At 28.6% G+C, this 72,089-nt stretch overlaps 4 protein-coding genes across 5 annotated transcripts in view; all 4 read right to left on the bottom strand.

Moving 5' to 3' along the window:
• LOC127280422 (UDP-glucosyltransferase 2-like) overlaps nt 1-1,159 on the bottom strand; it is a 2,446-nt gene extending 1,287 nt beyond the window's left edge. The window contains exons 1-2 of the mRNA XM_051303386.1: nt 676-1,159; nt 79-501 (exon numbers count right to left, since the gene is read on the bottom strand). Of these exons, the coding sequence (XP_051159343.1) occupies nt 79-501; nt 676-1,095 (843 nt within the window). The 5' untranslated portion in view covers nt 1,096-1,159. The remainder of the gene's footprint in view (nt 1-78; nt 502-675) is intronic.
• A 343-nt stretch (nt 1,160-1,502) lies between these two features.
• On the bottom strand, nt 1,503-12,678 carry LOC127280421 (UDP-glucosyltransferase 2-like). The gene is made up of 5 exons (XM_051303385.1): nt 12,147-12,678; nt 5,381-5,803; nt 5,037-5,268; nt 2,759-2,984; nt 1,503-2,469 (listed from the first exon to the last, which is right to left on the bottom strand). The coding sequence occupies exons 1-5, from the start codon at nt 12,564-12,566 to the stop codon at nt 2,184-2,186; spliced, it is 1,587 nt and encodes a 528-aa protein (XP_051159342.1). The 5' UTR covers nt 12,567-12,678; the 3' UTR covers nt 1,503-2,183.
• Nucleotides 12,679-48,806: 36,128 nt separating this feature from the next.
• On the bottom strand, nt 48,807-55,521 carry LOC127280424 (UDP-glucosyltransferase 2-like). Its single transcript, XM_051303389.1, has 5 exons — nt 55,043-55,521; nt 51,832-52,254; nt 50,947-51,178; nt 50,624-50,849; nt 48,807-49,803 (listed from the first exon to the last, which is right to left on the bottom strand). The coding sequence occupies exons 1-5, from the start codon at nt 55,457-55,459 to the stop codon at nt 49,518-49,520; spliced, it is 1,584 nt and encodes a 527-aa protein (XP_051159346.1). The 5' UTR covers nt 55,460-55,521; the 3' UTR covers nt 48,807-49,517.
• Nucleotides 55,522-56,754: 1,233 nt separating this feature from the next.
• Nucleotides 56,755-68,825, bottom strand: LOC127280423 (UDP-glucosyltransferase 2-like). 2 transcript variants are annotated; one of them, XM_051303387.1, is made up of 5 exons: nt 68,316-68,818; nt 67,042-67,464; nt 66,266-66,497; nt 64,115-64,340; nt 56,755-57,513 (listed from the first exon to the last, which is right to left on the bottom strand). In XM_051303387.1, the coding sequence occupies exons 1-5, from the start codon at nt 68,730-68,732 to the stop codon at nt 57,228-57,230; spliced, it is 1,584 nt and encodes a 527-aa protein (XP_051159344.1). In that variant the 5' UTR covers nt 68,733-68,818; the 3' UTR covers nt 56,755-57,227. The 2 variants fall into 2 exon arrangements, with proteins under 2 accessions (XP_051159344.1, XP_051159345.1); XM_051303388.1 differs by lacking the exon at nt 56,755-57,513 and adding an exon at nt 63,040-63,459 and having other exon boundaries at nt 68,316-68,825.
• Nucleotides 68,826-72,089: the final 3,264 nt, after the last annotated feature.

The following is a 72,089-nucleotide window of genomic DNA, read 5'->3' as shown; positions in this document are numbered from 1 at the left end:
AAAATTAAGGTTACGGATAATTCAGACTTGAAAATAAGATTAAAAAATATGTAACTTATACATTAAATTTCCTTAAACCTTTGTCAATTTTGTTTCACTGAGTTCAATTTGAATGCCAGAAATTTGAACGACTGCGGGAGTTAAAGGTCTTATACCAAAGAAACTCTGATAGGCATTGACTAGAAGCAGAGCGGTTTTCTTTTCAATTTCTCTGATATTTGGTACATTCGGACTCAAATATTTTCTCATAGCAATGGTCTGATTTTCTTCTGTATATTTGAAAAATCGGTAATTATTAAAATGAGCCCAAAAATGATTTTTTACTCGATCCCAAAATGTTACAATTCGAAAATCCTTTGTCCTAATGTTAACTGCATAAGCATTCGACATTGGGTTTCCAAGTATTTCATCAAACCATAAAAATTCTGTCAAAGCTGACACCACGACAACTGGAACATTCAAAACGTGTCCAAATCCAAAAAAACAATTTGCTCCCAAAGCCTGAAAAATATATTTAATACTGATATCAAAAAATAATTTTTAAGTTTAGATAGTCTTCATAAATTTCATTTACATGAAATTACGTTAAATTAATATTTATAATTAAATTAGATATTCAAATTTTATTAAAATTATTTCTTTAAATATAAAAATTAAAATTATTAATTTGCAAACCTCTACAATGACCAAATTGTATGGGGGATCATTTGGTGGATTTTTGATAAACCTCTGCATTTTCTCTAGCCCCATTAAATCACAAAAATTGTTTCCAAACTCTTCAATTATTGTCGGAATTAAATCAACATATCGAAAATGTTCTACCATTTCCATTGTCCAAGTATTCACCATTTTTTTCAATGAACCGTCCAAATTGATAATTGTAGTATAATTTTTTGGGGGATTTTTCATTTCGAAATGTGAAATAACGTCAATTTGATGTCCCTTCAATGCTAAAGCTTTAGCGACACTTTCCAACATATTAGTATGACTTCTTGAATTTAGTGGAGCAATCACAAGTATTCTGTACGCGTCACTGTTTAAACTAATGATATATATTGAAAATATATAGTAATATAAATTATTAAACGAAACCATTCTTTTATATATATTTGTATTAATCACGAAAAACAACTCCAATCTCTTGCTATTTTTAAACTGATTGATATTCTAAACCACGAATCTTAATAAATGCACTTATATGTCGCATATGTATTCATTATCTTATCAAAGGTAATTAAATTGTGATTCTTTAAATCTTATTTAATATGTAGTGAACAAAAATCAATTTTTTCTAATAAGATATTTAATTTAAAATTCGATTTATCATGCTAAATTGCGTTATTCTTCAAAAGTTTTCTCATTTAAATATAAAATGAAATTATCTTATATTTATATATCGCTTTTTTAGTAAAAAAATATGTACCTAATTGTTAATTTCTTACTAGTTTTCAAGGTAGAAATAGTTAATGAACTTTGACTATATTAATTTGTTATAATTTTTATTTTATAAAATTTCATTAGAAAGAATATTCATATAGCCTAATTTATATTTGTTCGAATTATTTTTTGACAGAATTTCCATTAAACCAATTTTTTCTATTATTACAAAATTGTTAAATAATTAAAAATTCACTTCACTGATTTTTTATTTGTTCGAATTCTCATTTAACATATTAAAGTGAATTTTTATCAGGTAAAATTTTATTGCAGAAAATTTTCCTTTAGACAATTTGTCATTTCTTACAATTTTTATCTGACAGAATTTCTATTTAACAAATTTTTATATTACAGAATATTTATCTAACCGATAATTTGTTTAATTTTAATCATTATTTATGTTTATTATTTTATTAAAATTTGTTGAAACGTTTTCAAGTTATCGTGTTCACAAAAACGGAAATACAAACGCACATCCGAACAATTAATCAGGAACTTCTGTGCTCGAATAAAAAAATTATTGACAAAGAGTCGAACTTTTGATTAACCACTTTTCGATATCTTTTATAGACAAAAATTTTAAGACTCACCTTACTCATATAAGTCTCAAGAAGTATTATAAATAAATTTTATTATGACATGAAGATTTTTATGTTAATTAAATAAAATGATATAATTGATGTTGTTTAATTACAATTTCTTAAAATAGCTTAAGTAAATATCGTTTCAAACAGTATAGATAAATTTTAATCATTTTTCCTATGATTCTTAGAACTGGGATTAAAAATATTGCAAAATAGACATAAAATTTTCCGGAAAACAAAGTAAGCGCTGTAGCTTATTAAAATAATGGAAATAAAGAAAAATACGTAGACATCGACAAGTTCTGCTTTCCACCAAGGCATGTCCATTGCTGGTGATCGTAATGAATTTGCACCGTTTCTTATAACGTACTCGATCCAAAATACTGCCGTGTCCGTTGCACTCATAGGTCGATCTCGAAATAATTGAGATTCTCGTCTAGTAGCTTCCCTGAAATAATTAATTGCAAGATTAGAATTTTACATCACATTCTATGAAAAGTTTTTTCAAAAATATCTTTCGTTTCTACATCTTTAAGAATTGACTCAGTCCTCTTCAGTTCCATAATGAAAATTCCACATAGGTTCCAATACAAAATCGTATACGTATTTGGAACAGGAGTTCTTTTTTTTAATGATATCCAAATGTATATTTAAGGTATATTAAAATTTTACTTAAATAATAATTTAATCTAAGTGCATGATTTAAAACTTTTTAAAATTTATATAAAATATCGTACCGATACTTGGGATCATAGAGAACTGCATGTAGAGCATTATTCAAAGATTTTTCGGTAATATCTTTGTAATCCATTTCGTAAACAACATTTTTATCAGCAAGTAGCCGGATGTTTAATGGTTGATCACCAAATAATGGTAAACCAATCATTGGCACGGCAAAATAAAGGCCTTCTTGTACACTATTTAATCCTCCATGAGTTATAAATACTTTCGTATTTTTGTGTTCTGAGGAAAAAATCCAAAGCTTTATTAATTTTCGCAATTTTTTAAGAAAAAATAATTAAAATTTAAGTAATTCAATTAATATAAATTACACAGTCTTACAAGAAAATGAAAGTATTTGGATTTAGGAACGAGACACATATATTTTTATACACTGAATTTAAAGACTTTCACCAAAAAGTGATAGGCCAATTCGAAAAATGGATTTGAATATAGCGCCTTAAAGTGAGGCGCATGATTAAACCCCAAATTTGTTTTTTCGAATTTTTATTTTCTCGAAAATCGTTTTATCTGAAAGGAATTGACTATAATTTTTTGAATTCGAATCGTCAGATTATATGATAAAAATACTTTCGAATTATTATTTGACAGAATTTTTTAACTTCGAAAGAACATTTTTTATAATTTTCAATTTACCGTATAATCATTTCTCATAATTATTATTGTAGAGAATTAGTATTTTTCATAATTTTTATTTTTCCAAAAACCTGTTTACACTATTTTTGATTTTACATAATGACCATTTTTTATAATTTTTTTTCTTCGAATTATCATTTTGTATAATAAATATGTTAGGACAAATAGAGTTTCTTTAAAATTCTGATTATGGCATATGGGCAAATCCACAGAACCGGCCGATTTTTACTTATCAAGATGAAAATTTTCCAAATAGCAAGCACACCTTTTATTTATGGTTTACTTTCTTTAAAATATATTCAAGAACAATTATCTTCTTGCGTGATTCATTTTATTTTAATGCCGTTTGAGTTAAAAGCCAAAAACGAAAATATTATTTTTCTTCTGGAAATTATAATTATAAATGGCATTTCTTTGTTTTTTTTATATATTATTTGAAATATGTGCAAAACATTTTGAATAATAAAATATGATAAAATACAAATAATTAATTTTTTAATTATCAAAAATAAATTATTTATATTTTATCATATTTTATTATATATTTTATTTATTAGCATTTAATTTTTTATTTCTGTAAATTAAATTGTTTACTTACTAATTTTGATATTAACTATTTTAACCAACAAACTGACATTATTGACATCGATTTTGATATAACTTTGAAAATAAAACAAATGAAAGGATAATTCATTTTTCACGATTAACTAGTTAAATTTCGATAAATTTTTTTTTATTTTTAATTTTTAGACGTTATAAATTGAAAATATAATTTGGCGTTTGCATACAAGAATTATAATAATGTCTTTATATAATCACACATGTTTTCAACTCATCATATTTTATCCTGTAGTTGTGCTACTGAAAAAAGGCTAAGTTGAAAATGGTTCACGCTTAAACATAGAGTGATAATTATTGAAATATTTTCTTTAATTCTGATTGCACTCTATTCTATGATACATACATTTGTTCGTCTGTTCACAAGCAATAAGCTCCAATTTGAAAAATTCAAATCGAATAATCGCCGCAAAAGATATTTACAAAAATGTATAGACATTTCATTATTATAAAATAATGAGTAACGCTACTTTCAACGACTATCATTTCTTTTTATTTAAGAGCACATATTTTTTATTACTTTCAAAACATTCTTCAATAAGTAAACTATAATTCACCACAGTTTGGAATTGTTCGGATCTATGCCGAACAAGTTATACCTATAAGAATTAAAATTTATACCTGGAGTAACACCGTAAATTTCATTTTTGAAGTTACTTAATTCGATTTTATTTTTTATAAAAGACTAGAAGGTTCACATTTATTCAATTTTCTTATTTCAATAGGTTCTCAGAGATATTACAAAATGGTTGAAGTATGAAAATAATTAATATAATACTTCTAAAATAGAAAAATATGTGAGTAACATGAAATCGGCCGGTTCTGTGGATTTGCCCATATAACGATTCGAGAAAATAGAGATTATTATAAATAAATATTAGGGGAAATTAAAATTATGTTAAATGGTAATTCGCAAAAGAAATAATTCTAATATTAATAATTCGTTAAAATTAAAATTCGGAAAAATAATAATTAGAAAATTTAGAAATTATGTGAAATGATTATTCGGTGTTATCTTACTTAAAACTGGAATTTGTGGAATCCAAGACATTGTCAGCACATTTTTCGGCAAACCTGAAGGAAGTTTTCCTTTATTTACAATTTTTATTAGAACTCGAATGGGCGATAATTTTTCAAAAGCTGCATAGATTCCTAATAAAATTTCTTTTGGTAAATCTTCAATAATAACCATAGATCCTAGAGTGAAAAACACAACTCCGTGAGAACTTTCATCCATCCAAATTTTCAGCTCCTGTTTTTCAGAAAATATAATAAATAGATTAAATAAATTTCAGGCTACGGATAGTTTAGACTTAAATATATGAATAAAAAATATGAAACTTATACATCAAAATTCCTCATACCTTTGTCATTTCTGTTTCACTGAGTTCAATTTGTATGCCAGCAATTTGGACCACACTGGGAGTTAAAGGTCTTATACCAAAGAAACTTTGATAGGCATTAACTAGAAGCAGAGTTGTTTTCTTTTCAAGTTCTCTAATATTTGGTACATCCTGACTTAAATATTTTCTCATGGCCACGGTTTGATTATCTTGTGTGTACTTAAAAAATCTGTAATTACTATAATGAGCCCAAAAATGATTTTTCACTCGATCCCAAAATGTTACAATTCGAAAATACTTTGTCTCGAAGTTAACTGTGTAAGCGTTGGACATGGGGTTTCCTAGTATTTCATCAAACCATACAAGTTCTGGCACAGCTGAAACCATTACCACTGGAACTTTCAGGACGTGTCCAAATCCAAAAAAGCAATTTGCTCCTAAAGCCTGAAAGAATATTTAATTCTGATATCAAAAAATATTTGTGTTACTAAATAATAATCTCCATTAACTTATATTTATAAATTAAAATCAATTGGGAAAGGAGCAAAATTTATTTTTCCTACAAAGTAATGTAGAAAAGAAAATTTTAAAGTATCTGGCTAACAAGAATGATGGAATAGATATCTACAAAAATTACCCTACTGAAAATTCCGATGGCGAAAAAGACGATGCTGTTTATAACGCGATTATAAGCTAAGTACCCGAAATACAATCGGTGGAATTTATCAGTAAACAACAAACGGGAAAGGGTTTAACATACGAATCACTTACACTATTTATTATAAAAGCCGAAGATAATTGGATTAGTGCTGCCCACAAGACCAAGACTGGTCTCGATCTCGTATCATCTCGATTTTTTGAGACAAGACCGAGACGAGACTCATCTTGGATAAAACGAAGAATCAAAATAATAATAATAATTGAATAAATAATCAACATAATTTTTGGCATTTTTTTCACTTTTAATATTTTGAAAATTATTTTCTTAAACTTAAGAACGTGCAACCCATTAACATAACCTCAAACTAAAATGCAGTTTTTAACAGAACTAAAAATATATTTAAAATTTATTACACCCAAGTTCGAAAGATCCAATTGTATAATTTTATAAAAAAATTATTTTGAGTTAAAATTTGTTGTTAAATAATAATTAAACAACATTTTGTATTTTTTCTTAAAAGTTAGTGAAGAATTCTAACTTTTATCCAATTTTTATAAACAATGGCTCATTTTTCTTTTTGAAAGATTCTCTACAATTCTGATTTTGTGTTTTTGTTAAATAATTGTTTGTTTAAAAAATATTTTTAAAAAATTTTATTTGTTTATTAACTTTGGAACAAAATATTTTTAGTAAAATTCAACAAATTGTATTGTAGAAAATCTTTCAAAAAGCAAAATGAGCTATAGTTTGTAAGAATTGCATAAAAATTACAATTGTTCACTAACTTTTAATAAAAAATACAACATGTTTATTAATTATTATTTAACAACAAATTTTAACTCAAAATAATTTTTTTCCAAAATTGTACAATTGGATCTGTCGAATTTAGGTGTCATAAATTTTAATATATTTTTAGTTCTGATAAAAACTACTTTTTAGTTTGAGGTTATGATAATAATGGGTTTAACCTCCTTAAGTCTCAATTATTCGTATCAAGATAAGTATCCTGTTTCACTTTTCTATACGAATTTATATGGGATCCTATAAAAATTCCTTTAAAATTCAAGGATTTTAAATAGTTTTTTCTCTGGGAAATTTTATTGGATCCTATATAGGATCCTACATGGGGATTTTCAGTAAGGTACTTAAAAATTATTAAACTTTTAACTAATTTTTTGGAATTTATTTGTTTTTTGCTTCCTCATGAGGAAGCTTTGCATTCATAATGATTTTCGATGTTTTAAAATTGGGTTATATGGACTCATTTTTATCTAGAATTAATATATATATATAAATATATATGAAGTTTTGAGCTAATGTCCAGATGTATGTGTGTGTATGTCACAAAATATTGTGTACAAATTATCTCAGAAACGTTTTAACGGTTTCACGTGAAATTTTGTATGCTTATTGTAATCATTAATACCTAAAATCTGACACAAGGATTTCCAAATATATTCACATTATTTTTTTTATTTAAAAAAATTTTTTTTTATATTTTTTTCTGTGTAAATTTAATTTTGTTTGGTAAAAAAAACTTGTTTCTTGCATTAAAACGAATCGATTAACCTATATAAAGTTCATATTTTACTGAAATCTATAGATTAAATAATTTATTTGAATTTTTGAAAATAATAGTTTTTTGAAATTACTTTTTAGGGTTCCGTACACCTTCGGTGTACCGACGGAACGCTTATGAAAATACTCTTGCGTCCGTCCCAGCTTTGTGCCCCCCCCCCTTAACTGCAATTTAGTACACATACGTATTTTCACGTGTATATTACAGGAAAAATATAGCAAGACCGATTGGATTTGATGGCTACGAGCTAGAAAGGAAAGAAATCGGTCTTTTTCGAAAAAATTGCAAAAAATGACCCTGCCCCCCCTCAACTTCTACATTTTCGTATATGAAGAACTGCCATTTAGTACACATACGTACTACACGTTTACGTGTAGATTACAGGAAAAATATAGCGAGACCGATTGGATTTGATGATCATATTATTTTTAAGGAAAACTCATATTTTTAGAAAAAATCATGGATTTTTTGAAAAAAAATTCGTGAACTACGAGTTACACTCGCTTACCTAGGGTTTCGTTTACGATTATTTAAATTTAAATATTTAAATATAATATTTTAAAGGGGTTGGCTATATTTTATGTGAAATTTCCACATGAAATTAAATATGTGTACCAAGTTGCAGCTTCTTAGGTCCAAAATTGTAAACGTTAAAGCGCGGAAGGACACGTTTATTCCGAAAATTCGAGTTTTTGAAATATAACAATATTTAATTCAATTCCAATCGAGTTCTCTATAATTTTCCTTTAAACTCCTTGAAAAATTACGTATGTATACCAAATTTGAACATCCTAGCTCCAAAATTGTAAAAGTTAATGGTTCCGTTCACGATTATTAAAAAAATATTTAAATATAATATTTTAAAATAATATATTTTAATATAAGATATATAATTTTAATATAATATAATAATATTAATTTTTTAATTCTAATTCAATTTCAAAGGGATTAGATTTATTTTTTCGTGAAATCTACATATGAAATCAGGTTCGCTATAATTTACCTTAAATCTACTCGTAAAAATACGTATGTATACCAAATTTGAGCCCAATCGGTTAAAATGGCTAGATTTTAGGGGGAGACACACACTTTTTCACGAAATTTCACATATGTATACCAAATTTGAGCCAAATCGGTTAAAATGGCTAGATTTTAGGGGGGGGCACAGACTTTTTCACGAAATTTCGAGTTTTTCTACTATAACTATATTAAATTCAATTCTAATCGGGTTCGCTATAATTTTCCTTAATTCTACTCGCAAAAATTCGTATGTATATCAAATTTGAGCCCAATCGGTTAAAATGGCTAGATTTTAGGAGGGGGCAGGATTTTGTGGACGGACATGAGTGAAACTATAAGGGTTCCGTTTCTGTTCACTGCGTGAACGGAATCCTAAAATCGAAGAAAATTTTATCTATAGGGCTTCAAATTTATACGTTTTTACGTATTTTTACGTGTAGATTGCAAGAAAAATATAGTGAGCATGATTGGAGTTGATAATCATAGCGTTTTCAAGGAAAAACTGATAATTTTCGATCTATGTGACTATGTGTCTATCTATGTGTTTTCAAGCTCACATTACACGAAAAATTAAGCAAAATTGGAATTTTTCCACCTGCCTTCACACTTTAACCCCCTTTAAATTTTAAGTTTAAGGGTACGGAACCCTCGGTTTTAATGCGAGTATAACTCGCACTTGTCCGATTTTTTCTTATATAAAATTTTTTATTAATTTTTGTCAATATTGTATTCCTGGCATAAAAACGAATCGATTGATGTATATAAGGTTTACATTTTACCAATAATTATAAAATTGATCGCTATTTTAGTTGTAATCCTTCTTTTAATCTTGAATATGTATAAGTTAGAGTTGTGCAAGTTTTTAAAATTCGAACCGCTCCATAAGAATTAACATGGGCTCGAATCGAATATTCGATCCGAGCCCATACAAAATTCGATCTTTTGCACAGCTCTATTATAAATGTATCATGATGAGGAAGCTAAATGGTCAGGAAATGAACATCTAGTTTCATAAAATATAAGTTTCTAGGGTTACTTAATTTGTTTGTATTTGTCACAGGAAATTCAATTAAAGTTTACTTTTGCAACACTTTAGTAAATCCCAGTTAGGGACAATATGAATTGACTCAAACTTTGCCCAAGTACATACCAGAAAAAAAAGATTTATGCACTGTTTACAGTTGCAATCTTTTTGTTTATTTGTCCAGCATATTATTTATTATATGTAAAATAACCACACAACTGTAAAATTAAAAAATTAAAGTAAATTTAAATCAGAATATTAATTTCCTACGTTAATTCATCGATTGTGAAGAAAACAGTAAAGTATAATCAATTTTTATTATTAGTACCTATATGTTCAATATACTAATTTTAATTTATTATTTAAATAAAATTAATATTATTTTAATTTAATGTGGGTTCTGATTGAGAAATATCAACTTAAGAGTGGGATTTGAATGGGATATTCCAATTTTAGGAAGCCCAGTTGGGTCCAGATTGGGCAACTTTGGGAAAATTTCTACACGGTTAAAAGTATATATGATTTTTAATTTATACTGTAAAATGTGTGTTTATTATTTTCTTGATATTCTACCAAATTAAATTAATGCGTGTACGGTTTTTTTTATAAATTAAATTTGTCTAGAATTGATATATAATATCAAAAATAGGAAAAGAACTAGGCGCAATTGCGCCTACATCTAGGGTTTCGTGGCGCTTTAAATTTTAATTAAAAATAAAATAAATCAAAAATAAATAAATTAAAAATAAATAATAAAATTTATTTTATAAATTTTATGTACTATTAAATTTTATTTATTTAGCAAAATTTTTATTATAAAAAAAAATTTATGGCAAACTTTTTAAAAAATGGCAATCAAAGAAAATCAAAAATTGTCAAAAATCAAAATTGAAAAAAAAGGTAAATGAAAGAAAAAAGAAAGAGTGGCTGTGGAGTGGAGGACTTTCTTCTATCATTTATCTTTTTTGATTCACAAACAAAAACATTAGGTAAAATGTCCATTCGATAATGTCCACTATTAAGACATGTCAACTAAGACATGTCAAGAAAAAAAAGAGTGGCTGTGGAGTGGAGGTCTTTCTTCTATCATTTATCTTTTTTGATTCACAAACAAAAACATTAGGTAAAATGTCCATTCGATAATGTCCACTATTAAGACATGTCAACTATAGGGACATATCAACTATAGGGACATGTCAACTATATGGACATGTCAACTATTGGGACATGTCAACTATTGGGACATGTCAATTACTGAGATAGGTGAACTACTGGGACATGTCAATTATAGGGCCATGTTAACTAATGGGACATGTCAATTATAGGGGCATGTTAACTAATGGGACATGTAATGTCCATTCGGGAAAATGTCCATTCAGTAAATGGAGATTTAGGATCTGTGGGGCCCCAAAATTTGAATTTGGGAGCTATGGTGCCCCAAAATTTGAATTTGGGATCTGTGGGGCCCCAAAATTTGAATTTGGGAGCTATGGTGCCCCAAAATTTGAATTTGGGATCTGTGGTGCCCCAAAATTCGAATTTGGGAGCTATGGTGCCCCAAAATTCGAATTTGGAAGCTATGTTTGCCCAAAATTCGAATTTGGGATCTGTGGGGCCCCAAAATTTGAATTTGGGAGCTATGGTGCCCCAAAATTTGAATTTGGGATCTGTGGGGCCCCAAAATTTTAATTTGGGATCTGTGGTGCCCCAAAATTTTAATTTGGGATCTGTGCCCTAAAATTTGATTTTGGGAGCTGTGGTGCCCCAAAATATACTACGGACAGACGGACGCCAAAGTGAAACTATAAGGCTTTCGGCCATGGGCCACGAAACCCTAAAAATTTATAGTCAAATAATATAAAATTACAATTTAAATATTATTTTTAAACTATTACAATTTATTTGAAATTTTAAATTTAAGATCTTAAAATTCCAGAATTTAATAAATTAAAATTAATTATTTTTAAATTTTTCAACTTATTATTTAATAAATTTCATTTACAGTTTGAATTTAACTATTTTGAAAAATACATCTTTAAGTTATGTGGTACAGTATTTTCATAATCTTTTTCAACAATTTTGTACAATTTATAATTTAAAAAAAGAAATTATGAAAAAAAAAATTTAATTAACATTACAAATTTAATTTGTATTCTGAAAAACCAAAATCTAAAATATTTGAAATATTTTTTGTCAGACTATAATACAGAAGTACTTATACATATTTAAAACTTTTTCACCTATAGGTATCATTTATCTTTAAAAATTTATTATTTACTGAACAAAATTACCAAATTATTTAGCTGAATTGTTAACTCAATTTTAAAAAGAGTGCATTTTAGAAATAACATTATTTGCTGTGTCAACAAAAAATTTCCTAAAACAGCAAATTTTTTCTATGCTTAAAAAATTCATAATATATTATAGAAAGAATGTAGAAAGTTAGAAATTACAAGCATATAAAATTACTTTTATGACAAAAAGATCCAAAAATGTAACTAACCTCTGTAATGACCAAATCGTAGGGAGGATCATTTGGTGGATTTTTAATAAATTTCTGCATTTTTTCCAGTGCCATTAATTCACAAAAATTATTTCCAAACTCTTCAGTTATTGTTTGTACTAAATCATTATCTCGAAATTGTTCTACCATTTCCATTGTCCAAGTGTTCACCATTTTTTTTAATGAACCGTCCAAATTGATAATTGTCGTATAATTTTTTGGCGGTTTTTTTAATTCGAAATGTGAAATAGCATCAACTTGATGACCCTTTAAGGCTAAAGCTTTAGCGACACTTTCCAACATGTTAGTATGACTTTTTGAATTGAGTGGAGAAATTACAAGTATTCTATACGCATCACTGTTTGAATTAATGAAATATATTAAAAATAGGCACAAATAGAAGTTAGTAAACGAAACCATTATTTCTTATTTACTTGTTCAAATAATAAAACAATTCTAACTTCTTGCTGTTTCTAAACTGATTGATATTCTAAACTGCGAATCTCATTAAATGCACTCTTATGCAGCATGCATATTTATTATCTTATCAGGGGTAATTAAGTAACGATTCTTCAAATCTTATTTAATATGTAGCAAACAAAAAAAGTTTTCCCAACGTGATATGTAATTGAAAATTCGATTTATCATGCTACGTTGCATTTTTCATCAAATGTTGTATCATTCAAATAAAATGAACTTATCATACATTCATATTTCGCTTTCCTACACTGAGAGACCTTTTGTACCGCGTCAGAACTACGTGTGAGACTGCAGCGCCACTATAGGTTTTTGTGCGCTGCATTCCTAAATTTTGTAGCGTGACTGCCCAAAAATGAAAATGAACAGCTCACCACATCTGTAAGAGCGCTGTTGTCGAAAAGTTTGGGCATACCCTGAACAAAATTTTCATTAGGATTAGGAGTTTAGGACCTTTAAGTTTGAAGTTTTGATTGTCTTTTCGAATATTATAAAGAAATAATGTTATTTTATCAAGAAAAATAAATTAAAAAGTTCATTTTAATAAAAGACATATTACAAATTTTATTAAAATTATATTTAATTTTATATATATATATATTAATATGTAATACTAAATAATTATAATAATATGATAATGTAATAATTCATTAAAATTATTACTACTATGTCACAATGTCAATCAGATTTTTTTTTATTATTAACATTAACAAAACATAAAACTTATACAAATTAAAATTAATAAAATACTACTTTCTTATAGTGCTCTCTAAATCTGAATTAGTAGTTTTCTACTCTCTATATCTGAATTAGTAAAAAAGTTTACCAATTTGAATTAGTGACTCACTTTTTGCTTCTCAATTAGTAAAATTTAACTAATTCTGAAGCAAAAAGTGAGTCACTAATTTAAATTAATAAACATTTTTACAAATTCAGATTTAGAGAGAACTAATGAAAGAGTGCGTATTCGTTTACCAATTGAATTAGAAAAAGTTTTGACTAGTTTTTAGTAAAAAAATCTACTAATTGCTAGTAGAAAACTACTAATTCATATAGTAAATCGGCTTACTAATTTGAAATAGTATAAAATACGATTTACTCCATAAATTAGTAGTTTTTACTAAAAATTAGTCAAAACTGTTACTAATTCAATTAGTAAACGAATTCGCACTCTTTCATTAATAGAAAACTACTAATTCAGATTTAGAGAGTGCGAATTAATTGACAAAGCATATTTAGTAGCGATGAAATGTAAGTCATCTTTAATTAGAGACAAACAAGGGTCTGTAAAAATAAGCCATTTGTGCCTACATTTTCTAAAACTTTGCTGTGAACATCAAACGCATCGCAATGAATGTCATTTTCGTCAATTTCAAAAAAACCCCTGAATTCCATTGAATGCATTATTTGGCAAGTTTGAAGTGTCTGCTTAGTTGCAATAGTTTTTAATAAATTAATTCTGTTATTTGAGGACAATGCATTTAATTTTATTTGACGATGAAAGGCCTCAAATCGCATAGAAGAAAAATGAATACATGGTCCATTTTCTAATAAAACTCTCGGGTAATGCAGCAGATTATGAAATTTTGGTTTCAGATTACCAAACAACATAATGGATGTCCTATTAAGATTTTCGATTAATAACTTGAGAACTTTTATATCCGACTTAATTATACGGGGAGATGTAACAATGTCAATAATTTCTCTTAGAAATTTATATAACTCCCAATATTTGTCATCTCAAGGAATTTTGTCACCAATTATTAATCCGAAATACCTTACAAGAGTAAGCATTTCTGAAGCTGACATTTTTAAAGTTGATTTGTTTTTTAAACGCGAAGGTGAAATAATCGGTGGCTTATTGGAATTGTCGGATAAATCGAAATTAAAATTCTGAATTCTAATATTTAAAAATTCTAGCGTGGAAATTTTGTTAACATACACATAAGTATGAATCAAGGAATGCATAATGTACAAGCAAACACCTTCGAAAATGTCATGCATTACGTCAACACTTAAATTTTGTAAGGGAGACCGGGGTCCCATGAGACACTTTTTGGAAATCGCTCGTAAAATCAAAAAAGGATAATAAATAAAATTAACTAAAGCATGATTAATTAATTTAGTTATTAAACTTTCAAATAATTCACGTTTCGTTTTAATATAATGATTTTTATCTATATGACGAGAGATTTTGTAAAACCTTGCAATGTATCATGGGACCCCGGTACCGGGGTCCCATGAGACGAACGTGGGGACCCATGAGACAATAAGTATAAATGTAATTCATAAAATATTAGACACTTGATTTTTTATATTTAAGTTCCTATTTGGTATACAATAAAGTAAAATCAAATTAAAAGTTTATTTAAATATTTTGAATGAAAATTGTTTACAAACCGTTTTACAAGTCTTAACATTAGATATTAAATAAGTATAATAATATTTTATCTCTTTTAAAATCTTCTTTTAAAATAACAAAAATATGTTTTCTGAGATCTTATACTGACTGAATAATTTACTTATATAATAATTTAAAAAGATCACAGCATTAGTTGTCCAAGAGATAATTTAAGCATAGATACAATAACTACTTACGCCATTTGAAGTTGACTAAAATCATAATCGAAAGAAATGAACTCTTTTTGACGAGTTGTGTAACTTGAAATTGTTTTCAATAAAATGGCTTTAATATCTTTAACATGAACTGCTTTTAAATCCGGAACACGAGGGAGAAGAAATTTGTTAATTTTATCACATTTGCAATAACAAGAAACTTCCAGTTCATTGTTTTATTTATATAAAATCTTATTAAGCTGCTATTAATCTTCTTATATGTGAGAACCTATGTAAGAACTCATACAAGATCTCGGATAAGATCCCATGTGTGTTCCTATTTATCGTGTTGTTCATATAGGAACCTACACAGGAAACCTCATGGGATCCTGTGTTATTGCTTTTACAGAGACATAAGATCATGCGCTTGCTCTCACGCAAGTTCATCCCAGGAACCTTTTCATACAGGATCTTATGTGTGAACCTGTATGGGAACCCACATAAGAACTCACAAGAGATCCTGGATGGGATCCCATATGTGTTCTCACATAGGAATTTTCAACAGGGTTACTCCCCTTTTCTTTAAGAATTTTGGTAACGCAATACTTCTTTTCCTTTCCTTGAAATTCAACTAACACAAATTCACCTTCGTCAGGTGAGTGCTGCAAGGGTTTAAAATATTTAGGATCACCGTTTTTGACCCCTTTATTTTTATGACCTTCTCTCATATCTGAGGCAAAATTCCTGAAATGTCCGAACAAAAAATTGAAAGTTCTCGAATTTAATCCATACTTTTCTAAAATGTTGTTATTGTTGGTAAAAGTCTAAAAATCAATTATTATTGAATTTAATAAAATAGTTTTTGAATTACAACGTTTTTAATTTTTGACTTTTGAAAAAAAATTTTTTTTCAATCTACAATATTTATAAGTAGAATGCATAAAAGTTTACATATATATAATGATTTTTAAAGCTTTTTTGACGAGCTACACGCTGTTATTAAATTTTTTTTTAAATAAAATTTGACCTTGAAATTCAAGGTCAACTATCTCAATGGAAAGCTTGACTAATTTCCTACAAAACATGTAATTTTCAGAGTGGGATCTTTTAAAGTTTTTGAGATATTAATTAATTAATTAATTAATGTTTATAACAAATGAAATATTTTACAAACGAATAAAGTTACCGTAATTCTGAAGTTAGTATTTAAAAGTTAAAGTAATTCCGCAGCCAACGAGCCCCACATGAAGTATTTTGGATAAGTAGATTGTTAATAAACAATTAGTTAACACTGCAATTGTTTATTAACAATCTACTTATCCAAAATACTTCATATAGGGCTCGTTGGATGCGGAATTAGCTTAACTTTCAATTGGTTAGTTTAGATTTACGATAACTTTATTTGTTTGTAAAATATTTCATTTGTTATAAACATTAATTAATTAATTAATTAATTAATTAATTAATATCTCAAAAATTTTTAAAGATCCCATTCTGAAAATTACATGTTTTGTAGGAAATTAGTCAAGCTTTCGATTGAGATAGTTAAAAATAATTTTTAAAAATCCGATTTTGAGATAAACGTAAATTAACAATTTGACCTTGAATTTCAAGGTCAAATGTTATTTAAAAAAAAAAATTTTATTAACAGCGTGTAGATCGTCAAAAAAGCTTTAAAAATCATTATATATGTTAACTTTTATGCATTCTACTTATAAATATTGTACATTGAAAAAAAATTTTTTTTTCAAAAGTCAAAAATTAAAAACGTTGTAATTCCAAAACTATTTTATTAAATTCAATAATAATTGATTTTTAGACTTTCACCAACAATAACAACATTTTAGAAAAGTATGGATTAAATTCGAGAACTTTTAATTTTTTGTTCGGACATTTCAGGAATTTTGCCTCATCTTCATCACTGTCCTCAATAATGTCCACTTCTGAAGTCTTCGATTTTATTTTCTTGCAAGTATTTTTGTTTCTGTCTCTTAGTTTTCTTTTCTTTCCCGTAAAGTTAATTTCGGCTTCTAAAAGATTTTGCAAATTTCTACGGACTTTTTCCTTTTTTTTTGCTTCCTTTTCTTCTTCTTTTTTGGTCTTTAAATTGTGTTTTTCTTGAATTTCATGTTTTTCAGCAGAATCAGTAGCCACTCAACATTTACCTTTCTCTCTGGGTTTCCTTGTAACTTCTTTTGGCTTTGCTTTAGGCAACGGTCTGATTTTCTTAGGTGTCACAACTATAGCTGAATGACTTACTGAGTGTTCAGGGCCATCAACTAGTTCTTCTGATCTTCGAAATCTTTGAGTCTCAACTTGCAAGTCAATAGCTTGTTGTTGATTTGGAGGAGGATTTCCTGTAACTTGGCTAGGAGCAAAATCTAAATCTGAAAATATATCCTTATTAAAAGGATAAATGCCAGTTGCTCTGAACGCTGAAAAAATATTTGAAGGAATGGCAGCCTTGCAGATGGCGTCATTAACTAGAGCTGCAATATCGTATATTGTACAAACTTCACCTGGATGAGCAACGGTCCAGTTATGATAAGCTCTACTATAAGCTGTTTGAAACGGGCCAAACACTCCAACATCTAAAGGTTGCGTTTTGTGGGTTGTGTGTGGAGGTAGCGTAAAAAGTATCACTCCATTTTCACGACATAAATTGATTACATTAATACTCAAATGAGAAGCGACATTGTCAAGAATGAGAAGGGTAGGATTTTCTTTAGAGCTGTTTGTGCACTTAATGAAGTGGCGAATTGCTTGTACGTAAATTTCAGCTGTCATCCAACCATTCTTCGTGGCTAAACCAAGAGTTCCTGGGTATGCATTAATTGTCATACTTCTTTTAAATTTTGCCCGTGGAAAAACCATTACTGGTGGTAAAACACACCCAGTAGCTCCGATTATGCAGCAAGTTGTTACAAGAACTCCACGTTCAGCAATTTTGATCTGGTGAATTTGTTTAGCACCTTTTTCACCAATTATTTTCATCTTCTTGATCACACCAACGGTAGATGTGCCAGTCTCATCCAAGTTATAAATCCGGCTTCCATTAGCGAAATTTGGGTTCCGATTTATAACATCCTCCAATTTTTCAAAGTAATTTGCAATGTTTGTCTTGTTGAAGGCCATAGCTCTAGCAACGCTGCATTGTTCTGGTTTTCTTGCAGACAAATTTTTGTGTCTAGACATTATAACGTGTATTTTTATTGATTTCTTTATTTAATTGAATTTTACTGAAATTTTTAATGTTAATTAATTAATTTAAATGTGGATTTGAGTAAAATACCCGTTATATTTGGTTTATTTTAATTTAATGCCCGAGACGCCAGGTTATTTTGTGGAAAATAACCAAACCATTTATTTAATGAATTTAATATGCTAGCCTAGCTGTAAACAAGGAGAGCGGGTGGGTAAGGAAAATCACCAATATAATTTTTAAACCACACTTTAATTATTATATGAAACAAGTCCAGAAGGGACTTGTGAAAACACAGAAATTTAGTTATAATTTGAAACAGGTCCTGAAGGGACCTGTGAAAACACACAAGTTTTCGTAGAACAGAGTTTTTATTATTTTAATATTTTTGGCGATCAACTCCGCCGAAAGTTCACTTTAAATGATGAGAGACTCACCGGTGATACGCCGACGTCCTCGTAACAGTCCGCGTCTCATTTTACTTTTATTAATAATAAAATTGTCACTAATATAATTACAGACTATTGTATACGTCGCGAACGCCAAAACGAGAGTGATTAAAAATGGCTGTCCGTCCGCGTCAACGCGTCCGTTCGTCGCGCTTCGTCTACATGGTGAGTATCGCCCGAGTTACAAAAGATCCACAATTGGTAATCGATGCGCGTCAGATGGTAATTTCATTAATTATCGACGGTCGAAAGAAAGTTCGATAAATCACCGATAGGGGCGCTGCACAATAACATGTATCTGGAAGATGACGATGACCAGTGTTTTGACAGGTCTCTGTTATTAAAAGTGGATCTTCGTTTTCCTGGCAATGTTGAATAATTGGGACTCACATCCAATTATATATGCCAGAAAATACTTCCCTTGATGTCTTCCTTCAAGGATATTCAAGTCGATGATCAACCCGACAATTGTGGAATTGGGGAACTTAACCCCGAGTGTTATTTTTATGTAAAGTAAGAGAAAGAAAAGTGTTAGTGTTATTCTTAATTTTCATATGATCGGTGAACAATCATCTGACGATTCGCCCATAAACGACATTAAGGAATTTATTGAAATAAAGGTAAAATAAAAGTGATAGAATTGAAGTGAAATAAAGTATGATTCCCGCTCTGGCGTTAAATTGACGATAAATTAATTAGTTTTATTTATATGGAACGCAGGCAATAAAATGCCGCGTTACAACATGTACCCAACAAACCAATCCTCACCTGCGCGAAGATTAACATGCCAGGATTTTGGAATGGTTTGAAGATCGTTAGCCTGAGCTAGTTGATAAGCGAACTGCCTAATTTCCAGTGATGTGAGACCATAGCCTGACCTACTGCACGTAAGAATGTATTCAGCAAGAGAATCCTCTAACTCATTGGAGAAAACTTGACGCGTTGAATAATTTGGAGAGAGTTGCATAGCGCTTAAGTTTTGAACATCTTTGCTCTTCTTTACATATCGTTGGAGTGTTGAGTGGCTAAGTCCTTTTAAATTAGCTGCTGTTCTAACTGCATAACCCTCACGAACCTGAAAAATTGGAAAACGAACAACAAATATATCATTTATAATTTCTACATTATCTTAATCATTGTCAATTTATATTTTACTCACCAATTTCAAGGCCTCTTGCATGACTTGAGGGGAAAACTGCCCTTTATTTGAAATTCTTGGTTTATTACGAGGCATGATAACGGCGTCTACAAATTAAAATTATGTTATTAACTATAATAAATAACATAATTTTCGATTAGAATACATTATACAGAACTTACAAATTAATGAAAAAAGTGTTGAATTACGAAATGTGTCTAAAATAATCAAATGCTTATTATTTATACTGTCTCATGGGACCCCAGTCATTTGTGTCTCATGGGTCCCCGAGTATCAAAAATATTTGAACAAGCTACGAAAAATTGAAAAATTAGGTTAGGTAGACAGTTAATATATCAAATTATACCTGAAGGTTCAAAGAATATTATAAAAAAAGAAATTTTCCAAAAAATGTAAATCAAATGACCAAAAGCTAACTGCGCGTGCATTGAAAATATTTTTTTTACCTTAAAATTCTGGAGCGTCACACTTCAATCCTCCATTACGTCCAGAAAAATAACTTTGAAATCGAACACTAGATGGCAAACATAATCATATCCAATCTACTTACCATCTGCATTCTACTTTATTATTTGCGACTTATACTTTTAAAAATATGACAAGTGTCTCATAGGACCCCGTGTCTCATGGGTCCCCGGTCTCCCTTACTACATGGAAATTTTTTACTTCATGGAATGCACAACGTTCCTTTACTCCACTATGGGATACGTTTTTTGCTCTAACATCTTCTTCGTAATTATTAATAGTTCTAAGTTTTGACTCTTGTTCAACAGTATTTGTATGTAATTCATCAAAATTTACTTTGCAGAATCTACAAACAAAGTTCGCGTTAAAGGACTCTGTGAATCCGAATATACTGTTTAAGCCTAAATTATCGCCCAAAATTAGAACTAATTGGAATTTAATAGTATAGATAACATTATTAATATTGATTTTAATTCATGTGTCTCGAAGAAAATTAATTTCTTCAATCAAACGTGCAAAAAGTTTTCGGTTTTCAGTTTCCTTTTGATCTTTTACGTAAAATAAAGTCGAAAAAAATATGCTTTTCAACTTAGAAGCAATTGATTGTGGCATACAAGCAATTGAGGCATACACTGCACCAAATTTATTTTCTCCGGCATGACTGCCTAACGCATTTCCTACTTCTAAATCATCATAAAATAGAAACAGTGGAAGAACAGTTTCTTTATCAAATTGTGTTGCATATTTACGTTTCCATAAATTGCCCTGAATTATATTACTTAAAACACGTTCTTCTTTATAAAGACATTTTACATTTTCCATGATATGAGCAAATTGGGATTGGCTAAACTTCAATACGCCATCTGGTGTGTACCTACTTCGGACAACCATTTTCCTTTTTCATCTTTCTTTAATTAACACGATAGAAAGAGAAATAAAAACTAAAATGTCTGACGAAGTAGGTAAAAGTCACTAAACCGCCAATCCCAATAGGCCTGGTATTTCAAGAAAAAGTTTTAAAGTTTTTCGTAAAAGTACTCTAAATGCATATAAATTTTCTTGCCTAAATTCCATTTCATTTCCTACAAGCTTTTCTTTATATGTGCTTCCTATTTTGACCGTTTCAAAGTCTATTAAACCTTTCTTTTTCAAAATGTTGCACCGCTTTTTTCTGTATTTACACATTGAAACACATTGTATTTTTTGAAGCACTGTTTAATTTCATCCAAAGAAGTTTCTGTGATATTGTCTTGATTTACAATATCAAGAATTTCACTTTGTAGAGAAGGGATGTACATCTGTTGAATAAAATTGTGGAAAAAAGCAACAACAACTTGAACTACTTTTCGAGACAGAGAAGGATCACCATAGAGGATTAAAATAAAAGATACAATTTGATTGAATAACAAATGCCACTCCATGTTTACTGCCAAGATGTGCTTATTACTTCAAATAATTATTTCAAATTTAACGAGAAATAAAAATTTATTAGAGATTACTTCACTACAAAAATTTTAGGATATATTTTCCCTGTAAATCGCTTTGAAAGCAAACATTAAAAATGATAAAAGCGATTAATTTCACACTTGTTAAAATTTTCCTAACTGCACTATTACTTTACTAACATTTAATGGACATTTGGTAGGTTGGAAATTCTGATTTCCAGCATATCCCATTAACGCCCAAATGTCCACAATTCTTAACTTAAGGGGGGCGCTTACTTTAGAAGGTAAAAAACTGCGTACATTTCAGGAATTTTTTTCTCAAACACATTTAAATAAATCGATGCGAGATTTAGTTTATGTTTTCTTATATATTTAAATCTTTGAAATATAATTTTTTGATTAAATGAAAAAAGAATTTAATAATAAAATAAACGCCATATATATAACGCCTCGCTGCTGAAATTTTCCCATTGCGTACAACCTAGGGTCCACAATTCTTATCTAAAACAAAAAAATTTTTTCTTTAAATATACATTATTGCCTTCTGTATGAATTAAAAGAGTTTAATAGAAAGTAAAAACTGACATTTTTACATGACTTTTTAATAAAAAAATTTAATTTTCGCCAAAAAAAATCTCATTTTTTAAAAAAAGAAAGCACTAAATTTAACTCTATCAAAAACAAATTTAATTCATACAGAAGAGACACTTTTTATCTTCAAAACAAGCCCAGGTAGACCTTAATCGGTTGAATAGATTTTTGTCTATCGTGTACGCAAACTACAAAAACAGTGTTTTGAGAAAAACGAGTTTAAAGATTGAAAAACATATAAGTGCTGTTTATTAAAAACTTACGCCAGTCACAAGCTAATCGGCAATGCCAGCTCCATACATTAGCCCTTCAGCTTCCTCATAAAAATGGTACTTTTAATGGTAGGTGTAATAGTAGATAAGCGCAACAAATTATGAAAAGTATTAGAGACCGCGAGTGGAGTCGCGCACCAGGCCACGCGCTTTATTGCGTTCTACAAGCTGTAACTCGAAAAATACTTTGTATTTTGACGTAATATTTTAAGAGCATATTCTCTGATAGTTGTACTTTCAGTTAAGATAACTTTTAAAAAATCGATTTTTTTGATCCGATAAAGTAGGCGCCCCCCTTAACTTCAATGAAAGAATTAAAACATTAAAAGACCAGATATTTTAATGCTCATGGGTTCTAGGGGGTATTGGGTATCGCTCTTTCAGATGTTGAGGTCAAAATAGAGATTGGTCCACCAGGAAATCCAATATGGCGAATAAAATAAAAAAAAACCCAAAAAATCAGTGTTTTTTTTTTTTAATATTTTTTTTGAAGCCGAAAACATTTTTTCTAGGACATCTAACCTATCCTATTGGTGAATAAAATAGTTGTACTTTTAAACTATGTTCATGAGAACCTTCAATTTCAAGATGGCGGACTCAAAATGGCGGAAAAGTAACTGCAATTTAGTAGATATGAACAGAATATTGAACTAACAGTTAAAAAGTTAAATTCTGCCTCAAAATGGTTACTCGGGGGTTTTCGGGGTCGCTGTTTACGAATCTGAAGTCAGTTTATTAAAATTCAAAATGGCGGATTCAATATGGCGGACAAATTTTTTAAAAATTCATTCGATTCCTTTGAAACTTATTACTCGGGGGTTTTCGAGGTCGCTGATTACGAATCTGAAGTCCATTTTTCAAAATTCAAAATGGCGGATCCAATATGGCGGTTTATTTTTTAAAAATTCATTGAATTTGCTTGAAACTTATTACTCGGGGGTTTTCGAGGTCGCTGATTACGAATCTGAAGTCCATTTTCCAAATTTCAAAATGACGAATTAAAAATCGCGATGTGAAAATTGATAAATTGATCGAATTGGCATAGAATGTTGTATGAAGGCGTTAATTACGTCACTTAGCCGTCATTTTTATTGACGTTGCCCAACTTTCACCACGTGGAGGTGGACGAACCTGAAAGTCTTTTTTTTTTTTATTTACTTTTCTTTTTTTTTACTTTTTTTACATTTTATATTATTTGTTTTTTTTTTACTTTTTTTATTAATTTTTTGTGAATTTGGCAACAGAAGAATAAAATGTAATTAATCTTCTGGGCCGAAAGGCTGATCTTTATAACAAATAATAATAATATCAATTTTTTGTGGTTTCTTTTTATTTTTTTGTATTGTGAAAATGTCAAAACAGCTCTTACAAAAATACTGTTGACAAGAAGTGTCAAATGAACCATTACATCTACATTCGTAAAATAGTTATCGAAGTACAAGTGATAACGTGTTAATTTGTTCGTCGCTACTGTAAGAAGCAAATCTTTGAGTAGTGTCATTACAACACGAGATCCTAAAGCAATTTTATTTATTTTGTTTATTCCAACTGCAGTGTTTTTTCCGCAATATAAATCTAGATTTAACAAGTAACCATCTCATATACATAAAGACCAAAATTTGAGGCCAACTCTTATGGGTTTACCCTTTATAAATTGTTTCAGTGATGTCCATGCAAAAGATTTTACCATCGATTCGTCTATTGAAAGCCCTGTCTCTTTGAGATTTTCTCTTATTAAATGAACTGAATATCAAGATACCTATAAAGGTATTCAGTTCTAGCATAGATAATTTGTAATTATTCTCCTCAGTTGCCTCTAAAATATGAATTTTCATTTCATCACTGAAAAAAGCTCAAAGAGTTCAACCGGAGAACAATTGCAAATATTCTTCTTTTGCCGTTCTGTAAGGAGTAATAAATCTTAAACATCGTCACAATATATTTTTTCGCCATGAGACCATTTGTATGTGTGTTGATTTTCTAGTTTATCTTGTCCTTCGTGATAGCTCTCCATGATTTTTCTATAAGAAACATTCCGAAAAGCTTCATTCTCATTCAATAAGTCATTCGCACCATCCACAGAATCAGCATCGGATGCACCAGAATCAGGAAGGACAATAATATCATCATAAGTATCATTTTCATTATCAATTTCACATTCAATGCTACTTGATTTAGACCTTTTCTTTTTTTACTTGAAAGAGGAAATTCTGCAGCATTACTATTCTTTCTTCTGGGCATTATTAAAAGAAATACAAATACAAATAAATGTCAAATAAATATAAATACCTACCACTTCTGCTAAAGAAATCAACAATTGACAAAAAACAAATAATTGACAATAACGAACCCGAATTATCACTAATCAAGTATAAAAATCGAAGTCATAAGATAGCTATACAGAAAATAAATTATGATAACGAACGACACAAGTCGTTCGCTATAGAAAAACAATTGAACTATCGTCTAAAAACAAGTGAATATAAGTATTTATCTCTTATAGAAAAAAAATCGGACAAGTGAGAGTTATACTCGCATTAAAACCGAGGGTTCCGTACCCTTAAACCTAAAATTTAAGGGGGTTAAAGTGTCACATATAACGAAATATTATCAGTTTTTCCTTGAAAACGCTATGATAATCAACTCTAATCGTTCTCGCTATATATTTTTTGTAATCTACACGTAGAAATACGTAAAAATGTATAAATTTGAATCCCTTAAGATAAAATTTTCTTCTTTTTTTATTCGAAAAATCCATGATTTTTTCTAAAAATATGTGTTTTCCTTAAAAACAATATGATCATCAACTCCATTCGTGCTCGCTATATTTTTTCTGTAATCTATACGCAAAAATACGTATGTATACCAAATATTAACTGTCTTGGTCAAATAGTGTGGGCGCTAGGAGGATTAAACGCTTTTTTTCAAAATTTTTGATTTTTCCTTGACAACGCTATGTAAATCGATCCGAATCATGTTCGCTATATTTTTCCTGTAATTTTCACGTAGAAATACATAAGTGTACCAAATTTGAGATCTCTATGTGAAAAAATGTGGCCACCAGAGGGGGAGTACATAGTCATTTTTAGGGATTTTTCGTAAAAATTCATGGTTTTTCCTTGACAACGCTATGATAATCAATTCCTATGAGATTTGTTATATTTTTTCTGTAATCTGCACGTCAAAATACATATGTGTACCAAATTTCAGCCCTCTAGATAAATTCGTGTGGCCGCTAGGGGGGGGGGGGTACATGCCTTGCTTCACTAGTCTCATTAATAGGGTTCCCCCTTCGGGTACGGAACCCTAAAAAACTATCGTCTAAAAACAAGTGAATATAAGTGTTTATTTCTTATAGAAAAACAAATGAACTATCGTCTAAAAGCAAGTGAGTATAAGTATTTATCTCTTATAGAAAAACAAATGAACAATCGTCAAAAAACAAATGAATATCAATTTACTTATGGCTTGCTTTTTTGATCATATCACTGAAACAATTTATAAAGGGTAAACCCATAAAATTTGGCCTCAAATTTTGATCTTTATGTACATCAGATGGTTACTTGTGGAGTTGATCTCCAAACAATTTGTAGCCATCGATACGTTCGAAAAAATGGACTTAAGTCGTTTTCCTACGATTAATTGGGAATGCGACGGTATTATACAATGCAGCAACAAATGAAGGTAAGAAAATGTCCTCAAAAGAATTTGCGCTCGATATAAGTAAAAATTACTATGAAAAGGGGAGAGAAAATTTAAAGCGAAAAGGAAAGCACGAAGTCTGCTAACAAGAAAAGAAAAAGGTTTGTTCTTCAGAAAAATGCCAAATAAGAACACAGAAGTTTTGTACTTCTTGTCAACAGTATTTTTGTAAGTGCTGTTTTGACGTTTTTCACAATGCAAAACAATTAAAAAAACCACAAAAAATTAATATTATTATTATTATTTATTAAGCCTCAGCCCTTCGGCCCTGAAGTGGACTTGGTTTAATACATACTAAAATGAATATAAAATCTTATTGTTCGCGCGACATTCATACCATACCTTAAAATTACTTACATTTTTTCTCCTGTTGCCAAATTCACAAAAAATTAATAAAAAAAAGTAAAAAAAAATAATAAGATAAAATGAAAAAAAGTAAAAAAAAGAAAAGTAAATAAAAAAAAAACTTTCAGGTTCGTCCACCTCCACAATGATTTTTTAAAAAATCTTCCGCCATATTGGATCCGAAATTTCGAATTTTAATAAACTGACTTCAGATTCGTAATCAGCGACCTCGAAAACCCCAGAGTAATAAGTTTCAAAGGAATCGAATGAATTTTTAAAAAATTTGTCCGCCATATTGGATCCGCCATTTTGAATTTTAATAAAACGGACTTCAGATTCGTAATCAGTGACCTCGAAAACCCCTGAGTAATAAGTTTCAAGCAAATTCAATGAATTTTTAAAAAATAATCCGCCATATTGAATCCGCCGTTTTGAATTTTAATTAACTGACTTCAGATTCGTAATCAGCGACCCCGAAAACCTCCGAGTAACCATTTTGAGGCAGAATTAATGACTTTTTAACTGTTAGTTCAATATTCTGTTCATATCCACTAAATTGCATTTACTTTTCCGCCATTTTGAGTCCGCCATCTTGAAATTGAAGGTTCTCATGAACATAGTTTAAAAGTACAACTATTTTATCCACCAATAGGATAGGTTAGATGTCTTAGAAAAAATGTTTTCGGCTTCAAAAAAAATATTTAAAAAAAACAATGATTTTTTGGGTTTTTTACCCAAGCGATACCCAATACCCCCTAGAACCCATGGGCAATTAATTATCTGGTCTTTTAATGTTTTAATTCTTTCATTGAAGTTAAGTTAAAAATTGGGGACATTTGGGCGTTAATGGGATATATCAATTTGTAGATGAAGTTCCAAACATGATCGCAGGCATATGGTAAAGAATGTAATGCTGTCAAACACTGAAAACAATTTTCAAAATTGCTTTCAGTGGATCTGTATAAGAATAAGTTTGTTTTTTTAAAACAATTAAAGCTTGGCTTATTTCGCCTACTTTTCCACATAGTACAACGTAAGGATGAATGATTTGTTGTCAATCTGCAAGCCAAGATTTGTGTTTTTCGATTTCCGTTAATAACTGGTTGCTATCCTGAAAAATTCAGTACAATGTATACCCTCGTAAATTCAAATACAAAAACATATAATACAATTGACAATATTCTTTATAACAGTAAGATTTTAAAAATAAAATCTATAATTTTAATTAAATTAATGAATTTTAAATGAATTTAGATTAAATTAAATTAAAAAATTAAAATTTTTCTGATAATTTTATGAGGACAAAAATTAACAGCTAAAAATTAAAATTAAAATCTATCAAAATAATCAATATAAATTACCTCAATGTGTAATATAAATGATTTTAAAATTTCATATTTGGATAGAGAGATGGACAGTCAGTCACTTTTATAGTTTTAGCCACTGCTAAACCCAACGGCAGTAGAAGGAGTGCTATAATCGAGTCGTTCTTGCCTGCAAAAAAACAAAATTTAGATATTTTGTTTAAAGATTTTTCTATTTTTAAAAACCATAATATGGAAATAATATATATTACCTTCATTAATTAAACTTTTATTTTTCAAAAAGAATTCCTTGACTTCTCTAATTTTCAAAGTGTTGCAAAATTTAATTATTTTCGGAGCCCAAGTAGGCTAAACTGTAGAAAATAATGTGGTATAAGATGCGGAAATGTTGTTTTCTGCAGTATTCTGAATCGAAAATGCAGCTTCTATAATCCACTTGAAATCAGATTGGAGCTGTAAACGAAAGACATTTTTGAAATTGTAATTTAAAATGTTTGCAGCTCCATATCGTACACTTATTCAACTACCATTATAACGGAAAGAAAACAAACTAACAAAAAACAAAATAAAATATTACCAAAGAGACACCAAGGGGAGCATTTAAGCATGAAAAACTATTAAGATATGTTTGCAATGCAACTTTTTCGTTTTTCTTATTTTTCAGTGATCTCAATTTTTTTTGCCTCTCCTCAAAATTATCTTCCCACTTATGTATAGATTCGGTTGAATATTCGTTTGAAACAGAAAATGTAGAGTTTAACGAATCGTTTTCTTCTAAAAAAGTTAGATTTTAATTGATTTTTTTAAAAATAATTAATAATTTATATTTCTTCATTATAAAAAAAACAAGTTGTAAATTCAGATGTTCATTACATGAACATTTTGCTTCCTCTTTACGAACAGCAAAACAATTTGCTTCCTCGTGGAGAAAGCAAAATTTTATTGCCAAAATGTGAATTTTTGATTTTTTAACTTTCATTAATTCTTTAAATTTACCTCAAATGTATACTTTATATTTATCGATCGATTCGTCTTGACGTAAGGAATACAATTATTTCATATATAAACTTCAATTTAAAAAATCACAAAATTTTATTGCCAAAATGTGAATTTTTGATTTTTTAACTTTCATTAATTCTTTAAATTTACCTCAAATGTATACTTTATATATATCGATCGATTCGTCTTGACGTAAGGAATACGATTTTATTATATATAATCTTAAATTTTTCTATTTAAAAATTTTTTCGATTAAAAAAAATTTTTTGGAAAAAAGACGATAAAATATTTTTTTTTTTTGGTATTTTTTAAAATCCTTTGGTCAGATTTGAGATATTAAGATGATAAATGAGCCTACCAAATTTTATCTAAATCCATTAAAACCTATTAAAGTTATCTTCTAAATAAATAAGGGATCCACACACACACATACATACATCTGGACAATTGATCAGGATCTCAAATAACATGTTTCTATAAAGAAAAAAATTTGTTTCCGCCACTTTGAAAAGTTTTATAAACGAAAGGACTACAAAGCTTCCTCCACGAGGAAGCAAAAATAATCTAACCGTCATCAGAATCTTTACTACGCTCTATCAGTAGACCACTTAAGCGTAAGGTATTTCTGAAAAACCTGTAAGCATTATATAAACAACCCCGTGGACCAGTTACAACTTTATTTAGTCTATAATAGGCACTGTAAGATAAATCCCTTTCTTCTGTCGGAAACAACTCAATAATTTGATAAGCCAATATTTCAAATCGCGTTGGTTCAATTCTGTATTGAAAAAATGCATTACAGAATTTTATTAATACTTTAAAAATTTTCTTTTTCGACTTACATTCAGCACTTGTAATATTTCTTTTAATTGTAATTTGAGCCTCTTAATTAAAGAACACTTCTAATGCTCGGACCGATTCTTGAATTGGGAGGTTCAATACAACTTACTTAAAATTTATTGGATCTTGCTTCAATTCATTAATAATAATGACTTCTTTCAGTCTAGCATAATCCAATGTTTTGGTGTTTTCATATCTTCCTAAAATCATTCTACCCATCAATTTTTATTTAAAAATCGGAATAATTCATTCTTAACAAATGTTTTGTCTGAAAAAAGTGTTTCGATGTTAAAATTATTTTTATAACAAAGGAGTATCAACAGCAAGTGACTCTTTATTTCATTTTTTATTTATATTTGTTTAAATTAAGAAGAGGGACTGGTAAAATTTCGGCTAATCGAAATTAATATTGTTAAAGAGTGTCAACTTTGTCCGTCATTGTTTACAATCTAAAATTATTTATAATTAATACAGTCAATTACCAAAAAAACAAAAAAAATTATTATGTATTATTAAAATTAAAAAAAAATTATGACCATTTTAGAAGGTTTATTTTATGAAAAAATTAAAAAAATTTAATATCTATACTCATATTTGTTAAAAGTCATGAAAAAACTTATACAAAATTTGGTAAGGGAGAGACGCTAGTGGCGAGAAACAGCATTTTTCGGTAATGACGATGTACAATCCTATCCATCGAACAATCATTCATAATGCTCTGGAAATTTTGAAAGAAACTTAAATACTAAAGACTCAAAACATTTAACTCTTCAGAAAATTCCGGAAATTTTTATATATTATCACTTATACCGATGGGAAATAAAACTTTTAAAATATCTTGAAACTGTTATTAACAGTATAGCGATATTTCGTACATCAAAAACGTATGTATCATATTGAAAAGTTAAAGCACAATAAAACTTGACTTTCAGACCAGAAGTGCCAGCACAGTCAGTTCAGCTGTCTGAAATATCCTAATGTCTCGCCACACCGGCTGTCTCGACACTGCGGACAACGCCCTAATAAAAAATAACAAACATTGTGGAAATAGTTGAATTTTTAAGCTACAACTATTAACATTTCAACCAAACAAAACTGATCTTTTTAAGGGGTTACAATTTTTTGAAGATTTCTTCAGAACATGAAATCATATTCCGGTATTAAAATTAAAAAAATTAATTTTTAAATAATTATGTTATATTTTTTTTAATTATATTAACTAGGATTATTTTTATTTTGGGTAACACTTGTCGATGAACTTCGGGGAATTGGTTTTGATTTTGTGGAAAAACGTCTTGGTTCGGAGAAAAGGCTTATTGGGTGAGGAAGTTTCGCGGCATTGATATAATGATACCCTTCTAAGTCTCTGCCTCATTTATGTTATTTTTTTGAGTTGAGGATTTCCGCACCACACTACGATGCCCGACGCCCATTACCTCGAGGTAATTCCTAAAAATGAATCGTGATTATTTATTAAAATTAAATGTTTATTTCTTTTATTAATTTTTGGTATGTCAGTTTTTAATAATCTGGCGTTTTGTATTAATTTAATTGTTGGCGGATAATTCTGGCGGTCGTAACAAAAGCGAGACTCAAAAGGGCGTTATCTTGGCTCCAGTGATTTTTGGTCAAGAGCAGCATAAAAGAAAAAAGGTCGAACTAGGTCTGAAGTAAGGTACCAGCGGCTACAACGAGGATTCGTTGCAACCTCCAGATTTCAATCATCCCCATCGAAAAGAATTTGTCCACATATTCTATTATATTTTCTTTCATTTTAATGTATATTTGGTCACGTATCTGTATGAATGTGTATGAGTGTGACGAAAACGAAATTTTATTTTATATAAATTTTAAATTGTATCTTTTATTATTTTATATTAATTTTATAATTCAGTTTAATACATTAGAATTACATTTTGTGAACTTAATTTATTTTTTTTTATTAGATTTCCCTCGTACAGCTTTTGTAAAGGTTTTTACGCATTCTATTCCTCACGTTTTAACCCCACTTCTGTAAGTTCCCAAAGTTGCAGTCCGTAGCCGACTTTTATTAGAAGTATTTGCATTTACCTGACCCTTTCTTGATCAGAGTAGAGGGAAACTACGAACAACCTCCACTGAATACAGCCGGTTTATTGTCAACTATCGGTTGACTTAATTTATTATTATTTTATTTTGTTGCTTACTTAAAATTTATTTAAATTTATTTATTTATTCAATTAATTATCTGTGATTTATTATTGTGTCATCTTTTGTTTTATTATTTGATTAATTTACATTTCGTAATTTTTATTTTTTATAGCATTAGCTATCAATATTTGTTACAATATTTTCTACATTAGTAATAGAACTCGGTATAGAGCTCGCTCGGCAGAAATTGTAATTATTATTGTTGTTTACTTATTTCAGTTCATTCATATGTATTTGTTTTAATTTTTAACTTAATATTATATTAAATTTATTATTATTATTTTTAAATTTTATATTTTTAAGAAATTTTTAATACTTTTCATAAATAAATAATTTATTCTAAAGATTTTTTTTTTTTTTTTAGATTTCCCGCGTACACCTTCTTAATAAGGCTTTTACGCTCTCTATACCCCATCTTTAACATCACCTTTTTGAAAATCCCAAATTCCCAAGTCCCCAAATTGCGGTCCGTAGCCGACTTTTATTAGAAGTATTCGCATTTGCCTGACCCTTTCTTGATCAGAGTAGAGGGACACTACGGAAAACCTCTACTGAATACAGCCGGTTTATTGACTGTCGAGTCATGAATGTACATTTAAATAGTCATCCAAATGCACAAACATTTCCTCGACGTCAAACCTCCCGCTTAGTATATCTCGATTGCAGCGAAAACAACAGGGCTATAGCGAGTACCGAGGCGGTCACCCATCCAAGTACTAACCGTGCTTGGATGTGCTTATCCTCGGCGACCGCAAGCCAAGACGCTTCACCGCCCGAGCTATACTATCGGTTATTCTAACCGATTCTAAGTTGTTTCAAAGAATTAATTTAATTTAATATTCACTAAACTTTCTTCGGGAATTATATTCTGTTCTACATCTGTTTTTTCGATGACTATGAACTGGTTAAAATATAAACAATTTTAAAATTATGGGTGCAGTTCCGAATAAGGCCCCCCTTGGATTTTAATGAAACTCAGTATACTTACGTACTTTTGTGCGCTGATTATTATTATCCCCGGGCGCAAATTAGGCAACTTAAAAGACTGATATTTATCTAAAACGAGTTTCGGAGCTACAAAAATTTTTCTACTCAGATATGTTATTTCAAATGGTAAAAAATTAAGTTTCCAATCGTTTTTAAAAGGGCCGACATCACAGAAAAAACCTGAACTCAAAATGATAGCGTATGCTACTCATTTTGATATGCAGCAAAAATGAGTCAGGTTGGTGGCGCCACTGTCTATGTCGTTTAGCATTGACTCATTTTTGCTGCATATCAAAATGAGACTAAGTTTTTTCTGTGATAACCGGGCGCTAGTTAGACATAATAGAATACTGAATCCTTTCCCAAATAGAGTTCCGGAACTACAAAAATTTTTGTTCTCATGTTATTTCTAATGGTAAAAAATTAATTTTTCAATTGATTTCGAAAGGGCCGACATAACCGGACGCAAAAGAGGCAACTTAAAACGTGAAAAACTTCCCGGGAATTGACCACCGGAAATTCTTGCGGAAATTCCGTTTGAAAATTTCGATACATTTTTTTCATATAATTTAGCACAAGAACTCTGTTTTTCAACATAACTGAATTAAAATTATTGTTTATAATGAACAAACACATTTTATACATTGCACTTAAGAAAAATTTATGAAAGTCGTTTTGTTTTTACTATTTATGAAACTAATCAAACAAAACTTTTAGGTTCGGAACTTGTGAATTGACAGGCATGAATGCCAGCCATGTATTGATAATGGTGCCAAATTTAAAATGCGTCAAATTAAATGCAATAGTTTTTAAATTTACATTATTTTATAATCGAGTGGTGTTTTTTTTATTTTTGGCCTATTGGCTTTTTATTTTTTCATCAGTTTACATGACGCGTTTCGACGCAGAATTCTGCGTCCTCATCAGATATCATCACTGTAATTAGATAGAATCACATTTTGATTTTTTCGAAGATACATTTTATAAGATGTTTTAAAATTCTTTTTGTATGTATACATACCGGGTTAACTGAAGGACTAAAGCGTAGTGATAATTTTTATATTAAAGTATTGTGATATTTTTGTTTTTTTTCATTTTTACAAATATTGTTAGGTTATGACTGCAAAGAAATTTACGAAAGATTATTGAGAATCATGTGTAAAGTTTTTGGTATAAATAATTATTTTGAAATTTACCTTAATAATTGAAAACCATTTTTAATGTTTTTTAAATTAAAATTTCTGCTTAAAATTAAAGAATCTTAAAACTAAAAATTAAAAATAAAAATCATTTTCGAAACAGTTTGTTTCGAAAACACATGTGACATGTCTGATTTTTTAGGTTATGGAAGAATGTAAATTGTAAAGGTGGTATCACATTTGGTTTATCCTAAAGGGAATATCATATGTAAAATGAATTTAAGTTTTATTTTAATTTGGTTTTTTTTTTTTTTTATTATAATGATTTGTTTTAATTTTTGTGATGTATAATTGAGTATGGTTTTTTGAATATGTTATTTAGTTAATCAGGTTTAGGTAGATTATGCTTAAGTGTTCAACATCACTGCGGAAATTAATTGAACCTTTTTCTCTTAAAATATGATACATTTCTAATATTTTTCGTTTTTGTAAATTACTTTCTGTTTCCAAAATTTGTACATTTTTACATGAAAAGTCAAAATGATGTTTTTTCTCTGTTGAGTGTTTACATAGGGCAGTACATTTACTTTTAATAATTTCTTGATGTTTGTGTTCGGAAATTCTAGTCTTAAGGTATCGAAATGTTTGGCCAATGTAGGAGGCATTTTTGCATTCTTTACAGTTAATTTTATAAATTAAATTTGTTCTTTCAAACTTTGGAATTTGATCTTTTGGAAGTTTTATTAAATTATTTTCTATTTTATTTAATGATTTAAAGACAACCGTAATATTGAAAGGTTTTAAAATTCTAACTAGTGTGTTTGAAAATTTATTAATGTAAGGAACGGAAATAATTTTTGAAAGATCTATATTAATATCTGGTTTTTTAATTTTATAACTTTCTATTCTTTTGTTTATGTACTTATTTAAGAAAATAGATGGGTATCCATTTTCTTGTAAAGTGTTGAAAACTAAATTTATATTTGTGATATGATGTTTTGGTTCAGATAATTTTATTGCCCTATCGATCAGAGAATAAACAATACCGATTTTTATATTTTTTGGGTGGTTCGATTCAAAATTCAAATAATTTCCAGACCATGTTTCTTTCTGATACCAATTCGTTTCAATGTAGCCGTTTTCATAATTAAGAGATAAATCTAAGAAGTTTATATTTTTGTTTAAAGGAAGTTCCATAGTGAATTTTAAAAATTTGTCTTTGGCATTGAATCTATCTAAGAAATCTTGAGTTTTATTTGTTGGTAGACAACATAGTGTATCGTCCACAAATCTGTAATAAAAAAGAGTCTCGTAATCAATTTCGTTGAAAATTATATTTTCATAATATTGCATAACTATGTCGGAAATTATTGTAGAGATAGGACTTCCCATAGGGACGCCAAATTTTTGTTTATAAATGTTGTCTTGAAATTTTAAAAAAGCGTTATTTAGACATAATTTCAGTCCTTTAATAAAATCTGGGTAAGGTAACTTTGTATGTTTTTTATATTTAGACCAATTTTCTTTTATTATTTTACAAGCTAGATTGCAATCAACATTTGTAAACATAGATATAGCATCAAGGGATATAATTGAATAATCATCTGGAATATGAATGTGTGAAATTTTTTTACAAAAATCCCAACTATCTTTGATATTAAATTTTGATTTCGAGGTTTCTTTTTTCAAAATATTTTGGTAAAAAACAGATATATTGTACAAAGGTGAATTGATAAAAGAGGTAACAGGTCTCAGTGGGTTGCCATCTTTGTGTATTTTTGGTAAACCATAAAATAATGGAGGTAAACCATTGGTACACTTAATGGAAGAAGCTGTAGTTTCAGAAATAAGATCTTTTGAAACCCATTCTTTTAACAAATTTGATAGTTCTGTTTGAACTGAGTTTATGGGGTTTTTTATTTTTTCATAAGTTTTTTTATCATTAAGCATTAAATTTATTTTATCTATGTAATTCTGTTTTTCTTGAATAATTGTAATTTTTCCTTTATCAGCTTTTGTAATAATTAGGTTTGGGTTTTCTTTTAAAAAATGGTTAGTTTCTTTAAATTTTTTTTTCAAGTGAACGTAGATTTGGGTTCCATTCTTCTCTAGAGTGTATGAAAGTTTTTAAATGAAATGTAAAATTGAGTCTTAATAGATTCATATCATTTTCGTCAAGCATTAGATTTTTAGATTCCAATCCTGTAATAAAATTTGATATGGGAATTGATGATTTTTTAAACGGAAGTGCAAATTTTCCACCCAAACTCAAAACTTTTTTCACATTTTCAGGGATGTGAACATTAGTTAAATTTTTAAATGATTTATTTACATTAACAGTAATATCTGTAATCTGTTTTAATTCTAAGTTTTTAATTTTTCTTTTTGAAATTTCAATTTGTTGTTTTCCATAATTTTTAATTTTATTCGAATTATAAGATCTTAGTTCTTGAAAAAAATTGTTTGATGTTTGTTGAAAAAAACTTCTATTAAAAAATGGATAAGTACCTTCTACAAATTTGAAAAACTATTAAATCAAAGAAGATTTCTCCTCTCGGCAAAAAATAAGAATTTATTACCAAATAACGTTATAAACAAAACAAATTTAAACTTACAATTTTTTTCTTAGAGCTTGAAATTACAGATATAAATAAAAAGATTAAATATATTTCTTTGCAGTTAAAGAATCTTGAAAAAAATATAATTCAACAAACATCAAACAATTTTTTTCAAGAACTAAGATCTTATAATTCGAATAAAATTAAAAATTATGGAAAACAACAAATTGAAATTTCAAAAAGAAAAATTAAAAACTTAGAATTAAAACAGATTACAGATATTACTGTTAATGTAAATAAATCATTTAAAAATTTAACTAATGTTCACATCCCTGAAAATGTGAAAAAAGTTTTGAGTTTGGGTGGAAAATTTGCACTTCCGTTTAAAAAATCATCAATTCCCATATCAAATTTTATTACAGGATTGGAATCTAAAAATCTAATGCTTGACGAAAATGATATGAATCTATTAAGACTCAATTTTACATTTCATTTAAAAACTTTCATACACTCTAGAGAAGAATGGAACCCAAATCTACGTTCACTTGAAAAAAAAATTTAAAGAAACTAACCATTTTTTAAAAGAAAACCCAAACCTAATTATTACAAAAGCTGATAAAGGAAAAATTACAATTATTCAAGAAAAACAGAATTACATAGATAAAATAAATTTAATGCTTAATGATAAAAAAACTTATGAAAAAATAAAAAACCCCATAAACTCAGTTCAAACAGAACTATCAAATTTGTTAAAAGAATGGGTTTCAAAAGATCTTATTTCTGAAACTACAGCTTCTTCCATTAAGTGTACCAATGGTTTACCTCCATTATTTTATGGTTTACCAAAAATACACAAAGATGGCAACCCACTGAGACCTGTTACCTCTTTTATCAATTCACCTTTGTACAATATATCTGTTTTTTACCAAAATATTTTGAAAAAAGAAACCTCGAAATCAAAATTTAATATCAAAGATAGTTGGGATTTTTGTAAAAAAATTTCACACATTCATATTCCAGATGATTATTCAATTATATCCCTTGATGCTATATCTATGTTTACAAATGTTGATTGCAATCTAGCTTGTAAAATAATAAAAGAAAATTGGTCTAAATATAAAAAACATACAAAGTTACCTTACCCAGATTTTATTAAAGGACTGAAATTATGTCTAAATAACGCTTTTTTAAAATTTCAAGACAACATTTATAAACAAAAATTTGGCGTCCCTATGGGAAGTCCTATCTCTACAATAATTTCCGACATAGTTATGCAATATTATGAAAATATAATTTTCAACGAAATTGATTACGAGACTCTTTTTTATTACAGATTTGTGGACGATACACTATGTTGTCTACCAACAAATAAAACTCAAGATTTCTTAGATAGATTCAATGCCAAAGACAAATTTTTAAAATTCACTATGGAACTTCCTTTAAACAAAAATATAAACTTCTTAGATTTATCTCTTAATTATGAAAACGGCTACATTGAAACGAATTGGTATCAGAAAGAAACATGGTCTGGAAATTATTTGAATTTTGAATCGAACCACCCAAAAAATATAAAAATCGGTATTGTTTATTCTCTGATCGATAGGGCAATAAAATTATCTGAACCAAAACATCATATCACAAATATAAATTTAGTTTTCAACACTTTACAAGAAAATGGATACCCATCTATTTTCTTAAATAAGTACATAAACAAAAGAATAGAAAGTTATAAAATTAAAAAACCAGATATTAATATAGATCTTTCAAAAATTATTTCCGTTCCTTACATTAATAAATTTTCAAACACACTAGTTAGAATTTTAAAACCTTTCAATATTACGGTTGTCTTTAAATCATTAAATAAAATAGAAAATAATTTAATAAAACTTCCAAAAGATCAAATTCCAAAGTTTGAAAGAACAAATTTAATTTATAAAATTAACTGTAAAGAATGCAAAAATGCCTCCTACATTGGCCAAACATTTCGATACCTTAAGACTAGAATTTCCGAACACAAACATCAAGAAATTATTAAAAGTAAATGTACTGCCCTATGTAAACACTCAACAGAGAAAAAACATCATTTTGACTTTTCATGTAAAAATGTACAAATTTTGGAAACAGAAAGTAATTTACAAAAACGAAAAATATTAGAAATGTATCATATTTTAAGAGAAAAAGGTTCAATTAATTTCCGCAGTGATGTTGAACACTTAAGCATAATCTACCTAAACCTGATTAACTAAATAACATATTCAAAAAACCATACTCAATTATACATCACAAAAATTAAAACAAATCATTATAATAAAAAAAAAAAAAAACCAAATTAAAATAAAACTTAAATTCATTTTACATATGATATTCCCTTTAGGATAAACCAAATGTGATACCACCTTTACAATTTACATTCTTCCATAACCTAAAAAATCAGACATGTCCACCCGGATTTTATTCCGACATGAATGGCGGTTACTTAGTGATTATAGTTTCGGTAGTTATCGAGATGGCCACTAGGCGCCGCCGCTTGCGTCCTGCTCTATGAATACACTTATTTCAAATAGAAAAAGTTCAAAACAAGAGAATTATTTATTCTGAAAAATATTTTATCGCCTAAAATATTACTTACCGACCATAAAAATTAAAATTACATAATTTAAGCAGCTTATTGAAATAATAAAATATTTACAACATATTTATTATATATACATAAAAGGGGATTAGTGGGGATAAATCCAATTATATACTAATTATGTAATCATGATGAACGAAATAAAATTTATTATTATTTTGGAAACAAATTAAAATTATATATAAATACATATTTTATTTAAATATATATTATATATAATATTTCATTTACTTTATAAGCAAATAAATCATACATATCCAACAATTTCATCTTCTTTATAATATAAAAGATAAATATATTATACAAAATTTATTCAACATGTATTCGAAAAATTGATCAATTAGTTTAATAGATAATAAAATAATAATATTACCAACATTAATTAGTTATCAAAATTCATTATTTAATTTATTAGTCTTTGGTATTAATTTTCCAAACTGAAAGAGATCAAGATTTACGATTTGCAAAGCTTGGCTGCTTTTTTTTTCGCCGCACTTTTTTTTTTTATTTCAGCATTATGCTGATTGACATATTGTCTCATTCTTACTTCCAAAAAAAGCTTAATTATATAAGACAAAATATTAGCAGCGTTTGTAGAATGCTCTTGACAAGGGAAATTAATTTTATCATCAGAAAATGCCAATTCATTTACAATTAGATCAAAACAGTTGCTCATTTTACAATATTTGTTAAAAAGATGTTCAATTGTAGAAATAAGCTTGAATAATCTGACACTTGGGTGAATAAAATCTTTATCAGTTTTCGTAAATCTGCTTAGACTTTGTGGCAATTGGTTGCAGGAAAAAAGTGGATTGTCGTCTGTAATGTCAGACGTTGATAGAAAAGCATTTAAGCATACAGAACAGTCATTCTGTTTTTTAATATAAGCAGTAATTCGCCCAGTTAAATAGAAAATTAAACAGTCTTGAATCATTGGTAAAGCATAATCGTGAGTTGTGGCATCCACAAAATCACTAAAGTCACTGTCTTCGTAACTAATAGCTGAATTTAATTTTTCGCGAAGCTCTTCCATTGCAGTTTTACTGGGAGAATTGTACAACTCTTTCAATTTAGAAATTGTTATTAATGGCTGAGGAGGATTGCCATCAAAAACAGTGCAATTTCCTAATTTAGGAGGTTTTAAAATACTAAAAGCTGATAGTATTTTAAAAATTTGAAGGAAGGTAGGAGTAGTTGGATGGTCATTGGCTCCCGCAGACATTCGAACAGTTCCAAAAAAACGCTAAAATAAAAAATTAAAATCAATTTAATTTTTTCTTTTTAAATTAACATTATGGCGCTTGATAGAATTTTATACTGCAATCTGTGTAAAAATAGTAAACCAATTTCTTTTTTTAAATAATTAACATTTCATTATAAAATAAAATTGAAAAACATACATATATGCATGATACAAGTTTCCTTAAAAAAGTGACCAAATAATAAATTTTCGAAAATAAAATTTTATCTCGAGGATAATGGAAATGGAAATGGAAAATAAAATATAATTAATTGTAATAATAATGATAATAAGATAAATTATAGAAATAAAAGAATATATCTTATATTTATTCTGATTATGTGTAATTAAATAATTTTTATAAAATATTGAATAAAAATTAACATTCTTTATTACATACGTACGTACAAAAGTATTAAAAATATTATAAAGCAAAACGCTTTTTCAAGTTATAAATAAACTTCATTTACAATTGTATATTCATGACTATAATGTCTGCACGTTAAACTTATAAGATTTATAAAGAAATTATTTAAACAAAGACCAAGTAAAATCAATTTTTGCAAAGTAATTATTAAGTAAATTGTTTTTATATTAGATATGCTAACAAATGAATAATGTAGAATTAAAAATTCTAGTATTATTTAAATTTGAAATAAGCACAATTAATTTATGAATTAGTTAAGTGTAAATAATAGGAAAATTTGTACTCGAAACTATTCATCCAAAAGAATTCTGTTTTCATGTCAAAAAATATAAAAATAAATTATAAAATAATGTCGTTTGGACAGTTTTTATAAAATAAAAATTGGTCAAATGACATAATTTTATTATTTTTTACTTTTGTCATTTACTATTCTTCTCCTAACTATTCTCCACATACCTCCAAGGAATCTTGGTTAATCCTTCCAGTTAGGACGTAATTAAATTTATACGTCTCCAGTAGTGTTTTCGATAAATCTATTGTTGAGTGAATTGTCACTCTCAATCCTTCGCTTGTTTGTGATGTCAAGAATTCGTTCGCAGTAATTTTTCCTTCTTCCAATTTTTGCTGCCAATCATTCAACCAGGAAAGAGAATCCCTCATAATCTGTGATTTTGTTTTTATTGTAAACATTTTACAAAAATTAAAAGTTGAAAATGTAATTGTAAAAATTCTTCCCACCTTAAAATCATTGCTTCCAAGTGTAAGTCCAGCGGTAGGTTTTGTTCTGTTTAGAACATCGAATAAATTATTTATTTGCATGCAAAATTCAGCTGTCGGTTCGCATCCTGCCATTTGTTGCGGGTAATAAGTCCTATAATTTAGCAGTCCGTTTGCTGTTGTTTTACTAAAAATCTAATCAACAGAAAAATTTTTAAATTATTAGTTTTCACTTTTTGAAAAAGAAGAAATTAAAAGTTATATAATAAATTAAAATATACCTGTACAGCTAATGACACTCTCATTTTTAAGAAGTTGTTTGGTTTTATATGATTAGCAGTAAGTTTAGGACAAATTCGGCCATTTACGCTACTACGGTCAATATCAAACAACTTTTCAAAATACTCCCACTTTATTGTTTTGTTTACATCAATCTGAAATTGAATAAAACAAGTTTTATTTAAATAAACAGTAAGAATAAATATAAATAGCGTCATGAGTGCGAAAATTACTCTTATGAGTTGTATATGTGTAGTAATAATAAGTAAATATTCATTCTTTATAAAAAAAACATAATTGAATTACCTTAAGCTCCTTTCTCTTGAATAGAATATTTCGTACACACTTTATTAAATGAGGCGTGTCCGAAAACATGTAAATCAATTTAGTCTCATCAAAGGGATTAGGAAAACAGTGTCTAGTTTCGTTGAATTTTCCTGATACTCCGACTTCTGTCCAGAACTTTCTATTCGTCGTAGCTCCATCTGTCACTACTCCATGGACCCTTGCACCTGACCTTTCCAATAAAGCGATAGCCTTAACTACTAATTTTGCTAATGTTTTTCCAGTGGTAGGACCTTTCGATGTAAATACTGCTATCGGTTGTGTAAAATCGCCCATTAAAGTTTGAAATACAAAAACCAATCCATGATCGGCCATTTCATCAATATTCCTTTTCGTATTGTCCCCTAAGTCAATAAGGCCTTTGTAGGACATTGATTTTTGATCCAACTGAACACCCTTTCGTGTTGCCATCTCATCTAGAAGGAGAATTCCATGACGTTGAATTTGTGATCTTTTATTCAACGCCGCAGCCAACAAATCAAAAAGTGGTTGATTGAAACCACAGGGTGTCTCCATTACAGCTAAGTACCTGTATTAAAAATAATTATAAAGAGTAATTTCTAATAAACAATTTTTTATAAATGAATGAATAAAAGAAAAATAAAATATTCATTTGCAAAAAATTACTTACCGTCGAATTGTACTCGTACAAGGCAATGGCAATACTTTTGCTTCTCTTATCATTCTGTAGGATGCTGGTGATTTCATGTGGAAAAGCAGACTTAACATGATCCAATCTTCAGAATACCGACGACCAGTGGACTTTTTACATTTCGAGGCTTTCAATATTTCGGAAATCACAGTTAGTTCATTGTTCGCTAGCTTGTGTTCTTTTAATTTTTTTTGCAAGGATTCTTCTTCAATTAAACTCATTTTTTCTTGTAAATTTCGAATTTCGGATTTTATTAAACTTAATTGACCAGCAATTCGAACTTTTTGCCTCATGGTAGCATTTAACTTCTTTTTTAATAACTGTGATTTTCTTTCTTTATTTGGACTCCATTTTAAGACAATCCTTTCCAAACTTTTTCTTTTTTGAAGCCGTACCGTTTTATTAGCTAATGTGATTTTTGCTTTTCTACATTTTTCACAATATTTAGTTTTTTTATTTGTGTTTTCGTCTAAGATTAGAGAACAGTCGTTGTGTCTTAAAGTTCCTAAATAATCTTTAAAAGCAAAAGATGTTTCAAAATTTCTCATCGAATCTGGAGTGGCACATCCTTGACAAATTCGAGCCTTATGCATAGTGTCAATTAATGTCTCTATTTCTTTTGGCGAAGATATAAAATCGAGAGTGAAACCTATTTTTTGATTTTCCACTAGCATATTCAAAACTGATACTTGCACACTCATATCCTGGCACAAAACGATTTTTTTTTGCATTACGGTCTTCACAATGCCATTCTCCATTCGACCTGTGCAGTGTGAAAATTGTATTACTCGTAATTCACCTTCTTGAATATTACACCGACGCCAAGCAGGATGAATTTTAAAAGATTCTTCGGACTTAAAAAGTAAATTAAATAAATCAAGTCTTGATTCTTCTGTTCTAACAGGAACACTATCTGGATGAGCTGACGACTGTGAAGGCAATTTTTGTTCTTCACATGATACTGGTGGTAAAGGACAATTAATTTGATCTAAATCGCTTGGAATTTTAGGAAACGTATTATTCGATTCTGAATTTGTTGAAATAGACTCTTCTCTGACATCTACTGTGTTAAAATTTTCGTCACATGTACTCTGATTTTTTCTTCTTTTTTCCTTTTTTATTTCTTCAAAAGACATGTCTCTTTTAGTCGGTGGTGGACGTTTCCTTTTAGAATTCGACAAATACTTTGGACAATTCGGAAAAATAGATGGCAATGCACCTTTTTGTAATCTGGGCACTTTGTAATTTTCCTGAAAAATGTTCGAATTTTTATTATAAAGAATAGTAATGGAAGAAGCCGAATATTTTGACATAAGTGACGCTTTCTGAGAGAGGGGACATTATCTCCCAAAAATTTTAGGGTATAATTTTGACATTTTTAGTGAAAATAAAAGAAGAAATAATTCTTGAGACAAAACAATTATGTTCAAGTTTTATTTGTCTTCAAAGAATTCAATAAAAATTTAATTTAATTTTTTGTAATTAAAATATTAATTTATTTTAGAATTTATTCTTATAAATTTTGTAATGTAAACAATATATTTTGGTAATTTTGTTTCCAAATTTACGTATTTTTAATTTAATTAAAAACTGTTAGTTTACTATACAAAATTTTCTTGTAAGATAAGTTTGAAAAATTATAATTTTTATAATATTTACTGCTTTTCCATTGCACAGTTTACATTTAACTTAAAAATTTGAAGTAAAAGTTTGCGAGAAAAATTTTTCTGATAAAAGAAAATATTTTCGTTTGGTTAAATATAAGATTTTTATAAAAGTCAAAGAATGCGAAAATTGCATTGATTTTGTGAACTTTTTTTATTCCGTACATAATTTTATGAATTTATATTACAAACACAAAATTAAAAATATGCACTTACCGTTGCCATGACGTTTCCTTGTGGATCTTTTACCTCGCGTTTCCATAATATGTCCTCAGGTAAGAAATCGACGCCTCCCGTTGATAAGATGCCCGTTCATTTGTCAGAATAATAAAATGCCAACTCGAGCTCAGTTCAATATGAAGCTAGTTCAATTGTCAAAATAATAAAAGGCTATCTCAGTTTCAGAATAATATAATCCTATCTCGCATTAAATTCGAATTCAAGTTTTCGTAAATTAAAAAAAAAGTTTAAGTCGATCAGAATATTAATTCATACTTTTTAATGATTAATTAGTGATTAATAATTATTAATAAAATAAGAAATAGAATAAAAAACAAATAATAAAATAAATGAAAATAAAAAATATTATTAAAAAAGAAAAAAATTAATTTAGCCTTGAATTATTTATTACTAATATTATTTTTTTTATTATAATTTTTTTATTAATTTTTTTATTTTGTTAATCATTAATTAATCATTACAAACTATTAAATAATATTCCGATCGAGTTAAAAATATTCAAGTTTTCGTAAAATAAAAAATTTTTAACTCGATCGGAATATTATTTAATATTTTGTAATGATTAATTAATGATTAACAAAATAAAAAAATTAATAAAAAAATTATAATAAAAAAAATAATATTAGTAATAAATAATTCAAGGCTAAATTAATTTTTTTCTTTTTTAATAATATTTTTTATTTTCATTTACTTTATTATTTGTTTTTTATTCTATTTCTTATTTTATTAATAATTATTAATCACTAATTAATCATTAAAAAGTATGAATTAATATTCTGATCGACTTAAACTTTTTTTTTAATTTACGAAAACTTGAATTCGAATTTAATGCGAGATAGGATTATATTATTCTGAAACTGAGATAGCCTTTTATTATTTTGACAATTGAACTAGCTTCATATTGAACTGAGCTCGAGTTGGCATTTTATTATTCTGACAAATGAACGGGCATCTTATCAACGGGAGGCGTCGAAATGTTTCTGGCAAACCACTTGTCCACTTTTAACAACAAAATCGGCTCGTGGAATTGCCTTTTGCCATTTTTCAACTATTTCTTTTCCTGTTGGAACAGAAAAAAAGTGGACTTTCTCGATTTTTTCTGTCGAAGAATATCCCGACTTACAGTTCGGAGCGATGCATGAATGTCCCTTATAAGGCATGATTAACTGAAAATAATCATTAATACAGTGAATTCTAATTATTATTAAACACTACTTTGCATAAAACTATAATAAATAATATAATACCCACTGTCTTTCACATTTTTCACAAAAAAAACAACGAGAATAACACTGTTTACACGGTTTACACTGTATAAGTAGAGCAGGACGCGAGCGGCGCTGCCTAGCGGGCGCCTCGGTAACTACACAAACTATAATCACTAAGTATACACAAGTTCCCAATGCAAAAGCGTTCAAGAAAAATCCGGGTGGACATGTCACATGTGTTTTCGAAACAAACTGTTTCGAAAATGATTTTTATTTTTAATTTTTAGTTTTAAGATTCTTTAATTTTAAGCAGAAATTTTAATTTAAAAAACATTAAAAATGGTTTTCAATTATTAAGGTAAATTTCAAAATAATTATTTATACCAAAAACTTTACACATGATTCTCAATAATCTTTCGTAAATTTCTTTGCAGTCATAACCTAACAATATTTGTAAAAATGAAAAAAAACAAAAATATCACAATACTTTAATATAAAAATTATCACTACGCTTTAGTCCTTCAGTTAACCCGGTATGTATACATACAAAAAGAATTTTAAAACATCTTATAAAATGTATCTTCGAAAAAATCAAAATGTGATTCTATCTAATTACAGTGATGATATCTGATGAGGACGCAGAATTCTGCGTCGAAACGCGTCATGTAAACTGATGAAAAAATAAAAAGCCAATAGGCCAAAAATAAAAAAAACACCACTCGATTAATTAAATCTTGGCTTAAAAAGAAATTTATATTTCAAAAACTATTATTTTATAATAATTGAATGAGCAAAAGTGTATTTCAAAATATTATAAGTTTCCATATTTTTACCTAATATTAATTCATCTCCAGTTTACCTTTTGTCAACTTTTTTTTAAAATTCAATTAATTATATAACAATATATTGTTATATAATTATAATAATTATATTAATAATTATAATAATATAATATAATTAATTAATAATTATATAATTATAATAAATATAATAGAAATTAACCAAATTTTGTAAAAATCTATAACGAAAAATTTTCCGAGAGTCAATCTTTATTATGTCACGTTATTTCTTGAAATTATCTTCAGAGAATATAAAAACTCTAAAATTCGATAACGAGACGTAATTCAATTAATTATATAACAATATATTGTTATATAATTACTTAAATTACGTCATAAAATTTGTTTAATTCCACGAAGTGTTTTTTCTGACGAATTTGCATCTTCTTATCAATAAATTATTGTACTCATTAATTTTTCACCAAATAAAAAACAGCACAATGGGTAAATATCTGGGGACTTCCTAATAGCAAATTTTTACAAAAATAAGTCAACATGCCTAAAAGCGTTAGCGTAAAATAAAAATAAATTTATTTTACAAAATATAAATTTAAACAATTTGACAAAATAGCATTTATAATATGCACATTAGTTTGATACTCGAGAACTTTCTCGTTGTCGAATTTTAGAGTTTTTATATTCTCTGAAGAAAATTTCAAGAAATAACGTGACATAATAAAGGTTGACTCTCGGAAAATTTTTCGTTATAGATTTTTACAAAATTTGGTTAATTTCTCTAAAAAAGTTGACAAAAGGTAAACTGGACATGAATTAATATTAGGTAAAAATATGGAAACATAATATTTTGAAATACACTTTTGCTCATTCAATTATTATAAAATAATGTAAATTTAAAAACTATTGCATTTAATTTGACGCATTTTAAATTTGGCACCATTATCTATACATGACTGGCATTCAAGCCTGTCAATTCACAAGTTCCGAACCTAAAAGTTTTGTTTGCTTAGTTTCATAAATAGTAAAAACAAAACGACTTTAATAAATTTTTCATAAGTGCAATGTATAAAATATGTTTGTTCATTATAAACAATAATTTTAATTCAGTTATGTTAAAAAACAGAGTTCTTGTGCTAAATTATATGAAAAAAATGTATCGGAATTTCCAAACGGAATTTCTGCAAGAAATTCCACAAGAATTTCCGGTGGTCAATTCCCGGGAACTTTTTCACGTGGGTGATATTTATATAAAACAAGTTGCGGAGCTACAAAAATTTTTCTGCTCAGATATGTTGTTTCAAATGGTAAAAAATTAAGTTTGACATAATAGAATACTGAATCCTTTCTCAAATCGAGTTCCGGAACTACAAAAATTTTTGTTCTCACATATGTTATTTCTAATGGTAAAAAATTAAGTTTTCAATAGTTTTCGAAAGGACCGACATAGCCGGGCGCTAGATAGACAAATTACACGAATGATTTTTTACCTAAAATGACTTTTTGACATCTTTTAATGTCAAATATTTTATGACTCACCTTACTCTTATAAGTCTTAAATAGTATTATGAATAAATTTTATTATGACATAATGATTTTTATGTTAACAGAGAAAACTCGTGTACATGCACGTTTATTCAAGATTTTTTTTACAAAAAAGTAGTAAAAGTTATTGAATTAAAATAAAGCATACCTTAAAGTGTTCAGTATAACCTATGTATAATAATTTTTTAAATTAAAAATATTACAAAATGGCGACGTTACAGGCGTTAAAAAGTTAGATAATCGATAAAATACATAAATACGCTTTGCATGACAAAAGAAAATTAAAAAAAATTTTTTTTTTGAAAATTTGGGACTATTTTGAAAAATATCATTTTTTTATAAACAATCTACAAAAAAAATTATTCAAAATTTTTTTTTAAAAAAGTAGCTTGTCATCCAATATCCAGTAAATTAAAAAAGATTGCTGGTTTTATGGAAATCAGTTAAAAATTGTCTGATTGTAAGCCGCATGCATTGCACGGCGCGTGAAAAAATACATTTTGAGAAAAACGCATTTAAAATTTTCAACACAAAAAAGTAATGTTTTAACTATTTCCTTGAAGACGTTATGTATTCGAAAATAACTATTGCACTAAAACCACGATTTACTATTATTTGCTTATGGTGCTTCCTAATGACAATTAATAAAATTTGAGAAGAAACCAAAAGAACAGAGAGATCTCGTGTTCATCGTTACTGCATTTTGTAGCATTTTAAGTGCTAAACTTAATTTTTAAAGCAAAAAATAACTCGAAAATCTGACGTGCATGGTCAATTTTGAAGCCGGATTCGGATTCAGCACGTTGAAAACCTTCAGAAAAATGTTGTCAGATTCTTGGAAAGTAAATTGAATCAAATTTTGTTGCTTGTGTTACAATTTCTTAAAATAGCTTAAATAAATAACGTTTTAAACACTAAAGATCAATTTCAGTCATTTTTCCTATGATTTTGAGAACTGAGATTAAACATTCTGCAAAATAGACATACGATTTTTCTCAAAACAAAATAAACACTGCAGCTTATTAAAATAATGGAAATAAAGAAAAATACGTAGACATCGACGAGTTCTGCTTTCCACCAAGGCATGTCCATTGATGGTGATCGTAACGAATTTGCGCCATTCCTTATAATGTACTCGATCCAAAAAACTGCTGTGTCTGTTGCACTCATAGGTCGATCTCGAAATAATTGAGATTCACGTTTCGTAGCTTCTCTGCAATAATTAATTGCAAAAATTATATATTTTTATATCATTTAAAACAAAAATATTTTGAAACAACTTTTTCACATTTCATTTTGTTTCTAGAACTTATTTTCAGATGAATTTTTATGTCTTTGACTTCTTATTTAAAAGAAATTTCATTTAACCGAAATTCTGTACTACAGGATTAGATAAAATAGTCGATTTAAAAAAAATTTATTTTCAGAAAGTGTATTAAAAACAATTCTTTTCCAGACCAATTTTCAATTGTTCGAATTTACATTAACAGAATTTTTATTTTTATTCTAAAAATTCTAAATTTTTATTTTAAAAAACTTTCAATTAGCCAAAGATATATCTGATCAAAAATGTAAGAGTAAATTTTAATGTTAACCTATCATAATTTCGTTGATAAATTTTTATTTTTTAATTTTAAAATTAGCGCACCAATAAAAATTGTTTTAAATCATTACTATTTTGTCTAATGATAATTCGAGCAAATGATTATCCTTTATAAAAATTAATTACTAAAAATAATTACAGATATAATTATTAGGATAACTACTAGGATAATTACTTGCACATCTTGGTTGCCTGCTCAATCAGTCAAGATGTGCAAGTCCCTTGAGAATTCTGCTAAATTAATATTCAGTTAAATTAGAATTTTTTAAATAAAAAGTTTGATTCTGTTAAATAAAAATTCTGTCAAACAAAATTTTGGTACCTAAAAATGTTGTTTGCATAAAAATTAAAATTCTTCCTGAAATAACAATTTAAACTAGTTTTATGCATATTTCAATTTTTTTAAATATTTATAATTGAAATAACGTACCGATACTTCGGATCATGAAGAACCGCAAGCAGAGCATTATTCAAAGATTTTTCATTAATATCTTTGTAATCCATTTCGTAAGCAACATTTTTGTCAGAAAGTAGCCGGACGTTTAATAGCTGATCGGCAAATAATGGAAAACCAATCATAGGCACAGCAAAATAAAGGCCTTCTTGAACACTATTTAATCCTCCATGTGTCATAAATACTTTTATATTTTTGTGTTCTAATGAAAAAAATTCGAAACGTCATTAATTTCTTGCAATTTTTAATCAATTAAAGAATTTTTGTTTAAAATTTTTTATTTATAAAATTTATCTTACTTAAAACCGGAATCTGAGGAATCCACGACATCGTCATTACATTTTTCGGCAAACCTGGTGGAAGTTTTTCTTTATTTACAATTTTTATAAGAAATCGAATTGGTGCTAATTTTTCAAATGCCCCATAGATTCCTAATAAAATTTCTTTTGGAAAATCTTCGATAATAACCATAGATCCTAGAGAGAAATACACTACTCCATCAGTACTTTCATCCATCCAAACTTTTAATTCCTGTATTTACAGAAAATATCAATTTAAAAAATTCAGATTATTGAAAATTTAAACTTAAAAGTATGTATAAAAATATATAAGACTTTTACTTTCAAATTATTTGCGGTTTAAAAATTTTAATTTTTACGAATACAGTAATCTGGTCTATATTTTAAAAAATTTTGATCATTCTCGGTCAAAATCTTGTTATAAATTAAAATTATACAGGTTTTTAAAATTTTTTAAACTGTTCTAAAAGTCTATTTTAATTAGATTTGCACTTACAATTCAATAAAAAATGAAATTTTTACCCTTATAAATATTTTACAATTTCATTAATCTGGAAAGTCTTAATTCTACTTAAGTTGAAAAACCTTTTAATTCTTTTAACTAAGAAGATTAATGTGTATAAAAGTTAATAAGTATCAACAATGTTTTTTTAAAGAAACGTCATAATATAAATAATTAATTGGATGTTATTCTTTGAACATTTCTAAAAAAAGTGGACTAGTCTAGTTAAAGAATATTTATTTTTAACAATTTTTTAGTAAACGTACAAAAGAATGTTTTTTAAAAAATTAAAAAAAAAGTTTAAAAAATTTCAAAAACTTTGTTAATTAATACTATAATAATATTGAAATAAAGTTTAATCATTAATTTTAAACTGAGCATACCGGTGTCATTTTTGTTTCACTGAGTTCAATTTGAATGCCAGCAATTTGAACCACCGCGGGAATTTGAGGTTTTATACCAAAGAAACTCTGATGGGCATTGGTTAGATACAGAGCTGCCTTCTTCTCAATTTCTCTAATATTTGGTACATCCGAACTTAAATATTTTTCCATAGCAATGGTTTGTTTTTCTTCTGTATATTTAAAAAATCTGTAATTTTTGTAATGAGTCCAAAAGTGATTTTTTACACGATCCCAAAATGTTACAATTTGAAAGTTCTTTGTCTCAAATTTAACTGAGTAAGCGTTAGACATTGGGTTTCCTAGTATCTCATCAAACCATACAATTTCCGTTACAGCTGACACAATGACAACTGGAACTTTTAAAACATGTCCAAATCCAAAGAAGCAATTTGCTGCAAAAGCCTGAAAATTATAGTTAATGATTAACGATAAATAAAAATTTGAAATAACATTATAGGATAAAATGAGAAATATAATATAATTTTGTAAAAACAAACATAATTTTGTGTATCATATTATTACACTGTTACTAACTATTATATAAATAATCTACCCAAATAGCACGGAAACTTGCTGCAAGTTTGCAGTGCAAGGTTTGAAAGTTTGTAAAGTAAGTTTGCAGCAAACTTGTGGCAAATATTGAAATGTCCTCCCTTGGCAAGTTTGCAGCAAAAACTTTCTGCAAACATGCTAAGCAAAATTGTCGAAAAGTTTCAAGAACAATTTGTAGCAAAATTGCGCTGAAAATTTTTAGAAATTTTAAAATTCAAGTTTTAGTAAAATAAATATTTAATAGTTTTATGGAAAATTATTTTCTCATATTAACTTATCGTTAATTTCTTTTAAATTTAAATAATTAAATCACAGAATAGAAAAGGAGAAATAACGAAACAAGTTATTAAAAGAAGATCTTTATTTCAATGATAATGTACACATGGAGAAATTTTTTACAGAACATTTAACAAATATTTTCAAATGTATAAAGTCACTATAAATTAAAAAAATTTTCTTTCAAACAATTGTTTCGTTATTTCTCCTTTTCTATTCTGTGATTTAATAATTTAAATTCAAAAGAAATTGACAAAATAATTTTCCATAAAACTATTAAATATTTATTTTACTAAAACTTCCATTTTAAAATTTAAAAAAATTTTCAGCGCAATTTTGCTACAAATTGTTCTTGAAACTTTTCGACAATTTTGCTTAGCATGTTTGCAGAAAGTTTTTGCTGCAAACTTGCCAAGGGAGGACATTTCAATATTTGCCACAAGTTTGCTGCAAACTTACCTTACAAACTTTAAAACCTTGCACTGCAAACTTGCTGCAAGTTTCCGTGCTATTTGGGTACCTACTAATAAAAATGATTTTATATTTTAACTAATACCATTTTCTAATTTTTGTCAAGTTAATATCTCAAATGGTACACTAAAGTTTTCAAAAAGTACCATCCACCGGAGTACTATGGTAGAAAAATCGTAATTTTTGTCTTCTATGCTTAACCAAAATTATAATCTATATAGAAAAATCATTTTAACTACATATTTAGTCGTCTTATGGACATCCTTCTAAAGATTTTCTCTAAGTTTCACATATTAGACAAGAAATTTTTTTATCTGAGTTATATATAAATACAAAGTTTGTATAGTAATAATTACACTAGTTTACAAAATTCTATTTAACCGATATTTCTTATGTAAACTGACCCACTAAATCCGAAAATGAAGTCCAAAAGTAAGAAAGTGCAATTACTAACTAGGGATTCAACGGGTAAAACGAACAGTTGTCGGTGACAAGTTATCGATTTGGCTCAAATTTTTTAGGCGTATTCTACCTCTAAAAATACTCAACTAGCCAAAGTTTCAAGACCCTATCTCATAAAGAACACTCACAATCGTTAATTTCGTGAAAAGTGACATCTTTCAAAATGAAGATTGAAAAATCCATTTCTGCTCGAAAAAATGTTAATTTTGGTCAAAAAAAAAAATTGGAAAGGTACTAGTCGATGGGAAATTTTCCAAAGAATCAAATTCCGTTGGAATTTTTGAGCTATCTCTAAACACATGCGCAGTACATTAAAAAAAACAGTTTTTTTTTTAAATCCATATCTCAAAAACACCTATTTCGATTTGGCTCTAATTTTCAGGAAAGACAACTGAAAAGCTATACTTTAAAATGGTTATACCTAAAATTTGCATATTTTGAGTTTTTAACCATTTTTATGCAAAATAGTGATCTAATTCAAAATTTTTCAAGGTTTCCTTACAGTATTTGCTTTTTGTGCGCATGCGCATTAAATATAGACAAAAACTAAGCACAAATTCAAAATCCTCGAAAAATTTCCTATTAGTATCTATATTCACACTTAATTTTTATTTATTCTAAACAAATTTTAACCGAAAAAACAAATACAAGTTATAATTAAGAGAATTATAAATATGAGAGTATTTCAAAAAAATTTGTTTTTTACGTTTATTTTTTCAACTTAACATTTTTTTCAGTTTGGGAAATTATTAATTGTTGATGAAAGATATTTTGTACAAAGAATTATTTATAATTCTTTGTACAAAATATCTTACGTTTATTAATTAATAATTGTTGATGAAAGATATTTTGTACAAAGAATTATAAATAATTCTTTTTTAATGTACTGCGCATGTGTTTAGAGATAGCTCAAAAATTCAAACTGCATTGGATTCTTTGAAAAATTTCCCATCGACTAGTACCTTTCCAATTTTTTTTTTTTTACTAAAATTAACATTTTTTCGAGCAGAAATGTATTTTTCAATCTTCATTTTGAAAGATGTCACTTTTCACGAAATTAACGATTGTGAGTGTTCTTTATGAGATAGGGGCTTGAAACTTGGGCTAGTTGAGTATTTTTAGAGGTAGAATACGCCTAAAAAATTTGAGCCAAATCGATAACTTGTCACCGACAACTGTTCGTTTTACCCGTGGAATCCCTCTAACATAATTTTTAAACTTACATTTATAAAAAAATGATCACATGTGCACCAAGAGAAATCATATATTTGTCTCAGGAGCAAAAAAAATATTTATTTGTACAAAAGTAAATTTTTTTATTTGACACAAATAAAGAGTTATTAGGCTCTGAGACAAATATATTTCTATTTGATTCAAATAAATGCAAATAAAATATTTCTCTCGGTATGAAATTAATTAATTTACAAACCTCTACAATGACCAAATCGTATGGTGGATTATTTGGTGGATTTTTAATAAATTTCTGCATTTTGTCCAGAGCCATTAATTCACATAAGTTGTTTCCAAAACCTTTGACTAATGTTGGAACTAAATCAGCATGTCGAAAATGTTCTACCATTTCCAATGTCCAAGTGTTAACTGCTTTCTTTAGTGATCCATCCAAATTGATAATTGTTGTATAATTTTTTGGTGGATTTTTCATTTCGAAATGTGAAATAACGTCAACTTGATGTCCTTTTAATGCTAAAGCTTTACCGACAGTTTCTAACATATTACTATGACTTTTTGAATTGAAGGGAGCAATTACAAGTATTCTGTACGCATCACTGTTTAAACTAACTAAATATATTAAAAATAGTCCAAGGTAGAAATTATTAGAAACCATTTTTATGTACTTTTATTAATCACTAATAATAATCATTACAAATAACTCTTCTTTATGTTTGTTGTTAAATTGACCAATTTTATAAAGTACGCATCTTATTAAATGCATTTTTATATAGTATGCATATTCACTATCTTATCAAAGGTAATTAAAAAGTGATTCTTAAAATCTTATTTAATTTGTAGCAAACAAAAATGAATGTTTTCTAAAGTGATATATAATGTAAGTTATTGTTAATTTTTGATAAGTTTTGAAAATGAAACTGATTCAAAATTTTGTAACCACTGCTATTAAAGAAAAGTTAGTTAGCCTCACAACAACCTTGCCTGGCAAGTCTAAGGCAATATTGAGAAAATATTACACTGCAAGTTTGAGGCTATATTGCGCTACAATATTGAGAAAGTATTACACCCAAAGTCTGAGGCAATATTTCTTGTGCAATATTGCCAGGTAACATTACATTGTAACATTGAGATAATTTTGAGGTAATATTACAATGACTTTTAGTTTAACGAAAAAATGGACTCATGGTAGGAATAGATCCCTGAACCTGTTGCGCATGAGTCCTGAGTTTAACCAAAGAGTACTTATAGTATATTTAGATTATTTTAGAAATATACTTTAGTTTGTTTCTTCCTAAAAGAAAAAACCGCTGTAATATTGACTCAATATTGCGTTAATATTACCTAGCAATATTGCCTCAGACTTGCCGTGTAATATTTTCTCAATATTGCAGAGCAACATTGCCTTAAACTTGCCATGCAAGTTTGTTGTTAGGCGGAACTATTCAATCTTGCACGAACCTTGCCTGAATATTTCAATGTAATATTTCCAAACTTAACATGCAATACCGTGTCAAGTTCCATGTAAGAAATTGCGCTTTCTGGGTGTCGACCGGTTTCTTTTCTTTCTTTGGTGTTTCTACCGGTTAAAATTTCGAACATTTAGTATGTCGACTTAATAAATTTCTATCATTTGGAATGTTGACTTTTTAAAATTTTTGGGGAAAAACCATGTACCTCATCTATTTAATATACAGCGTCAAACAGTTCATTTAATGATTATGTTTAAAATAAGAACTAGGGTAGGTGTACCAATTGTCGATGATTTTAGACAACATGTGACTTTGATATTTTTTTTCTCAGGAGTAAATGTACTTTTTAAATGTAAATTGAGCAAAATAGCCATTTGTCGATGGTCATGTACCAATTTCTCGAGGTTCGGTTCTAATTCTCGATGGTATTGAATTTTTTTACCATATAACCTAACAATTAATGAATTAACTTTTACCAGTATTTACAAAATCTAATAAATATTTATTTTTCAAATCAAAATGTAATAGAACATTGGCATGAAACAATTTTACTTATTTAACTGTAAGTTTATAGTTTATACAAAAAATAATTAACCTATAAAAGTTTTGCATCACTGACGTTAATAAACAAAAACTTAACCAACTTTATTTTGCATTTTTTTCAATCGAAGCATCGACAAATGGTACATCAGCTTAAAAACTGACTGTAACAATTTCTTAGGTGAATTAAAATAAAATATAGATTCCACTGTAAGTTTCTAATCTCTTACGTATATTAACATTGTATTTTGAGCAAATTTAATGTTTAATTTAATTTTTCCCGTCAAATAGAATATCATTTCTCTAACCAACTGAGTGTTGATATGTGTATCAATAAAAAAATGGTCTAACAGTTATCGTTTTCACCCTCTTATGATGCTAACTAAAAATCGTTAAAAATAAAATAAATAAATTTTAATCCTTTTTTCTGTGATTCTTAAAACTGGAATTTAAAATACTGCAAATTAGACTAGAAATTTTTCTCAATACAAAATAAACGCTGTAGCTTATTAAAAGAATGGAAATAAAGAAAAATGCGTATACATCGACAAGTTCTGCTTTCCACCAAGGCATGTCCATTGCTGGTGATCGTAATGAATTTGCACCGTTTCTTATAACGTACTCGATCCAAAAAACTGCTGTGTCTGTTGCACTCATATGTCGATCTCGAAAAAGTTGAGATTCACGTTTTGCGGCTTCTCTGTAATAATAATTAATTACAAAATTCGAGGTTTTTGTAACATCTTTTAACTAACGATGTGTCCGGAAACGGTACTAAAATGAATTATAATTTTGTTCCGTTCCGTGTCAGAGGCATGAAACAAAATTACTTAAGGAATTTGTTTTGTGTCCCGGCACGATACACAATAAGAGGTAATTATATTTCGTGCTGAGGAACGGAACAAAAATAGATAGAAATTATATTTCGTTCCAAGCTCAAAAACAGAAATACATAGAAATTTTATTTCGATCTAACACATTAGCGATGGTATATTCATATGGGACTGTTTACAAAATACGTAACGCTTCCAGGGGGGAGGGGGGGTCAAGCTATTTGTTATGGACAGCCTGATACCGGTCACTGTGTGTTGAGGGAAAGTGACGAGCTCAAAGGTTAGCCTAAAACTAAAAAGTGTCGAACCAGCAGTGGCCAGGGAGAGTTCCTGGTGTCGGGCGCTCGAACCCAAGCAGGGTTCAGAGCGCTGTCCCCAAGAGTCTCCCAATAATTCGTGGAGCGACTGCTGTCGAGGATTAAATTTCAAGTTTAAAGAACAAAAATAATTCCTACGATTGACAATTTGCCCTGAAAAGGACTAATTGTCAATGTTTTTCCCGTTGAAATGGTTGTCCTGAAAAGGACAGATTGTTGTGTTGGTGTGTGATGGTCTTTCACGGCCAGTGAAAGAAGTAACTAGTCGATGGTTTCCCAGAATAAAATAGTATTTATTCAAAAAATTTCCCTGTGGAGAACGGCAGGCAGTTGACGGTTGGCAGGCGATTGAGAGAAGATGGCGTCGGAAGGTGACGCGGCGGCTTGGGTCTCACGGCAGTGAGACGCGTGGAGCGGCAGCGTGGCTGGAGTCACGTTGAGAGTTGGCGAAGAAGAGAGAGCGAGTCTCAAAAACTCGCTGTATTTATGTAGCGTGGAGAGAAGAGTCGCGCGAGGTACCCTCTCTCCAAATTGTGAGGGCCAATAGAGGCCTTATTTTTCCCCCACCATGCGGAGCATGTGGAGTGCGGAGAAGGGGAAGAAGCGAGAATCAGTCGAGCGCGGGAGCTCATAGCGACAAGACGTCGCTATAATTGCAGAGCGAGAGAGAGAGAGAGAGAGAAAGATTTACTGTGCCTTTATGCCATGCCGTCAACTTTGTACCGAACTCCGGTACAAATAGCTAAAGTTTTAAACTAAGTTAAAATATATTATAATCATAATATTTCTTAAGGTTATATTTGATATTTTACCGAATATATTGTAAAAATATATTAGTTAAAATTATAATATATCTTAATAAATATTATGTGCAATGATAAAATTATTATTCCTCCGCACAAAAGTGGGTGTCAAAATGATATTTTAAAGAATCTTCCGGTGTTTTCTGATGTTTGATAAATTTAACAATAAAATGCTAAATTTTGTCAAACATCATATAACCCGGAATATAACCAACTATAACAAGCCAAAGAAATGGCGCTAATGTATGTAACTAAGCTTGACATGGGGAGGGGGGGTTGAAATTTCAAAAAAAGCGTTACGTATTTTGTGAACAGCCCCTATACTGGGTAGGCCATCTGTGTTGACACTTCTCTTCTTCCATCCTAAGTATTTATTTTATAGTTTTAAAATACAACTTTTCTGAATTCGTTTCTTCTTTTTTATCAATTGCAATAAAAAGTAATTTTGTTACCTATTTACTTTTGTTTCAATTACCGAATCAAAAGTAAATTTGTATGGACTTTTGTTTCTATCAGGGAACCGAAAGTAATGTCAAGTAGACTTTTGTTTCGATCACCAAATCAGAAGTAAATTCGAATTGACTTCTGTTTCTATCAGGAAGTCGAAAGTAATGTCAAGAAGACTTTTGTTTCTTTATTAAATCAAAATACATTCATAATTTTATTTCGTTTTCGAATATCGAAACGAAATCAAAATTCGACTTTCGTGAATGTCTCTGGTTTTTGGGGTCGCTAATTAAGAATCTGATATCAGTTTTTAAAAAATTTAAAATGGCGGAACCATTATGTCAGACGATTTTTTAAAAAAAATTATCGGATTTACATGAAACTCGTTAGCGGTTATTGGGGTCTCTGATTACGAATCCGATATCAGTTTTCAAAATGGCGGATCCAATATGATGAATAATTTTTCAAAATGTTATTTATTATTAATATGAATATTTTGATTAAATCTGTTGAATATTAATTATTTTCTATAATGTAAGTGATTTATAACCCTAATAGCATTCAGACATTCAATATATCCTGTTGACGTCCTAGAGATATCCGGAAATTTGGATATACCTAGAACGTCCATAGGATATCTTGAATATCCGGATGCTGTTAGGGAATAATAATTGAGAAAAAAGTTAAAGAATATTTGCTCAAGTAGCACGGTAAATTCCCTGATTATCCGTTGAGTACCACCGTGGAATATTCTCATGATCTTCTAGGAAAATCAAAATGTCCGCATCATGGGAATATTCCACAGTGACATTAAGAGTATATTCCAGTGACATTGAGGGAATATTCCTCGGTGACATTCATGGAATATTACAGTGACATTAAGGGGATATTCAGGTGATATTGAGAGAATATTCCACGGTTATATTGAATTTTTTTTAAATGTGTTTTTAATCTTCCTGCTTATTTAAATAACAATTTATAACACAGTTTTATTATTTCAACACTTTTAAAAAAAATTCAATATAACCGTGGAATATTCCCTCAATATCACTGGAATATTCCTTTAATATTACCTTCAATGTCACTGGAATATTCCCATGATGCGGACATTTTGATTTTCCTGGAAGATCATGGGAATATTCCACGGTAGTATTCAAGGGATATTCAGGGGATATACCGTGCTGCTTGGGTGATGATTTATATATTTTCTTGATAGTACCCGGTTATGATAGACCCTGTATATTTAGTCTATATCTATTTTATTTATTTACTATATATAAAATTTCCAATTCCTATGAAATCTTTGAATATAATATATAATGTATAATAGATAATATGTTCTTAAATTTGTGAGATGATATACTTGTGTGTAAGGACACTTAATGTAAACAGGCCCGATAATCTGTCCCCATTTATTGTTGTTTACGTATTTGGAACGAAATAAAATTCCCAAATAATTAATTTTATTCTGTGCTTATAGCACGAAAATAAATGCCTCTATATTTTTGTTTCGAATTAAATATACAACAATTTTCGTTCCGGGCCTTGGCACAGAACTGAATATATAAACATTTTCGTTTCGTGTCTTGGCACGGAATTAAATATATAACCATTTTCGTTTCGTGCCTCGTCACAGAAGGGGCCGTCCAGATACCACGTGGACAATTTTTCATCACTTTTTGACCCCCCCCCTCCCCCCTCGTGGACAATTGTGGACTTTTGACGAACCCCCCACCCCCTAAATGTCCACGTGGACTTTTTTTGTTGAAAATTTTTTGTTTGTATGTTTCTTATTTTAAAATGGTAAATAAATAGATATTTAATAGTTATTAGAAAACTTTTAGTCACTGTTTCTTTTAATTATAAAAATAATTTTCAAGTTTACTGCTAGTAAACTTAAAATTTTGCTATGCAAAATAACATTTTTGGTTGAATCACATAACAATCACATTGGTAACACATCTTAGAATAACGTTTACCAACTAAATACCATTATTTTTTGGTATCGTGAAGATATTTTTGGCAAAAATATTTCAAATTACTCTACAAACTAAAAATACATAAATTTTTTTGGCAACAAATCTTAAATTATCGATCACTATAGCTAAAAATACAATGTATGGTAGAATTAAAATATTTATGCCAGGAATATCTGAAAATTATCGTATAAAATAAAAGTAGGTAAATCTTTATGGTAACAAATCTTAAAATAATATCGAAAAAACCACAAATCTACTAATCGTCATCTATATTATCATTGCTGATCCATGGTTGTGTTAACCATTCGGCAAGATTATCAGTTGCGAAAAAATCAATGGAGCTCTTTGAAGTTACATTATTTTCCATCTCTACACAAGACACTTCAACAAGTTCCGTTTCTTCATCCCAATCCTCTGTATTTCTTTTACGTTGATTTTTATATAATATTTTAACGTGAGTAGTTAAGTGCGACTTTGCGGAAAAATAAAGGCCACATTCACTACATATGCGTTTTAAAATTTTAAAAACAGTCTGTTAGTTGATTGAAGTATTTTGAGTCAATAGCAGTTTCAAAATTCAAGATGTATTTCAAATCAAAATTTGTTACGCTGAGTATCAAAATTTTTATCGGAGTCCTATCTGTGGAATCTTTTTAAGGGATCACTTACCTTGCAGTACAGGTAGTACTGAAGGGCAGTACAAATCATAAGGGAGATTTTGAGGTAGATCATTCACAGTAGGTCTTAAATTCATTAAAAATGAAATTGTAATTTATGAGAATTCGGCTTTAGGCGGGTTTGTTATGATTTTTCACGTGTAGCACACCAGCCGGCTATATTGATTCGATAAAACTCGAACGAAATCGATAAAAATATCGAATGACTTGCGCAGCGCTGCATAATACACTGGCGCGAAAATTAAAAGAGGGATAAAAAACAATAAATAAAATTTCATTTTTACTGGGTCCACGTGGATATTTGCTTTGACCCTCCCTCCCCCCCTCGTGGACAATCGTGGACTTTTGACGTACCCCCCTCCCCCCAAAACTGTCCACGTGGTATATGGACGGCCCCGAACTGAATACACATATACTTTCGTTCCGTGCCTTAGCACGGAACTAAATATATAACCATTTTCGTTTTGTGCCTCGGCACGGAACTGAATATACAACCATTTCCGTTCCTTTGCACGGAACTGAATATGTAACCATTTTTGTTCCGTGGCACGGAACAGACCAAAAATAGTATTTCCAGAAACATCCCTGCTTTTAACACGACTTTTCAAAGTATTTTTTTGAATCGGAATGATTTTACTCGCTCACATTAAATTATATACAGTACAAGTCCGTTAAGTTTCAGAGTTCAGGGCTGTAGGAGTGGAAAATTCTAGGAATTGGTAACTCAACCGATGTCCCTTCTGAGTGACAAAGTTTTATGTGCGCATATGTTTAGAAAATTTGAAAATTACGTGTACGTGAGCAGGCGCCGTAGTGGGGACATATAACACCGTCCGACAGAATTCAACTTTTTTTGAGCCACAAAAAAATCCAACATTTTCGGAAACTAGGACCAAAAAAATATACGCCGTGTCAGGCCGTTTTGCTAGATCAAGTCGTTTGTGGTTTTTAGGGGTAAAAAGAACCCCTAAATGGTAAGTGACAAGATATCTTTTAAAAATAGCAAAATTTAAGGTGATATATAATAAAATCGTATTCTTTACGTCAAAATAAATCGATTGGTATGTATGAAGTAAAGATTTGATTTAAATTTAAAGAATTAATGAAAGTTAAAAAATTAAAAATTCTCATTTTAGCTATAAAATTTTGTGTATTTTTAAATTCAAGTGTATACATAAAATATTTTTATTCCTTGCATTAAATCGAATCGATTGGTGTATATAAAGTAAACATTTGCTTTAAATTTAAAGAATAGGCCTTAAAAAAATTGACAAATGTCCGACATGATATATAATAGAATTGACATTTAAACGACATGACGCTTAACATAACTGTGAAATGTCCGACACGTCATACAACAGAATTGACAAATGTCCGACATGACATATAACAGAACTGTCACTCTCAGGCTAACCCCGTGGAAAGGAGCAATCGATCGCAGAAAACGTTGATTGCTACCTTTGTAGGGTCGGAACACCGTGATTAGGACAAGCATGTGCACCAATTTCGTCATGGAGTCAACTTTGTTATTCAAGCGACTACGAAGGTATCACCAGTGTTTCTTAATTTTGGTAGGCAATCTGAGGAAAACTAAAATTGTAATTTTTAAAAAATGAAACCTAAGACAGTACCTAAATTTTTGTACGGCGAAGAAACAATATAAATTGTAATCAATTACGAATACTTAGGCATCCCGTTTGCAAGCACATGTACATTTATAAAAGCAGCAGACAAAATAACAGGCTCGGTAAAACTTGCAGCGGCTTCGGTTAACAAAATAATTGATAGTACAAGTATGATTTTTGGAAAACGACAGAAACTTTGTTTAATAGTTTAGTAAAAAAAAATTATTATATAATGTCAATCTGGAGACCAAAATATGTAGAGATGATAGAAAGGGTTCAATTGGGTTTCTTTAAATACTGCCTTCGAGTGGTAACAAACATGTCAAACTATGCCTTCAGAATGGAGATTGGGAAAATTTTACTCGAACTAGAGATTTTTAAAGCAGTTGTAACATGGATTGACAAACTAATGAAAATAGAAGAAACTAGATATTCAAAAATCTGTTTTGTAAAACTTAAAAATATCAATGAAAAAATAAGGGCAAATATTATCGGATAAAACAAATTAAAGAAATCTATGATAAATGTGATATGGGATTTATTTGGGAGGAAAGGAATCCTATGTATGGACTTTTTAGTTCTAAAACATTATACAGTAAATAATAATTAAGTTTGCTTACCGATACTTGGAATCGTAAAGAACTGCACGAAGAGCTTTATTCAAAGATTTTTCGGTAATATCTTTGTAATCCATTTCATAAGCGACATTTTTGTCAGCAAGCACTCGGATGTTTAATGGTTGATCGCCAAATAGTGGAAAACCAATCATTGGCACAGCAAAATAAAGACCTTCTTGAGCACTATTTAATCCGCCATGTGTCATAAATACTTTTGTATTTTTATGTCCTAAAAGAAAAAAATTAAAACCTGTGTAACGTTACAAAATTCTTGTTTAAACCGTAATAATAAATAAACTAATTGTCCAGTTAAAAGAAAATATTGTTTCCTAAAAGATTACGCTTTAAAAAATATAATTACCCTATTGAAAAAAAACACGTATAATTGTACGTATAATAATACGTATAATTATACGTATTATTATACGTATAATTATAATTCTATTAAAAATAGAATAATAGAATAGAATAGATTAATTAGTAGCAAAATTGCGCTGAAAATTTTTAAAAATTTTAAAATGCAAATTAAATTTCACAAAAAAATATCGTCGAATGTCAATTCAAGCAGTCACCCATCCAAGTACTAACCGCGTCCAACGTTGCTTAACTTCTGTGATCTGATGAGAACTTGTTCCTTCGCCTTGGTGTTTCCGCTGTCTTGTCTTGATTAATAACTTTGTCGTATAAGTATTGTATCGCACCTAACCTCACTTTTAGTGATACTTATACGACAAAGTTATTAATCAAGACAAGACAGCGGAAACACCAAGGCGAAGGAACAAGTTCTCATCAGATCACAGAAGTTAAGCAACGTTGGACGCGGTTAGTACTTGGATGGGTGACTGCTTGAATTGACATTCGACGATATTTTTTTTTGTGAAATTTAATTTGCATTTTAAAATTTTTAAAAATTTTCAGCGCAATTTTGCTACTAATTAATCTATTCTATTCTATTATTCTATTTTTAATAGAATTATAATTATACGTATAATTATACGTATAATTATACGTATAATTATACGTATAATTATACGTATAATTATACGTATTATTATACGTATTATTATACGTATAATTATACGTATTATTATACGTACAATTATACGTATAATTATACGTACAATTATACGTATAATTATACGTATTATTATACGTATTATTATACGTATAATTATACGTGTTTTTTTTCAATAGGGTAAATATAAATTCTGTATTTTATCGAATTAAGTAGAATATATCAAATAATTATGTGTTTTGTTTCAACATTGTTTTAACCACTTGAGTACTATAAAATTACAGTAAAACCTACGTATATCAAAATTGAAGAGACCAAAAAATTTATGTGACGTAGGCAGAAATTCGAGTCGACCGAGTCGAAAACTTAGTTATTATGAACCAAGGGACCGTAAAAAATATTCAATATAAGCGGAAATCAGATTTATGTGGGTTTAATATGCGGAAGTTTTACTATACTAACTATTAACTTTAGTAATTAACCTTAGAAGGTGAAAGTGGGGTGTCTATATACCCTCTGTATAATATTCAAAGTACGCTTCTGAGTTAACCAATCCTATTTTCGCGTCGGACCCCTAACAAAACACTAGCTCATAATAATCTTGTCATTATAATTACAACTTTAATTACTCAATTATTTGTATGTCTAAACCAAAAACTGTTTTAATTATTTAAATTATTTTTTAAATTTAAAAATTATGCAATACATTTTTTTAACTGATTTTTAAAAATATTGTATTTATTTATTTAATATATTGTATTATATATCATATAAATAATAATTCAATTCTAAGTGAAAAACTTTAAGGATTTCTAACTTGACAAATGCATGTTTCATATTGACTGAAACATCTTTGACAGTTAGTAAACTACCTATGCTTTTTGCAAAATGACACGTTTCATTCATTTTAAAACAGTCAGTTTACAAACTGTCCGCGGTTTGCAAACTACCAGATTTTACCAACTACCTACGACACATATATACACTTATTTTTCTACGGGGAAGACTTCTGAAACATTCTAAGTGAAATTTCACTTATTCAGATTTAGAGAGTAGACTGTTGAAAAGTAAATATCGTTAATATTCACGATTTACGGGCGTATAATACTGTTAGTTTAGTAAAACAATATACATCTTACGTAGAACTGGAATCTGAGGAATCCACGACATTGTCAGCACATTTTTCGGCAAACCTTCAGGAAGTTTATCTTTATTAACAATTTTCATGAGAACTCGAATTGGTGCTAATTTCTCAAAAGCCGCATAGAGTCCTAGTAAAATTTCTTTTGGCAAATCTTCGATAATAACCATAGATCCTAGAGTGAAAAACACGACTCCATGAGTACTTTTATCCATCCAAATTTTCAACTCCTGTATTTACAAAAAATATAATAGTTGACAAATATTTTAATTTTAGATGTGAAAATTTGTGCTCTAGAAACAGTAATAAGTATGAAAAAATGGGAGTAAATACTTCAGTTTATGTTAATTTTGTCATTAGAAATTCTTTCCAAGAAAAATTATAATATTATCTGTTTTTAAGATATCGCGTATAAAAAGTATAATAAAATTTTAAATCTCAGATAAATTATAAAGATTAACAATTATTTTATTTTAAAGAAAATCCAGTATTTATTAATATGAAAAAATAACCACAAATCTCTGTTGAATTTTGATAAATTAAATTTCGGTTAAATTCAATTAGAATTCTTTTAAATCAACAGTTGGAAAAGCGAAATTCTGTAAACCGAAAGTTCTGTTAAATAAAAATTCATTTAAAAAGAAATTCTATCGTGTGCTGATATAAAGAAATCAAAATTTGGCTAAAAAAATTATAATGAAATTCGTTCAATTGAAAATTCTATCTAATAAATTACATTGTCTATTCATGTGGCCCGAAAATGAACAACCATACCGGTGTCAATTTTGTTTCACTGAGTTCAATTTGAATGCCAGCAATTTGAACCACCGCGGGAGTTAAAGGTTTTATGCCAAAGAAACTCTGATAGCCATTGACTAGAATTAGAGATGTCTTCTTCTCAATTTCTCTGATATTTGGTATATCCTGACTCAAATATTTTTTCATGGCTAGGGTTTGATTATCCTCTGTATATTTGAAAAATCGGTAGTTATTATAATGAGCCCAAAAATGATTTTTCACTCGATCCCAAAATGTAACAACTCGTGAATTCTTTGTCGCAAAGTTAACTGCGTAAGCGTTAGACATTGGATTTCCAAGTATTTCATTATACCATAAAAATTCTGTTAAAGCTGACACCATGACAACTGGAACTTTCAAAATGTGTCCAAACCCAAAGAAGCAATTTGTTCCAAAGGCCTGAAAAATTATTTAATTCTACTATGAATAAATATTTTTGATAATAACTAATGTTCATTAACTTATATTTATAATTTAAAGTGAATAGCATAAGGTTTTCAAATTAACATTTATTAGTCAATCTATTATATTTCGACAAAGGTAGTATTAATATTTAAAAATTATAATACTTTGCAGGAATTATTATTATTATTATATTATATTATATTATATTATATTATATTATATTATATTATATTATATTATATTATATTATATTATATTATATTATATTATATTATATTATATTATATTATATTATATTATATTATATTATATTATATTATATTATATTATATTATATTATATTATATTATATTATATTATATTATATTATTATTGACTGTAAAAGATTAAGACATAACCATTCTGGCGACCAAGAAAATTATTTTTAGATATTTGAAATTGTCGGTGTGAACGTTCATGAACGACTAAAGTAAATCATTTTATAACCAACAATTATTATTTTGTGTGAATTCAATTTGACAAATAGAACATTACTTTTTAAAACCAACAATTATTTATGCAAGCAAAATCACCGAAAATAATATTTATTATAAAGAAACTATTATTATAATTTAGTACCTGAAAATTAGCTCCGATAAATTAATAATATAAACATACCGAAAAGTACTAAAACAGTACCGATTTTATGTACCAAATGACAATTTAGTACCTAAAGTCGGTATTAAATTAATACCTTTCTTTTTTACAGTGAGTCATCGTTCAATTTATTTTTCATATTTTAATTAAGACGACCGAGTGATAAATTCAATTATTTATTTAATAATGAAAATAGTTAATTTTCAAACCTCTGTAATGACCAAATCGTATGGAGGATCATTTGGTGGATTTTTAATAAACCTCTGCATTTTCTCCAATGCCATTAATTCACAAAAGTTGTTTCCAAATTCTTCAATTATTTTCGCAACTATATCAACATGTCGATAATGTTCTACCATTTTAATTGTCCAAGTATTTACCACTTTTTTCAATGAACCATCCAAATTCATAATTGTCGTATAATTTTTAGGCGGATTTTTCATTTCGAAATGTGAGATAACGTCAACTTGATGTTCCTTCAATGCTAAAGCTTTACCGACACTTTCCATCATATTAGTATGACTTTTTGAATTAAAGGGTGCAATTACAAGTATTCTATACGCATCACTGTATGAATTAATGAAATATATTAAAAATAGGCACAAGTAGAAATTATTAGAAACCATTTTTTATGTACTTTTATTAATCACTAATAAATAAATTCTCCACTCTACTACTTTTGTAGAACTAACCAATATTATAAAATATGCATCTTATCAAATGCATTTTTGTATAGCATGCGCTCATTATCTTATCGAGGGTAATATCGATGATTAAAATCTTATTTCCTGTATTATAAATATAAATTAAAATTATAAAATTTGATTTATCATGCTAAGTTGCATTTTTCTTTAATTGTTTTTTTATTCAAATAAACTTCATTAATCATCATTAATTTGCAAATACCATGGATTGGATAAGTTTATATTTTTAATTTTATTTTAATTTACACGAACTTTCATTATATCATAATTGACCCTTGAACCGTTCATTCCTCTGCTTTTATGTTTAGAGTTATCTCTCGTCATTTTTTATTTTAAATATTTTTTATAATCTATTTGATTTGTTGCATTACTTTTAATAATTGTATAACTATTGCGTAAAAGTTAATAAGTGAATCGAAGTATGAGAGTGAATTTCGCAAAACGACGTCATTAAATTAATTTTGATAAATTAATTATAAGGATTCAATTCTAATATAAAATAAAGTATTTTATAGAGAGTAATCTTTTTGTCTTAACAAATTTGATTTTATTTATTTGTTTCTTCAATTTTTCTAAAAATTGTTAATTTATTTCAATCTTAATATTTTCGAGTGACAGTTATTTTGAATCATTACAGGATCATTGGATAGACCTGTTGGAAATGATTACCCTCCCTACCGGAAGGGTGGTACTGGATTGGTACTGGGAAATTGGAACTGAGATCTCAGTACCAACTCAGTACTAATTTGGTGCATTTTGGTACTGAAATGGAACTGGGAAATTTACCTGCGAAAAGGGTCGAGTTACCGTTAATACCCTCATAAAAGTGAAAAGCGACTAGCTTTTTCAATATGTTTAAACTAAAACTTTATATTTATTTCAATATTATATTTGTTTTTCATGGATTTATATTATTTTCATACATTATTATGCATATGATATTTCCTTTGTCAGCGGAATTCAAAAATGATGTCCATTTTTTTATTAAACTTAAGGTATACGAGATAAATTATAACTTTTTTAAATGTAATTATTTTATGATAAATTTTAGATATTCATAATCTGGAAATATTAACGAATCTGAATATATATTTTTTAAAGTTGAGTTATTAAAATTACAAATTTTTTAAGCAATAAAACTCGGGTTAGAATTTTAATCCTTCAACAAAGGACCTAGGGGTCTATTGTTCAAGGAGGGATTGCAATATAATTTCCAAACTTTACAGAGATTTTCTACAAACTATTATGTTTTTTTTGCTGTTTTACACGTATATCGTGAGAGACGGTTTGTTGATCTTATATATCTTTAAAACTATTGTTAAAGTACTTTAAAAATGTCTTCTTGTGGGTTATCAGGTAGTGGTACTGAAGTGGAACTCAAGCCAAGTCCAATTCAGTACCATTCCAGTACCACTCTTTCGGTAGGGCTGGACGAAAAATTGATTATTATGGGAGATTTAAATGCACACACCCCGATTTTTAGCCCATATGATATCAACTCCTCTGGAAGAGCTCTTTTGCGTATCATTGAAATAAATAACTTAATTTTACTGAATGATGGCAAGCCAATGTTTGGAAATCAACGGGGTGGGACGGGAAGTGTCTTGGACATGGTCATCGTCACACCTCCGCTTAGCGTTATCTCAGAATGTTGGACTTTTTCAGATATATAAAAAGCTATCATTTTCTGGTATTTTCCACAATAAATGTGAAACTATCGAAATCTCATATACAAGCACTTTTCGGTATTCAAAATGATCATAGGTTTGTAAACGCACTGAAATGGACGACTTTCGTAAAGCTTTTACTCAAGAAAAAGCGATTAAATGGGTACAGAAACGATGGAAAATTAAATTAGGAACAAAAATGAATGATTATAATCATTTATTTTTGTTTCTAATAAATGATTATTTATTAAAGAAATGTACATTTAAAGAAAAAACAATTATTCTCATCAATTCTAACTTCTCCATTAATATCATTTCGAAAATAGTGTACTGTTGGTAATTCTACCATGCAATCCGGAAAATATGGTTTTCTACCTTACACTGGATAATAGTTTAACACAAGTTTTTCGATTTTTCAATTTCAAAAGCAATCCAAAAAGTATTTAATTAAAAGGGGAAATGGAAATTAAAAATGAGCACTATATTATGTTTAATAATTTTGGATTGCTTTTGAAATTGAAAATTTGAAAACCCCGTGTTAAATTAATATCCAGTGTCGGTAAGGTAGAAAACTATACTAAAAAGTATTATAATTTTAATACACACATTAGATTTTTATCATAAGGAATTATTTAAATAAATTATTTAAATTTTTTTTCCGGCCCTGGCTGCCTGTTATCTTAACGTGTTCAGTTACGCTCTCGTATTATTTGAACTTTTCGTGTTGTTCTGACTTTGTGCTACACGAATCATCTATTGATATAAACTCTTAGTTGCATTTGACCATTTTTTATTATAGTAGACTCATTGAGTGATAATTTCTAGTGACAGTATACTTTTTAAAAAAACTTTTAAATTCTAACCTAACTTTTTTGTCTTGTAAGAATGGGATCTAAAGGAAATGATCTAAGTACTAAAGTGTGTTTATTCTGTAACAAAACAGTTATTGATGCAATTTTTTGCAAATCCTGTACCTCTCCATATCATCGAAGTTGTGTTAGTCGCGTGAGTGTTTTGGATAGTGGTGCATTTTCTAAGTGTTGTCGCCCTCGAATACCAAGTATGTCTCAGACAGATTCTGGCAACTTTGTCTCATCTGCAACTAACGACACAGGACTGACCATTAACTGTTTGGAATCAGTCATTACTAAAGCAATTGGCGGGCTTCAATCTGAAATAAAGGGGAATTTTTCCACTTTGACGTCTTCAGTTGATAATTTATCGAAGAAATTTGACAAAATATCCTGTAAAGTTGATGAAAATATCTCCACCATCTCAGATCACTCTAAGCGCTTATCAGTTCCCGAAGGTTCTGTAGACAGTTTGAATATTAACTCTATTACTTGTGATTGCATGTCAGAAATTCGGGACTTTCTTTCTCGCTCTCGTAACTTAATTCTTTTCGGATTTACTGAAAATGGTGGAAATGACTCTAATGATCTATCACGCAATCTGTCTATCTCTGTTTCTAAATTGTTTTCAAACTTCTCCCCGCCTCCTTTACTTGAGAACTTAAAATTAATTAAAATTGATACATCTGCGCAGACTCAAGGCCAGTCAAGACCAGTGAAAATTGTTTGCAAGTCGGAGGAGAAAGTAAGAGCATTGCACG

This window comes from Leptopilina boulardi, unplaced genomic scaffold, assembly GCF_019393585.1.
Source record: "Leptopilina boulardi isolate dan_hultmark-lab unplaced genomic scaffold, ZJU_Lbou_2.1 LbouV2_244, whole genome shotgun sequence".
Taxonomy (NCBI): domain Eukaryota; kingdom Metazoa; phylum Arthropoda; class Insecta; order Hymenoptera; family Figitidae; genus Leptopilina; species Leptopilina boulardi.
The sequence above is the reverse complement of the archived record's forward strand: the minus strand, read 5'-3'. Positions and strand labels throughout refer to the sequence as shown.

What these genes read in the sequence shown, in the direction of transcription:
- LOC127280424 (XM_051303389.1), bottom strand. Translation starts at nt 55,459, where the DNA reads ATGGTTTCTAATAATTTCTACCTTGGACTATTTTTAATATATTTAGTT. An exon ending in GTGAAACAAAAATGACACCG is followed by an intron (nt 51,179 to 51,831) that starts GTATGCTCAGTT and finishes CTGTAAATACAG; the next exon opens with GAATTAAAAGTTTGGATGGA. An exon ending in CTTCATGATCCGAAGTATCG is followed by an intron (nt 49,804 to 50,623) that starts GTACGTTATTTC and finishes TAATTATTGCAG; the next exon opens with AGAAGCTACGAAACGTGAAT.
- LOC127280423 (XM_051303387.1), bottom strand. Translation starts at nt 68,732, where the DNA reads ATGGTTTCTAATAATTTCTACTTGTGCCTATTTTTAATATATTTCATT. An exon ending in TCCTCAGATTCCAGTTCTAC is followed by an intron (nt 64,341 to 66,265) that starts GTAAGATGTATA and finishes TTTTTCTTTTAG; the next exon opens with GACATAAAAATACAAAAGTA. An exon ending in CTTTACGATTCCAAGTATCG is followed by an intron (nt 57,514 to 64,114) that starts GTAAGCAAACTT and finishes TTATTATTACAG; the next exon opens with AGAAGCCGCAAAACGTGAAT.
- LOC127280421 (XM_051303385.1), bottom strand. Translation starts at nt 12,566, where the DNA reads ATGGTTTCGTTTACTAACTTCTATTTGTGCCTATTTTTAATATATTTC. An exon ending in GTGAAACAGAAATGACAAAG is followed by an intron (nt 5,269 to 5,380) that starts GTATGAGGAATT and finishes TCTGAAAAACAG; the next exon opens with GAGCTGAAAATTTGGATGGA. An exon ending in CTCTATGATCCCAAGTATCG is followed by an intron (nt 2,470 to 2,758) that starts GTACGATATTTT and finishes TAATTATTTCAG; the next exon opens with GGAAGCTACTAGACGAGAAT.